General features: G+C 42.6%; 2 protein-coding genes across 2 annotated transcripts; both read right to left on the bottom strand.

Moving 5' to 3' along the window:
• Positions 1 to 24,949: 24,949 nt before the first annotated feature.
• On the bottom strand, positions 24,950 to 43,130 carry LOC142664254 (uncharacterized). The gene is made up of 12 exons (XM_075843276.1): positions 42,993 to 43,130; positions 35,673 to 35,875; positions 34,363 to 34,604; positions 32,307 to 34,152; positions 31,381 to 32,129; positions 30,916 to 31,239; positions 29,610 to 30,666; positions 28,959 to 29,396; positions 27,606 to 28,709; positions 26,870 to 27,503; positions 26,133 to 26,671; positions 24,950 to 25,976 (listed from the first exon to the last, which is right to left on the bottom strand). Exons 1-12 carry the CDS (start codon positions 43,128 to 43,130, stop codon positions 25,004 to 25,006), a joined length of 8,247 nt encoding a protein of 2,748 aa, XP_075699391.1. The 3' UTR covers positions 24,950 to 25,003.
• Positions 43,131 to 54,582: 11,452 nt separating this feature from the next.
• LOC142664331 (protein S100-A5-like) lies at positions 54,583 to 58,417 on the bottom strand. Its single transcript, XM_075843374.1, has 3 exons — positions 58,232 to 58,417; positions 55,474 to 55,611; positions 54,583 to 54,790 (listed from the first exon to the last, which is right to left on the bottom strand). Exons 1-3 carry the CDS (start codon positions 58,400 to 58,402, stop codon positions 54,650 to 54,652), a joined length of 450 nt encoding a protein of 149 aa, XP_075699489.1. The 5' UTR covers positions 58,403 to 58,417; the 3' UTR covers positions 54,583 to 54,649.
• Between the last annotated feature and the right edge of the window lie 13,672 nt (positions 58,418 to 72,089).

Genomic DNA, 72,089 nt, shown 5'->3' with positions numbered 1-72,089 from the left:
TATATTATATATGTATGACCCCTGCTGTATATTGTATATGTATGACCACTGCTATATATTGTATATGTATGACCCCTGCTGTATATTATATATGTATGACCACTGCTGTATATTGTATATGTATAACCACTGCTGTATATTGTATATGTATGACCACTGCTGTATATTGTATATGTATGACCTCTACTGTATATTGTATATGTCTGACCCCTGCTGTATATTGTATATGTATGACCACTGCTGTATATTGTATATGTAGTGGTACTGCTGTATATTGTATATGTATGACCACTGCTGTATATTGTATATGTATGACCCCTGCTGTATATTGTATATGTATGACCACTGCTGTATATTGTATATGTAGGGGTACTGCTGTATATTGTATATGTATGACCCCTGCTGTATATTGTATATGTATGACCACTGCTGTATATTGTATATGTATGACCACTGCTGTATATTGTATATGTATGACCACTGCTGTATATTATATATGTATGACCCCTGCTGTATATTGTATATGTATGACCTCTGCTGTATATTGTATATGTATGACCTCTGCTGTATATTGTATATGTATGACCACTGCTGTATATTGTATATGTATGACCCCTGCTGTATATTGTATATGTATGACCACTGCTGTATATTGTATATGTATGACCTCTCCTGTATATTGTATATGTATGACCCCTGCTGTATATTGTATATGTATGACCACCGCTGTATATTGTATATGTATGACCACTGCTGTATATTGTATATGTATGACCACTGCTGTATATTGTATATGTATGACCACTGCTGTATATTGTATATGTATGACCACTGCTGTATATTGTATATGTATGACCCCTGCTGTATATTGTATGTGTATGACCAGTGCTGTATATTGTATATGTATGACCTCTGCTGTATATTGTATATGTATGATCACTGCTGTATATTGTATATGTATGACCTCTGCTGTATATTGTATATGTATGACCACTGCTGTATATTATATATGTATGACCTCTGCTGTATATTATATATGTATGACCACCGCTGTATATTGTATATGTATGACCACTGCTGTATATTATATATGTATGACCTCTGCTGTATATTATATATGTATGACCACTGCTGTATAGTGTATATGTATGACCCCTGCTGTATATTGTATATGTAGGGGTACTGCTGTATATTGTATATGTATGACCTCTGCTGTATAGTGTATATGTATGACCACTGCTGTATATTGTATATGTATGACCACTGCTGTATATTGTATATGTATGACCACTGCTGTATATTGTATATGTATGACCACTGCTGTATATTGTATATGTAGGGGTACTGCTGTATATTGTATATGTATGACCCCTGCTGTATATTGTATATGTATGACCACTGCTGTATATTGTATATGTATGACCACTGATGTATATTGTATATGTATGACCCCTGCTGTATATTGTATATGTATGACCACTGCTGTATATTGTATATGTATGACCTCTGCTGTATATTGCATATGTATGACCACTGCTGTATATTGTATATGTATGACCACTGCTGTATATTGTATATGTATGACCTCTGCTGTATATTGTATATGTATGACCACTGCTGTATATTGTATATGTATGACCCCTGCTGTATATTGTATATGTATGGGCACTGCTGTATATTGTATATGTATGGGCACTGCTGTATATTGTATATGTATGACCCCTGCTGTATATTGTATATGTATGGGTACTGCTGTATATTGTTTATGTATGACCACTGATGTATATTGTATATGTATGACCCCTGCTGTATATTGTATATGTATGACCTCTGCTGTATATTGTATATGTATGACCACTGCTGTATATTGTATATGTATGACCTCTCCTGTATATTGTATATGTATGACCACTGCTGTATATTGTATATGTATGACCTCTCCTGTATATTGTATATGTATGACCACTGCTGTATATTGTATATGTATGACCACTGCTGTATATTGTATATGTATGACCCCTGCGGTATATTTTATATGTATGACCACTGCTGTATATTGTATATGTATGACCCCTGCGGTATATTTTATATGTATGACCACTGCTGTATATTGTATATGTATGACCACTGCTGTATGTGTATGACCCCTGCTGTATATTGTATATGTATGGGTACTGCTGTATATTGTATATGTATGACCCCTGCTGTATATTGTATATTTATGACCACTGCTGTATATTGTATATGTATGACCACTGCTGTATATTGTATATGTATGACCCCTGCTGTATATTGTATATGTAGGGGTACTGCTGTATATTGTATATGTATGACCTCTGCTGTATATTGTATATGTATGACCTCTGCTGTATATTGTATATGTATGACCCCTGCTGTATATTGTATATGTATGACCACTGCTGTATATTGTATATGTATGAGCACTGCTGTATATTATATATGTATGAACCCTGCTGTATATTGTATATGTATGACCACTGCTATATATTGTATATGTATGACCTCTCCTGTATATTGTATATGTATGACCCCTGCTGTATATTGTATATGTATGACCACTGCTGTATATTGTATATGTATGACCCCTGCTGTATATTGTATATGTAGGGGTACTGCTGTATATTGTATATGTATGACCACTGCTGTATATTGTATATGTATGACCACTGCTGTATATTGTATATGTATGACCTCTCCTGTATATTGTATATGTATGACCCCTGCTGTATATTGTATATGTATGACCTCTCCTGTATATTGTATATGTATGACCCCTGCTGTATATTGTATATGTATGACCACTGCTGTATATTGTATATGTATGACCCCTGCTGTATATTGTATATGTATGACCACTGCTGTATATTGTATATGTATGACCACTGCTGTATATTGTATATGTATGACCCCTGCTGTATATTGTATATGTAGGGGTACTGCTGTATATTGTATATGTATGACCACTGCTGTATATTGTATATGTATGACCACTGCTGTATATTGTATATGTATGACCCCTGCTGTATATTGTATATGTATGACCACTGCTGTATATTGTATATGTATGACCACTGCTGTATATTGTATATGTATGACCACTGCTGTATATTGTATATGTATGACCCCTGCTGTATATTGTATATGTATGACCACTGCTGTATATTGTATATGTATGACCACTGCTGTATATTATATATGTATGACCCCTGCTGTATATTGTATATGTATGACCACTGCTGTATATTGTATATGTATGACCTCTCCTGTATATTGTATATGTATGACCCCTGCTGTATATTGTATATGTATGACCACTGCTGTATATTGTATATGTATGACCACTGCTGTATATTGTATATGTAGGGGTACTGCTGTATATTGTATATGTATGACCACTGCTGTATATTGTATATGTATGACCCCTGCTGTATATTGTATATGTATGACCACTGCTGTATATTGTATATGTATGACCCCTGCTGTATATTGTATATGTATGACCACTGCTGTATATTGTATATGTATGACCCCTGCTGTATATTGTATATGTATGGGCACTGCTGTATATTGTATATGTATGGGCACTGCTGTATATTGTATATGTATGACCCCTGCTGTATATTGTATATGTATGGGTACTGCTGTATATTGTTTATGTATGACCACTGATGTATATTGTATATGTATGACCCCTGCTGTATATTGTATATGTATGACCTCTGCTGTATATTGTATATGTATGACCACTGCTGTATATTGTATATGTATGACCTCTCCTGTATATTGTATATGTATGACCACTGCTGTATATTGTATATGTATGACCTCTCCTGTATATTGTATATGTATGACCACTGCTGTATATTGTATATGTATGACCACTGCTGTATATTGTATATGTATGACCCCTGCGGTATATTTTATATGTATGACCACTGCTGTATATTGTATATGTATGACCCCTGCGGTATATTTTATATGTATGACCACTGCTGTATATTGTATATGTATGACCACTGCTGTATGTGTATGACCCCTGCTGTATATTGTATATGTATGACCACTGCTGTATATTGTATATGTATGACCCCTGCTGTATATTGTATATGTATGACCACTGCTGTATATTGTATATGTATGACCACTGCTGTATATTATATATGTATGACCCCTGCTGTATATTGTATATGTATGACCTCTGCTGTATATTGTATATGTATGACCCCTGCTGTATATTGTATATGTATGACCACTGCTGTATATTGTATATGTATGACCACTGCTGTATATTATATATGTATGACCCCTGCTGTATATTGTATATGTATGACCACTGCTATATATTGTATATGTATGACCTCTCCTGTATATTGTATATGTATGACCCCTGCTGTATATTGTATATGTATGACCACTGCTGTATATTGTATATGTATGACCCCTGCTGTATATTGTATATGTTGGGGTACTGCTGTTTATTGTATATGTATGACCACTGCTGTATATTGTATATGTATGACCACTGCTGTATATTGTATATGTATGACCTCTCCTGTATATTGTATATGTATGACCCCTGCTGTATATTGTATATGTATGACCACTGCTGTATATTGTATATGTATGACCCCTGCTGTATATTGTATATGTAGGGGTACTGCTGTATATTGTATATGTATGACCCCTGCTGTATATTGTATATGTATGACCACTGCTGTATATTGTATATGTATGACCACTGCTGTATATTGTATATGTATGACCCCTGCTCTATATTGTATATGTAGGGGTACTGCTGTATATTGTATATGTATGACCACTGCTGTATATTGTATATGTATGACCACTGCTGTATATTATATATGTATGACCCCTGCTGTATATTGTATATGTATGACCACTGCTATATATTGTATATGTATGACCTCTCCTGTATATTGTATATGTATGACCCCTGCTGTATATTGTATATGTATGACCACTGCTGTATATTGTATATGTATGACCCCTGCTGTATATTGTATATGTAGGGGTACTGCTGTATATTGTATATGTATGACCACTGCTGTATATTGTATATGTATGACCACTGCTGTATATTGTATATGTATGACCTCTCCTGTATATTGTATATGTATGACCCCTGCTGTATATTGTATATGTATGACCCCTGCTCTATATTGTATATGTAGGGGTACTGCTGTATATTGTATATGTATGACCACTGCTGTATATTGTATATGTATGACCCCTGCTGTATATTGTATATGTAGGGGTACTGCTGTATATTGTATATGTATGACCCCTGCTGTATATTGTATATGTATGACCACTGCTGTATATTGTATATGTATGACCACTGCTGTATATTGTATATGTATGACCCCTGCTCTATATTGTATATGTAGGGGTACTGCTGTATATTGTATATGTATGACCACTGCTGTATATTGTATATGTATGACCACTGCTGTATATTGTATATGTATGACCCCTGCTGTATATTGTATATGTATGACCACTGCTGTATATTGTATATGTATGACCCCTGCTGTATATTGTATATGTATGACCACTGCTGTATATTGTATATGTATGACCACTGCTGTATATTGTATATGTATGACCCCTGCTCTATATTGTATATGTAGGGGTACTGCTGTATATTGTATATGTATGACCACTGCTGTATATTGTATATGTATGACCACTGCTGTATATTGTATATGTATGACCCCTGCTGTATATTGTATATGTATGACCACTGCTGTATATTGTATATGTATGACCCCTGCTGTATATTGTATATGTATGACCACTGCTGTATATTGTATATGTATGACCACTGCTGTATATTGTATATGTATGACCCCTGCTCTATATTGTATATGTAGGGGTACTGCTGTATATTGTATATGTATGACCACTGCTGTATATTGTATATGTATGACCACTGCTGTATATTGTATATGTATGACCCCTGCTGTATATTGTATATGTATGACCACTGCTGTATATTGTATATGTATGACCCCTGCTGTATATTGTATATGTATGACCACTGCTGTATATTGTATATGTATGACCACTGCTGTATATTATATATGTATGACCCCTGCTGTATATTGTATATGTATGACCACTGCTATATATTGTATATGTATGACCTCTCCTGTATATTGTATATGTATGACCCCTGCTGTATATTGTATATGTATGACCACTGCTGTATATTGTATATGTATGACCCCTGCTGTATATTGTATATGTATGACCACTGCTGTATATTGTATATGTAGGGGTACTGCTGTATATTGTATATGTATGACCACTGCTGTATATTGTATATGTATGACCACTGCTGTATATTGTATATGTATGACCTCTCCTGTATATTGTATATGTATGACCCCTGCTGTATATTGTATATGTATGACCACTGCTGTATATTGTATATGTATGACCCCTGCTGTATATTGTATATGTAGGGGTACTGCTGTATATTGTATATGTATGACCCCTGCTGTATATTGTATATGTATGACCACTGCTGTATATTGTATATGTATGACCACTGCTGTATATTGTATATGTATGACCCCTGCTGTATATTGTATATGTAGGGGTACTGCTGTATATTGTATATGTATGACCACTGCTGTATATTGTATATGTATGACCACTGCTGTATATTGTATATGTATGACCCCTGCTGTATATTGTATATGTATGACCTCTACTGTATATTGTATATGTATGACCCCTGCTGTATATTGTATATGTATGACCCCTGCTGTATATTGTATATGTATGACCACTGCTGTATATTGTATATGTATGACCACTGCTGTATATTGTATATGTATGACCACTGCTGTATATTGTATATGTATGACCACTGCTGTATATTGTATATGTATGACCCCTGCTGTATATTGTATATGTATGACCACTGCTGTATATTGTATATGTATGACCTCTGCTGTATATTGTATATGTATGACCACTGCTGTATATTGTATATGTATGACCACTGCTGTATATTGTATATGTATGACCTCTCCTGTATATTGTATATGTATGACCCCTGCTGTATATTGTATATGTATGACCTCTCCTGTATATTGTATATGTATGACCCCTGCTGTATATTGTATATTTATGACCACTGCTGTATATTGTATATGTATGACCCCTGCTGTATATTGTATATGTAGGGGTACTGCTGTATATTGTATATGTATGACCCCTGCTGTATATTGTATATGTATGACCACTGCTGTATATTGTATATGTATGACCACTGCTGTATATTGTATATGTATGACCCCTGCTGTATATTGTATATGTAGGGGTACTGCTGTATATTGTATATGTATGACCACTGCTGTATATTGTATATGTATGACCACTGCTGTATATTGTATATGTATGACCCCTGCTGTATATTGTATATGTATGACCTCTACTGTATATTGTATATGTATGACCCCTGCTGTATATTGTATATGTATGACCACTGCTGTATATTGTATATGTATGACCACTGCTGTATATTGTATATGTATGACCTCTGCTGTATATTGTATATTTATGACCCCTGCTGTATATTGTATATGTATGACCACTGCTGTATATTGTATATGTATGACCACTGCTGTATATTGTATATGTATGACCACTGCTGTATATTGTATATGTATGACCACTGCTGTATATTGTATATGTATGACCACTGCTGTATATTGTATATGTATGACCACTGCTGTATATTGTATATGTATGACCCCTGCTGTATATTGTATATGTATGACCACTGCTGTATATTGTATATGTATGACCACTGCTGTATATTGTATATGTATGACCCCTGCTGTATATTGTATATGTATGACCCCTGCTGTATATTGTATATGTATGACCCCTGCTGTATATTGTATATGTATGACCTCTACTGTATATTGTATATGTATGACCCCTGCTGTATATTGTATATGTATGACCCCTGCTGTATATTGTATATGTATGACCACTGCTGTATATTGTATATGTATGACCCCTGCTGTATATTGTATATGTATGACCACTGCTGTATATTGTATATGTATGACCACTGCTGTATATTGTATATGTATGACCACTGCTGTATATTGTATATGTATGACCTCTGCTGTATATTGTATATGTATGACCTCTGCTGTATATTGTATATGTATGACCACTGCTGTATATTGTATATGTATGACCACTGCTGTATATTGTATATGTATGACCACTGCTGTATATTGTATATGTATGACCACTGCTGTATATTGTATATGTATGACCACTGCTGTATATTGTATATGTATGACCCCTGCTGTATATTGTATATGTATGACCACTGCTGTATATTGTATATGTATGACCCCTGATGTATATTGTATATGTATGACCTCTACTGTATATTGTATATGTATGACCCCTGCTGTATATTGTATATGTATGACCACTGCTGTATATTGTATATGTATGACCCCTGCTGTATATTGTATATGTAGGGGTACTGCTGTATATTGTATATGTATGACCCCTGCTGTATATTGTATATGTATGACCACTGCTGTATATTGTATATGTATGACCACTGCTGTATATTGTATATGTATGACCCCTGCTGTATATTGTATATGTAGGGGTACTGCTGTATATTGTATATGTATGACCACTGCTGTATATTGCATATGTATGACCCCTGCTGTATATTGTATATGTATGACCCCTGCTGTATATTGTATATGTATGACCCCTGCTGTATATTGTATATGTATGACCACTGCTGTATATTATATATGTATGACCTCTCCTGTATATTGTATATGTATGAGCACTGCTGTATATTGTATATGTATGACCTCTGCTGTATATTGTATATGTATGACCACTGCTGTATATTGTATATGTATGACCCCTGCTGTATAGTGTATATGTATGACCTCTGCTGTATATTGTATATGTATGACCCCTGCTGTATATTGTATATGTATGACCTCTACTGTATATTGTATATGTATGACCCCTGCTGTATATTGTATATGTATGACCACTGCTGTATATTGTATATGTATGACCACTGCTGTATATTGTATATGTATGACCTCGGCTGTATATTGTATATTTATGACCCCTGCTGTATATTGTATATGTATGACCACTGCTGTATATTGTATATGTATGACCACTGCTGTATATTGTATATGTATGACCACTGCTGTATATTGTATATGTATGACCACTGCTGTATATTGTATATGTATGACCACTGCTGTATATTGTATATGTATGACCTCTGCTGTATATTGTATATGTATGACCCCTGCTGTATATTGTATATGTATGACCACTGCTGTATATTGTATATGTATGACCTCTGCTGTATATTGTATATGTATGACCACTGCTGTATATTGTATATGTATGACCACTGCTGTATATTGTATATGTATGACCACTGCTGTATATTGTATATGTATGACCTCTGCTGTATATTGTATATGTATGACCTCTGCTGTATATTGTATATGTATGACCACTGCTGTATATTGTATATGTATGACCACTGCTGTATATTGTATATGTATGACCACTGCTGTATATTGTATATGTATGACCACTGCTGTATATTGTATATGTATGACCACTGCTGTATATTGTATATGTATGACCCCTGCTGTATATTGTATATGTATGACCACTGCTGTATATTGTATATGTATGACCACTGCTGTATATTGTATATGTATGACCACTGCTGTATATTATATATGTATGACCCCTGCTGTATATTGTATATGTATGACCACTGCTGTATATGTATGACCACTGCTGTATATTGTATATGTATGACCACTGCTGTATATTGTATATGTATGACCACTGCTGTATATTGTATATGTATGACCACTGCTGTATATTGTATATGTATGACCACTGCTGTATATTGTATATGTATGACCCCTGCTGTATATTGTATATGTATGACCACTGCTGTATATTGTATATGTATGACCCCTGCTGTATATTGTATATGTATGACCACTGCTGTATATTATATATGTATGACCCCTGCTGTATATTGTATATGTATGACCACTGCTGTATATTGTATATGTATGACCACTGCTGTATATTGTATATGTATGACCACTGCTGTATATTGTATATGTATGACCCCTGCTGTATATTGTATATGTATGACCACTGCTGTATATTGTATATGTATGACCTCTGCTGTATATTGTATATGTATGACCTCTGCTGTATATTGTATATGTATGACCACTGCTGTATATGTATGACCACTGCTGTATATTGTATATGTATGACCACTGCTGTATATTGTATATGTATGACCACTGCTGTATAGTGTATATGTATGACCACTGCTGTATATTGTATATGTATGGGCACTGCTGTATATTGTATATATATGGGTACTGCTGTATATTGTATATGTATGACCCCTGCTGTATATTGTATATGTATGACCCCTGCTGTATATTGTATATGTATGACCACTGCTATATATTGTATATGTATGACCTCTCCTGTATATTGTATATGTATGACCTCTACTGTATATTGTATATGTATGACCACTGATGTATATTGTATATGTATGACCCCTGCTGTATATTGTATATGTATGGGCACTGCTGTATATTGTATATATATGGGTACTGCTGTATATTGTATATGTATGACCCCTGCTGTATATTGTATATGTATGACCCCTGCTGTATATTGTATATGTATGACCACTGCTATATATTGTATATGTATGACCTCTCCTGTATATTGTATATGTATGACCTCTGCTGTATATTGTTTATGTATGACCACTGATGTATATTGTATATGTATGACCCCTGCTGTATATTGTATATGTATGACCTCTGCTGTATATTGTATATGTATGACCACTGCTATATATTGTATATGTATGACCACTGCTGTATATTGTATATGTATGACCACTGCTGTATATTGTATATGTATGACCCCTGCTGTATATTGTATATGTATGACCACTGCTGTATATTGTATATGTATGACCACTGCTGTATATTGTATATGTATGACCTCTGCTGTATATTGTATATGTATGACCACTGCTATATATTGTATATGTATGACCACTGCTGTATATTGTATATGTATGACCACTGCTGTATATTGTATATGTATGACCCCTGCTGTATATTGTATATGTATGACCACTGCTGTATATTGTATATGTATGACCCCTGCTGTATAGTGTATATGTATGACCACTGCTGTATATTGTATATGTATGACCACTGCTGTATATTGTATATGTATGACCACTGCTGTATATTGTATATGTATGACCTCTGCTGTATATTGTATATGTATGACCACTGCTGTATATTGTATATGTATGACCACTGCTGTATATTGTATATGTATGACCACTGCTGTATATTGTATATGTATGACCTCTGCTGTATATTGTATATGTATGACCACTGCTATATATTGTATATGTATGACCACTGCTGTATATTGTATATGTATGACCACTGCTGTATATTGTATATGTATGACCACTGCTGTATATTGTATATGTATGACCACTGCTATATATTGTATATGTATGACCTCTGCTGTATATTGTATATGTATGACCTCTGCTGTATATTGTATATGTATGACCCCTGCTGTATATTGTATATGTATGACCACTGCTGTACATTGTATATGTATGACCACTGCTGTATATTGTATATGTATGACCACTGCTGTATATTGTATATGTATGACCCCTGCTGTATATTGTATATGTATGACCTCTGCTGTATATTGTATATGTATGACCTCTGCTGTATATTGTATATGTATGACCACTGCTGTATATTGTATATGTATGACCCCTGCTGTATATTGTATATGTATGACCACTGCTGTATATTGTATATGTATGACCCCTGCTGTATATTGTATATGTATGACCACTGCTGTATATTGTATATGTATGACCCCTGCTGTATATTGTATATGTATGACCACTGCTGTACATTGTATATGTATGACCACTGCTGTATATTGTATATGTATGACCACTGCTGTATATTGTATATGTATGACCCCTGCTGTATATTGTATATGTATGACCTCTGCTGTATATTGTATATGTATGACCTCTGCTGTATATTGTATATGTATGACCACTGCTATATATTGTATATGTATGACCACTGCTGTATATTGTATATGTATGACCCCTGCTGTATATTGTATATGTATGACCCCTGCTGTATATTGTATATGTATGACCACTGCTGTATATTGTATATGTATGACCCCTGCTGTATATTGTATATGTATGACCCCTGCGGTATATTTTATATGTATGACCACTGCTGTATATTGTATATGTATGACCCCTGCGGTATATTTTATATGTATGACCACTGCTGTATATTGTATATGTATGACCACTGCTGTATGTGTATGACCCCTGCTGTATATTGTATATGTATGACCACTGCTGTATATTGTATATGTATGACCCCTGCTGTATATTGTATATGTATGACCACTGCTGTATATTGTATATGTATGACCACTGCTGTATATTATATATGTATGACCCCTGCTGTATATTGTATGTGTATGACCAGTGCTGTATATTGTATATGTATGACCTCTGCTGTATATTGTATATGTATGACCCCTGCTGTATATTGTATATGTATGACCACTGCTGTATATTGTATATGTATGACCACTGCTGTATATTATATATGTATGACCCCTGCTGTATATTGTATATGTATGACCACTGCTATATATTGTATATGTATGACCTCTCCTGTATATTGTATATGTATGACCCCTGCTGTATATTGTATATGTATGACCACTGCTGTATATTGTATATGTATGACCCCTGCTGTATATTGTATATGTTGGGGTACTGCTGTTTATTGTATATGTATGACCACTGCTGTATATTGTATATGTATGACCACTGCTGTATATTGTATATGTATGACCTCTCCTGTATATTGTATATGTATGACCCCTGCTGTATATTGTATATGTATGACCACTGCTGTATATTGTATATGTATGACCCCTGCTGTATATTGTATATGTAGGGGTACTGCTGTATATTGTATATGTATGACCCCTGCTGTATATTGTATATGTATGACCACTGCTGTATATTGTATATGTATGACCACTGCTGTATATTGTATATGTATGACCCCTGCTCTATATTGTATATGTAGGGGTACTGCTGTATATTGTATATGTATGACCACTGCTGTATATTGTATATGTATGACCACTGCTGTATATTATATATGTATGACCCCTGCTGTATATTGTATATGTATGACCACTGCTGTATATTGTATATATATGACCACTGCTATATATTGTATATGTATGACCTCTCCTGTATATTGTATATGTATGACCCCTGCTGTATATTGTATATGTATGACCACTGCTGTATATTGTATATGTATGACCCCTGCTGTATATTGTATATGTAGGGGTACTGCTGTATATTGTATATGTATGACCACTGCTGTATATTGTATATGTATGACCACTGCTGTATATTGTATATGTATGACCTCTGCTGTATATTGTATATGTATGACCCCTGCTGTATATTGTATATGTATGACCACTGCTGTATATTGTATATATATGACCACTGCTATATATTGTATATGTATGACCTCTCCTGTATATTGTATATGTATGACCCCTGCTGTATATTGTATATGTATGACCACTGCTGTATATTGTATATGTATGACCCCTGCTGTATATTGTATATGTAGGGGTACTGCTGTATATTGTATATGTATGACCACTGCTGTATATTGTATATGTATGACCACTGCTGTATATTGTATATGTATGACCTCTCCTGTATATTGTATATGTATGACCCCTGCTGTATATTGTATATGTATGACCTCTCCTGTATATTGTATATGTATGACCTCTGCTGTATATTGTATATGTATGACCCCTGCTCTATATTGTATATGTAGGGGTACTGCTGTATATTGTATATGTATGACCACTGCTGTATATTGTATATGTATGACCCCTGCTGTATATTGTATATGTAGGGGTACTGCTGTATATTGTATATGTATGACCCCTGCTGTATATTGTATATATATGACCACTGCTGTATATTGTATATGTATGACCACTGCTGTATATTGTATATGTATGACCCCTGCTCTATATTGTATATGTAGGGGTACTGCTGTATATTGTATATGTATGACCACTGCTGTATATTGTATATGTATGACCACTGCTGTATATTGTATATGTATGACCCCTGCTGTATATTGTATATGTATGACCACTGCTGTATATTGTATATGTATGACCCCTGCTGTATATTGTATATGTATGACCACTGCTGTATATTGTATATGTATGACCACTGCTGTATATTGTATATGTATGACCCCTGCTCTATATTGTATATGTAGGGGTACTGCTGTATATTGTATATGTATGACCACTGCTGTATATTGTATATGTATGACCACTGCTGTATATTGTATATGTATGACCCCTGCTGTATATTGTATATGTATGACCACTGCTGTATATTGTATATGTATGACCCCTGCTGTATATTGTATATGTATGACCACTGCTGTATATTGTATATGTATGACCACTGCTGTATATTGTATATGTATGACCCCTGCTCTATATTGTATATGTAGGGGTACTGCTGTATATTGTATATGTATGACCACTGCTGTATATTGTATATGTATGACCACTGCTGTATATTGTATATGTATGACCCCTGCTGTATATTGTATATGTATGACCACTGCTGTATATTGTATATGTATGACCCCTGCTGTATATTGTATATGTATGACCACTGCTGTATATTGTATATGTATGACCACTGCTGTATATTATATATGTATGACCCCTGCTGTATATTGTATATGTATGACCACTGCTATATATTGTATATGTATGACCTCTCCTGTATATTGTATATGTATGACCCCTGCTGTATATTGTATATGTATGACCACTGCTGTATATTGTATATGTATGACCCCTGCTGTATATTGTATATGTATGACCACTGCTGTATATTGTATATGTAGGGGTACTGCTGTATATTGTATATGTATGACCACTGCTGTATATTGTATATGTATGACCACTGCTGTATATTGTATATGTATGACCTCTCCTGTATATTGTATATGTATGACCCCTGCTGTATATTGTATATGTATGACCACTGCTGTATATTGTATATGTATGACCCCTGCTGTATATTGTATATGTAGGGGTACTGCTGTATATTGTATATGTATGACCCCTGCTGTATATTGTATATGTATGACCACTGCTGTATATTGTATATGTATGACCACTGCTGTATATTGTATATGTATGACCCCTGCTGTATATTGTATATGTAGGGGTACTGCTGTATATTGTATATGTATGACCACTGCTGTATATTGTATATGTATGACCACTGCTGTATATTGTATATGTATGACCCCTGCTGTATATTGTATATGTATGACCTCTACTGTATATTGTATATGTATGACCCCTGCTGTATATTGTATATGTATGACCCCTGCTGTATATTGTATATGTATGACCACTGCTGTATATTGTATATGTATGACCACTGCTGTATATTGTATATGTATGACCACTGCTGTATATTGTATATGTATGACCACTGCTGTATATTGTATATGTATGACCCCTGCTGTATATTGTATATGTATGACCACTGCTGTATATTGTATATGTATGACCTCTGCTGTATATTGTATATGTATGACCACTGCTGTATATTGTATATGTATGACCACTGCTGTATATTGTATATGTATGACCTCTCCTGTATATTGTATATGTATGACCCCTGCTGTATATTGTATATGTATGACCTCTCCTGTATATTGTATATGTATGACCCCTGCTGTATATTGTATATTTATGACCACTGCTGTATATTGTATATGTATGACCCCTGCTGTATATTGTATATGTAGGGGTACTGCTGTATATTGTATATGTATGACCCCTGCTGTATATTGTATATGTATGACCACTGCTGTATATTGTATATGTATGACCACTGCTGTATATTGTATATGTATGACCCCTGCTGTATATTGTATATGTAGGGGTACTGCTGTATATTGTATATGTATGACCACTGCTGTATATTGTATATGTATGACCACTGCTGTATATTGTATATGTATGACCCCTGCTGTATATTGTATATGTATGACCTCTACTGTATATTGTATATGTATGACCCCTGCTGTATATTGTATATGTATGACCACTGCTGTATATTGTATATGTATGACCACTGCTGTATATTGTATATGTATGACCTCTGCTGTATATTGTATATTTATGACCCCTGCTGTATATTGTATATGTATGACCACTGCTGTATATTGTATATGTATGACCACTGCTGTATATTGTATATGTATGACCACTGCTGTATATTGTATATGTATGACCACTGCTGTATATTGTATATGTATGACCACTGCTGTATATTGTATATGTATGACCACTGCTGTATATTGTATATGTATGACCCCTGCTGTATATTGTATATGTATGACCACTGCTGTATATTGTATATGTATGACCACTGCTGTATATTGTATATGTATGACCCCTGCTGTATATTGTATATGTATGACCCCTGCTGTATATTGTATATGTATGACCCCTGCTGTATATTGTATATGTATGACCTCTACTGTATATTGTATATGTATGACCCCTGCTGTATATTGTATATGTATGACCCCTGCTGTATATTGTATATGTATGACCACTGCTGTATATTGTATATGTATGACCCCTGCTGTATATTGTATATGTATGACCACTGCTGTATATTGTATATGTATGACCACTGCTGTATATTGTATATGTATGACCACTGCTGTATATTGTATATGTATGACCTCTGCTGTATATTGTATATGTATGACCTCTGCTGTATATTGTATATGTATGACCACTGCTGTATATTGTATATGTATGACCACTGCTGTATATTGTATATGTATGACCACTGCTGTATATTGTATATGTATGACCACTGCTGTATATTGTATATGTATGACCACTGCTGTATATTGTATATGTATGACCCCTGCTGTATATTGTATATGTATGACCACTGCTGTATATTGTATATGTATGACCCCTGATGTATATTGTATATGTATGACCTCTACTGTATATTGTATATGTATGACCCCTGCTGTATATTGTATATGTATGACCACTGCTGTATATTGTATATGTATGACCCCTGCTGTATATTGTATATGTAGGGGTACTGCTGTATATTGTATATGTATGACCCCTGCTGTATATTGTATATGTATGACCACTGCTGTATATTGTATATGTATGACCACTGCTGTATATTGTATATGTATGACCCCTGCTGTATATTGTATATGTAGGGGTACTGCTGTATATTGTATATGTATGACCACTGCTGTATATTGCATATGTATGACCCCTGCTGTATATTGTATATGTATGACCCCTGCTGTATATTGTATATGTATGACCCCTGCTGTATATTGTATATGTATGACCACTGCTGTATATTATATATGTATGACCTCTCCTGTATATTGTATATGTATGAGCACTGCTGTATATTGTATATGTATGACCTCTGCTGTATATTGTATATGTATGACCACTGCTGTATATTGTATATGTATGACCCCTGCTGTATAGTGTATATGTATGACCTCTGCTGTATATTGTATATGTATGACCCCTGCTGTATATTGTATATGTATGACCTCTACTGTATATTGTATATGTATGACCCCTGCTGTATATTGTATATGTATGACCACTGCTGTATATTGTATATGTATGACCACTGCTGTATATTGTATATGTATGACCTCGGCTGTATATTGTATATTTATGACCCCTGCTGTATATTGTATATGTATGACCACTGCTGTATATTGTATATGTATGACCACTGCTGTATATTGTATATGTATGACCACTGCTGTATATTGTATATGTATGACCACTGCTGTATATTGTATATGTATGACCTCTGCTGTATATTGTATATGTATGACCTCTGCTGTATATTGTATATGTATGACCACTGCTGTATATTGTATATGTATGACCACTGCTGTATATTGTATATGTATGACCACTGCTGTATATTGTATATGTATGACCACTGCTGTATATTGTATATGTATGACCCCTGCTGTATATTGTATATGTATGACCACTGCTGTATATTGTATATGTATGACCACTGCTGTATATTGTATATGTATGACCACTGCTGTATATTATATATGTATGACCCCTGCTGTATATTGTATATGTATGACCACTGCTGTATATGTATGACCACTGCTGTATATTGTATATGTATGACCACTGCTGTATATTGTATATGTATGACCACTGCTGTATATTGTATATGTATGACCACTGCTGTATATTGTATATGTATGACCACTGCTGTATATTGTATATGTATGACCCCTGCTGTATATTGTATATGTATGACCACTGCTGTATATTGTATATGTATGACCCCTGCTGTATATTGTATATGTATGACCACTGCTGTATATTATATATGTATGACCCCTGCTGTATATTGTATATGTATGACCACTGCTGTATATTGTATATGTATGACCACTGCTGTATATTGTATATGTATGACCACTGCTGTATATTGTATATGTATGACCCCTGCTGTATATTGTATATGTATGACCACTGCTGTATATTGTATATGTATGACCCCTGCTGTATATTGTATATGTATGACCCCTGCTGTATATTGTATATGTAGGGGTACTGCTGTATATTGTATATGTATGACCACTGCTGTATATTGTATATGTATAACCACTGCTATATATTGTATATGTATGACCTCTGCTGTATATTGTATATGTATGACCTCTGCTGTATATTGTATATGTATGACCACTGCTGTATATGTATGACCACTGCTGTATATTGTATATGTATGACCACTGCTGTATATTGTATATGTATGACCACTGCTGTATAGTGTATATGTATGACCACTGCTGTATATTGTATATGTATGGGCACTGCTGTATATTGTATATATATGGGTACTGCTGTATATTGTATATGTATGACCCCTGCTGTATATTGTATATGTATGACCCCTGCTGTATATTGTATATGTATGACCACTGCTATATATTGTATATGTATGACCTCTCCTGTATATTGTATATGTATGACCTCTACTGTATATTGTATATGTATGACCACTGATGTATATTGTATATGTATGACCCCTGCTGTATATTGTATATGTATGGGCACTGCTGTATATTGTATATATATGGGTACTGCTGTATATTGTATATGTATGACCCCTGCTGTATATTGTATATGTATGACCCCTGCTGTATATTGTATATGTATGACCACTGCTATATATTGTATATGTATGACCTCTCCTGTATATTGTATATGTATGACCTCTGCTGTATATTGTTTATGTATGACCACTGATGTATATTGTATATGTATGACCCCTGCTGTATATTGTATATGTATGACCTCTGCTGTATATTGTATATGTATGACCACTGCTATATATTGTATATGTATGACCACTGCTGTATATTGTATATGTATGACCACTGCTGTATATTGTATATGTATGACCCCTGCTGTATATTGTATATGTATGACCACTGCTGTATATTGTATATGTATGACCACTGCTGTATATTGTATATGTATGACCTCTGCTGTATATTGTATATGTATGACCACTGCTATATATTGTATATGTATGACCACTGCTGTATATTGTATATGTATGACCACTGCTGTATATTGTATATGTATGACCCCTGCTGTATATTGTATATGTATGACCACTGCTGTATATTGTATATGTATGACCCCTGCTGTATAGTGTATATGTATGACCACTGCTGTATATTGTATATGTATGACCACTGCTGTATATTGTATATGTATGACCACTGCTGTATATTGTATATGTATGACCTCTGCTGTATATTGTATATGTATGACCACTGCTGTATATTGTATATGTATGACCACTGCTGTATATTGTATATGTATGACCACTGCTGTATATTGTATATGTATGACCTCTGCTGTATATTGTATATGTATGACCACTGCTATATATTGTATATGTATGACCACTGCTGTATATTGTATATGTATGACCACTGCTGTATATTGTATATGTATGACCACTGCTGTATATTGTATATGTATGACCACTGCTATATATTGTATATGTATGACCTCTGCTGTATATTGTATATGTATGACCTCTGCTGTATATTGTATATGTATGACCCCTGCTGTATATTGTATATGTATGACCACTGCTGTACATTGTATATGTATGACCACTGCTGTATATTGTATATGTATGACCACTGCTGTATATTGTATATGTATGACCCCTGCTGTATATTGTATATGTATGACCTCTGCTGTATATTGTATATGTATGACCTCTGCTGTATATTGTATATGTATGACCACTGCTGTATATTGTATATGTATGACCACTGCTGTATATTGTATATGTATGACCCCTGCTGTATATTGTATATGTATGACCCCTGCTGTATATTGTATATGTATGACCACTGCTGTATATTGTATATGTATGACCCCTGCTGTATATTGTATATGTATGACCACTGCTGTATATTGTATATGTATGACCCCTGCTGTATATTGTATATGTATGACCACTGCTGTACATTGTATATGTATGACCACTGCTGTATATTGTATATGTATGACCACTGCTGTATATTGTATATGTATGACCCCTGCTGTATATTGTATATGTATGACCTCTGCTGTATATTGTATATGTATGACCTCTGCTGTATATTGTATATGTATGACCACTGCTATATATTGTATATGTATGACCCCTGCTGTATATTGTATATGTATGACCCCTGCTGTATATTGTATATGTATGACCACTGCTGTATATTGTATATGTATGACCCCTGCTGTATATTGTATATGTATGACCACTGCTGTATATTGTATATGTATGACCACTGCTGTATATTGTATATGTATGACCACTGCTGTATATTGTATATGTATGACCACTGCTGTATATTGTATATGTATGACCCCTGCTGTATATTGTATATGTATGACCCCTGCTGTATATTGTATATGTATGACCACTGCTGTATATTGTATATGTATGACCCCTGCTGTATATTGTATATGTATGACCCCTGCTGTATATTGTATATGTATGACCACTGCTGTATATTGTATATGTATGACCCCTGCTGTATATTGTATATGTATGACCACTGCTGTATATTGTATATGTATGACCTCTGCTGTATATTGTATATGTATGACCCCTGCTGTATATTGTATATGTATGACCCCTGCTGTATATTGTATATGTATGACCACTGCTGTATATTGTATATGTATGACCACTGCTGTATATTGTATATGTATGACCACTGCTATATATTGTATATGTATGACCACTGCTGTATATTGTATATGTATGACCCCTGCTGTATATTGTATATGTATGACCTCTGCTGTATATTGTATATGTATGACCACTGCTATATATTGTATATGTATGACCACTGCTGTATAGTGTATATGTATGACCCCTGCTGTATATTGTATATGTATGACCACTGCTGTATATTGTATATGTATGACCACTGCTGTATATTGTATATGTATGACCACTGCTGTATATTGTATATGTATGACCTCTGCTGTATATTGTATATGTATGACCCCTGCTGTATATTGTATATGTATGACCACTGCTGTATATTGTATATGTATGACCACTGCTGTATAGTGTATATGTATGACCCCTGCTGTATATTGTATATGTATGACCCCTGCTGTATATTGTATATGTATGGGTACTGCTGTATATTGTATATGTATGACCCCTGCTGTATATTGTATATGTATGACCCCTGCTGTATATTGTATATGTATGACCTCTGCTGTATATTGTATATGTATGACCACTGCTGTATATTGTATATGTATGACCCCTGCTGTATATTGTATATGTATGACCGCTGCTGTATATTGTATATGTATGACCCCTGCTGTATATTGTATATGTATGACCCCTGCTGTATATTGTATATGTATGACCACTGCTGTATATTGTATATGTATGACCCCTGCTGTATATTGTATATGTATGACCACTGCTGTATATTGTATATGTATGACCCCTGCTGTATATTGTATATGTATGACCACTGCTGTATATTGTATATGTATGACCACTGCTGTATAGTGTATATGTATGACCACTGCTGTATATTGTATATGTATGACCACTGCTGTATATTGTATATGTATGACCCCTGCTGTATATTGTATATGTATGACCACTGCTGTATATTGTATATGTATGACCACTGCTGTATATTGTATATGTATGACCACTGCTGTATATTGTATATGTATGACCCCTGCTGTATATTGTATATGTATGACCCCTGCTGTATATTGTATATGTATGGGCCCAGCTGTATATTGTGTATATATATGGGTACCGCTGTGTTATGTATGTGCTCCACTCCCTGTTATGGGATCAGTAATATCCGTCTTGCATGTTGTATGGGCAGAAGTACATGTGACCTTTATATTTCTGCCTGGTGGGTGGTAAATTCTGGCTGCACGTCTTATTTATAATGTATAGATCACCATGCTGGCAGCTGACAATCTATAGGGATCATTCAGTCAGACTCAGCCTGGATGTTATGTGCAGCTCCTATGACGCTGCTCCTGATTTTTGCTCATTGATGTTTTATTCTCTGATTTAACAATTTGCTTATTATTCTTCTTAATCTAAATATGTTATAATAATTCATGCTTGTACAAGATGATCCTAAAAACATATGTGGCGCAGTACCCCATCTCGGCCTGCAGGTAGCGCCTGATGACCATGTACCTGTACCTCCTCATCCTTATCCTTGACAAGCAGCACTATAGGAGGGTTCAGTAGACACTGAGAGGATGATTACATTGCTTATTGCAAGTCACATCGCCGAATGGAGCTGCTAACGTAAAAATAAAGTGAGCGAAAAGATCTTAGAGGTCGCTACCTTTTACCTAATCAAGTATACGAACGGGGGGGGGGGGGGGATTCACCGGAGTGCTCCTTTAAGGGCGAGACAATTTCAGTCTTCTCAACCAAGGAGACGTTATCGTTTTTGCTTTCTCACATCCGTCCGCTATCACTTTTTTATTTTTAAGGCTACGTAACCATTAGGCGTTGTTTCCATGTACATATATACTCATGATTCTGTATCCCAGAGAAGTGCTGCTGGGTGACCCCGGGTCGTGTGTATAGCAGCTTTTATATCTATACATTGTGGTGACAGGGACACAGTAACAGTCAGAGTGCAGGAAAGGGTTAATTCATCTTTATTGGACAAGTATTCCGACCCCATCACACATGACATCATTATAACATTGCACTATTCTTATAATTATTGGATCATCAAGGCTATTATAGGGTTAAACATTAGCAGTAATTAGTCCCATCATAGTATTACAGGTAATAGTCACATGTCAGAGCTCGGATAATGACTCATAGAGAAAGCCTGTGAGTCCTGCTGAGCCTGTCCAGTGATTGACAGCTCTATATGTATGCACACTGGTACAGGAAAGGCTGTCAATCAGCGGTGTGTGAATGGGGTCAGCAGGACTCACAGGCTTTCTCTATGAGTGGGAAGGGGAAGCAGGACTCACAGGTTTTCTCTATGAGTGGGCAGGGGAAGCAGGACTCACAGGCTTTCTATATGAGTGGGCAGGGGAAGCAGGACTCACAGGCTTTCTCTATCAGTGGGCCAGGGAAGCAGGACTCACAGGCTTTCTCTATGAGTGGGCAGGGGAAGCTGGACTCACAGGCTTTCTCTATGAGTGGGCAGGGGAAGCAGGACTCACAGGCTTTCTCTATGAGTGGACAAGGGAGGCAGGACTCACAGGCTTTGTCTCCTGGCACCAGTAAAATAGCTTTTCACATGAAAGCACAAAATCAAATTCTAGAAACAATATGTCCCCGTTCTCCCACCCTCCCCCTACATCCTATGATGCCCTCAGAGACCTGACAGATCACTTGATATGAAATTAGGGGTAATAGATAAGAAAATGAATTGCTAAAAGGAATACAATGGGCCCAGGTCATATATACCATAGAGGAAGCCCATGCGGCTACTGTAGGGCCCATGAGATAAGGGGCCCAGGTCAGGCTTACACTATCCCCTTATTTTATGGGCTGAATCAGCTCAAACAGGGTTTCCCCTCAACAATCTTACCAAACAAGTGTAGGGGCGATGACCACAGCCTAATACCAACCTTCACTACTTCAAAGAATAGAAAGGGGGCAAACAGCAGGGTCCTCCTTTCCCAGGGCGGCATAAATCATAAACACTCGGGGTCTTTATTTTCACCACTGGGGAAATTGTAGAGGAGAGTTTGTGATAAGAATACGCTTAGGACTATTTAGCTGGGGCACTGCAGTGCTTGTCTTCTCTATGGCTGGTAAGGGTTCATGACACCCCACTGGCTGTACTGCATAGTGTGAGATGTGGCCACTAACCTATAGATGCCCCCTGGGCTTGGTGTTGTCACAAGGTATTTTTGTTACTTTGGTTGCTGTTCCTCAGTCATGAACAGTCTTACATTTTCTTAAAGAGAAGAAGCAAGATCTTCACCTACTGGGGCCCCGGTAAAGAATGTGATATTGGGGGGTGGGGGGTTAATTAATCTCCGGACAGGAGCATCATGTTTAGTTTTGCCATGGCCACTTGAAGCCTTTCTGGGAAGATTTCTGCGTTTCTTTCTTCTGTGTGGAACTCATTTGTTCTGAAAAGCTCATTCCAGAAGATGACGATTGCTGGTGGACATCTTCTGGTTTCGATGGAGGTTCTTGAGGAAGGTTTGGCTGCTTTGCCTCTGTTGCGGTACTTTGGCCAATGCTGCGATTCCTGATTAGTTCTGGGGACTGCTGAGAAAGGGCGTACAGGGGACTCTGTGGTGAGGCTGCATCTTTGTTTTGTTTTGCCGCTTTGTGAAGCCCAACAGTGGCTGCAGAACCTTGTGGTGCTGTAGGCCACGATGAGGTTATTTGCTGCGTTGCGTGTTGTGTATCTAGAGGAGTTTGGTAAGAGCTGGAGGACGAAGCCTTGTCATGCCATTGCCAGTGATCTGTGGGTTTCTCTGCCCTTTGATACATTTGATTGTATAAGTCATCCCGTTCTCCTTGGAAAAGAGTGGAACCCCAGACATGTTGAGATGGCCGATCACCTTGTGTGTGGTAAGAATAACGTATCTCGGTTTGTGTAACCTGACTTTGGGGCACATCATGGGTTAGCCCAAGCCCTTGGCTTGACGTTTGTTCAAAGTATGAATAGTATTTCTGAGGGTCCTGGTGGTCTGGACTTGGAAAGACCTTGTGAACAGTCTCTTGGGTATCCAGTTTCTCTGTTGGGTGCTGCATCTTGTGAGGAGTCTCTTTGTGTTTCTGGGTTGGGTCTTGTTTCTGGGTCGGGTCTTGTTTCTGGATTTGGTCTTGTTTCTGGGTTAAGTCTTGTTTCTGGCTTGGGTCTTGTTTATGGCTTGGGTCTTGTTTCCGGGTCGGGTCTTGTTTCTGGGTTGGGTCTTGTTTCTGTATTGGGTCTTGTTTTTGGGTTGATTCCTTTTTCCGTGTTGGGTCTTGTTTCTGTGTTGGGTCTTGTTTCTGTGTTGGGTCTTGTTTCTGGCTTGAGTATTGTTTTGGAGTTGGGTCAGGTGTTTGTATTTTGTCTTGTTTCTGGCTTGAGTCATGTTTTAGTATAGGACATTGTTTTTGGGTAGGGTCTTGTTTTTCGGTTAGGTGTTGCTTAGTTTGCTCTTGTTTCTGGATTGTGTCTGGTGACTTTGTTTTATCTTGTTTTTGGGATTGGTCTTGTTTCTGGTTTGGGTCTTGTTTCTGGAGTGAGTCTTGTTTTTGGGTTGGATCTTGTTTATGGGTTGGGTCTTGTGTCTCGGTTGGATCTTGTTTCTTAGTTGAGTCTGGTATCTGTGTCTGATCTTGTTTATGTATTGGATCTTGTTTCTGGATTTGGTCTTGTTTATGTATTAAGTCTTGTTTCTGGAAAGGGTCTTGTTTCTGGGTTGGTTCTTGTTTCTGGGTTGGGTCTTGTTTCTGGATTTGGTCTTGTTTCTGAGTTAAGTCTTGTTTCTGGGTCGGGTCTTGTTTCCGACTTGGGTCTTGTTTCTGGGTTGGGTCTTGTTTCTGGATTTGGTCTAGTTTCTGGGTTAAGTCTTGTTTCTGGGTTGGGTCTTGTTTCTGGGTAGGTTCTAGTTTCTGTATTGGGTCTTGTTTTGGGGTTGATTCCTTTTTCTGTGTTGGGTCTTGTTTCTGTGTTGGATCTTGTTTCTGTGTTGGGTCTTGTTTCTGTGTTGGATCTTGTTTATGTGTTGGGTCTAGTTTCTGTGTTGGGTCTTGTTTCTGGCCTGAGTATTGTTTTGGGGTTGGGTCAGGTGTTTGTATTTTGTCTTGTTTCTGGCTTGAGTCATGTTTCAGTATAGGACATTGTTTTTGGGTAGGGTCTTGTGTCTTGGTTGGATCTTGTTTCTTAGTTGAGTCTGGTATCTGTGTTTGATCTTGTTTCTGTGTTGGATCTTGTTTCTGGCTTTGGTCTTGTTTCTGTATTAAGTCTTGTTTCTGGGTCGGGTCTTGTTTCTGGGTCGGGTCTTGTTTCTGGGTTGGGTCTTGTTTCTGGGTTAGGTCTTGTTTCTGGGTTTGGTCTTGTTTCTGGATTTGGTCTTGTTTCTGAGTTAAGTCTTGTTTCTGGGTCAGGTCTTGTTTCTGTGTCGGATCTTGTTTCTGGGTTGGGTCTTGTTTCTGGGTCGGGTCTTGTTTCTGGGTTGGTTCTTGTTTCTGTATTGGGTCTTGTTTTTGGGTTGATTCCTTTTTCTGTGTTGGGTCTTGTTTCTGTGTTGGATCTTGTTTCTGTGTTGGATCTTGTTTCTGTGTTGGATCTTGTTTCTGTGTTGGATCTTGTTTCTGTGTTGGATCTTTTTTCTGTGTTGGGTCTTGTTTCTGTGTTGGGTCTTGTTTCTTTGTTGGGTCTTGTTTCTGTGTTGGGTCTTGTTTCTGTGTTGGGTCTTGTTTCTGTGTTGGATCTTGTTTCTGTGTTAGGTCTAGTTTCTGTGTTGGGTCTAGTTTCTGTGTTGGGTCTAGTTTCTGTGTTGGGTCTTGTTTTGGGGTTAGGTCAGGTGTTTGTATTTTGTCTTGTTTCTGGCTTGAGTCATGTTTTAGTATAGGACATTGTTTTTGGGTAGGGTCTTGTTTTTCGGTTAGGTGTTGCTTAGTTTGCTCTTGTTTCTGGATTGTGTCTGGTGACTTTGTTTTATCTTGTTTTTGGGATTGGTCTTGTTTCTGGTTTGGGTCTTGTTTCTGGAGTGAGTCTTGTTTTTGGGTTGGATCTTGTTTATGGGTTGGGTCTTGTTTTGGGGTTGGGTCTTGTGGTTTTGTTTGATCTTGTTTTTGGGATGGGTCCTGTTTCTGAGTTGGGTCTCGTTTCTGTGTTGGGTCTTGTTTCTGTGTTGGATCTTGTTTCTGTGTTGGATCTTGTTTCTGTTTTGGATCTTGTTTCTGTGTTGGATCTTGTTTCTGTGTTGGGTCTGGTTTCTGTGTTGGGTCTGGTTTCTGTGTTGGGTCTTGTTTCTGTGTTGGGTCTTGTTTCTGTGTTGGGTCTTGTTTCTGTGTTGGGTCTTGTTTCTGTGTTGGGTCTTGTTTCTGTGTTAGGTCTAGTTTCTGTGTTGGGTCTAGTTTCTCTGTTGGGTCTAGTTTCTGTGTTGGGTCTTGTTTTGGGGTTAGGTCAGGTGTTTGTATTTTGTCTTGTTTCTGGCTTGAGTCATGTTTTAGTATAGGACATTGTTTTTGGGTTGGGTCTTGTTTCTGGGTTGGGTCTTGTTTCTGGGTTGGGTCTTGTTTCTGGGTTGGGTCTTGTTTCTGGATTTGGTCTTGTTTCTGAGTTAAGTCTTGTTTCTGGGTCAGGTCTTGTTTCTGTGTCGGATCTTGTTTCTGGGTTAGTTCTTGTTTCTGGGTCGGGTCTTGTTTCTGGGTTGGTTCTTGTTTCTGTATTGGGTCTTGTTTTTGGGTTGATTCCTTTTTCTGTGTTGAGACTTGTATCTGTGTTGAGTCTTGTTTCTGTGTTGGACCTTGTTTCTGTGTTGAGTCTTGTTTCCGACTTGGGTCTTGTTTCTGGGTTGGGTCTTGTTTCTGGGTTGATTCCTTTTTATGTGTTGGGTCTTGTTTCTGTGTTGGATCTTGTTTCTGTGTTGGATCTTGTTTCTGTGTTGGATCTTGTTTCTGTGTTGGATCTTGTTTCTGTGTTGGATCTTGTTTCTGTGTTGGGTCTGGTTTCTGTGTTGGGTCTGGTTTCTGTGTTGGGTCTTGTTTCTGTGTTGGGTCTTGTTTCTGTGTTGGGTCTTGTTTCTGTGTTAGGTCTAGTTTCTGTGTTGGGTCTAGTTTCTGTGTTGGGTCTAGTTTCTGTGTTGGGTCTTGTTTTGGGGTTAGGTCAGGTGTTTGTATTTTGTCTTGTTTCTGGCTTGAGTCATGTTTTAGTATAGGACATTGTTTTTGGGTAGGGTCTTGTTTTTCGGTTAGGTGTTGCTTAGTTTGCTCTTGTTTCTGGATTGTGTCTGGTGACTTTGTTTTATCTTGTTTTTGGGATTGGTCTTGTCTCTGGTTTGGGTCTTGTTTCTGGAATGAGTCTTGTTTTTGGGTTGGATCTTGTTTATGGGTTGGGTCTTGTTTTGGGGTTGGGTCTTGTGGTTTTGTTTGATCTTGTTTTTGGGATGGGTCCTGTTTCTGAGTTGGGTCTTGTTTCTGTGTTGGGTCTTGTTTCTGTGTTGGATCTTGTTTCTGTGTTGGATCTTGTTTCTGTGTTGGATCTTGTTTCTGTGTTGGATCTTGTTTCTGTGTTGGGTCTGGTTTCTGTGTTGGGTCTGGTTTCTGTGTTGGGTCTTGTTTCTGTGTTGGGTCTTGTTTCTGTGTTGGGTCTTGTTTCTGTGTTGGGTCTTGTTTCTGTGTTGGGTCTTGTTTCTGTGTTAGGTCTAGTTTCTGTGTTGGGTCTAGTTTCTCTGTTGGGTCTAGTTTCTGTGTTGGGTCTTGTTTTGGGGTTAGGTCAGGTGTTTGTATTTTGTCTTGTTTCTGGCTTGAGTCATGTTTTAGTATAGGACATTGTTTTTGGGTAGGGTCTTGTTTTTCGGTTAGGTGTTGCTTAGTTTGCTCTTGTTTCTGGATTGTGTCTGGTGACTTTGTTTTATCTTGTTTTTGGGATTGGTCTTGTCTCTGGTTTGGGTCTTGTTTCTGGAATGAGTCTTGTTTTTGGGTTGGATCTTGTTTATGGGTTGGGTCTTGTTTTGGGGTTGGGTCTTGTGGTTTTGTTTGATCTTGTTTTTGGGATGGGTCCTGTTTCTGAGTTGGGTCTTGTTTCTGTGTTGGGTCTTGTTTCTGTGTTGGATCTTGTTTCTGTGTTGGATCTTGTTTCTGTGTTGGATCTTGTTTCTGTGTTGGATCTTGTTTCTGTGTTGGGTCTGGTTTCTGTGTTGGGTCTGGTTTCTGTGTTGGGTCTTGTTTCTGTGTTGGGTCTTGTTTCTGTGTTGGGTCTTGTTTCTGTGTTGGGTCTTGTTTCTGTGTTGGGTCTTGTTTCTGTGTTAGGTCTAGTTTCTGTGTTGGGTCTAGTTTCTCTGTTGGGTCTAGTTTCTGTGTTGGGTCTTGTTTTGGGGTTAGGTCAGGTGTTTGTATTTTGTCTTGTTTCTGGCTTGAGTCATGTTTTAGTATAGGACATTGTTTTTGGGTTGGGTCTTGTTTCTGGGTTTTGTCTTGTTTCTGGGTTGGGTCTTGTTTCTGGGTTGGGTCTTGTTTCTGGATTTGGTCTTGTTTCTGAGTTAAGTCTTGTTTCTGGGTCAGGTCTTGTTTCTGTGTCGGATCTTGTTTCTGGGTTGGGTCTTGTTTCTGGGTCGGGTCTTGTTTCTGGGTTGGTTCTTGTTTCTGTATTGGGTCTTGTTTTTGGGTTGATTCCTTTTTCTGTGTTGAGACTTGTATCTGTGTTGAGTCTTGTTTCTGTGTTGGACCTTGTTTCTGTGTTGAGTCTTGTTTCCGACTTGGGTCTTGTTTCTGGGTTGGGTCTTGTTTCTGAGTTGGGTCTTGTTTCTGGGTAGGTTCTAGTTTCTGTATTGGGTCTTGTTTTTGGGTTGATTCCTTTTTCTGTGTTGGGTCTTGTTTCTGTGTTGGATCTTGTTTCTGTGTTGGATCTTGTTTCTGTGTTGGATCTTGTTTCTGTGTTGGATCTTGTTTCTGTGTTGGGTCTGGTTTCTGTGTTGGGTCTGGTTTCTGTGTTGGGTCTTGTTTCTGTGTTGGGTCTTGTTTCTGTGTTAGGTCTAGTTTCTGTGTTGGGTCTAGTTTCTGTGTTGGGTCTAGTTTCTGTGTTGGGTCTTGTTTTGGGGTTAGGTCAGGTGTTTGTATTTTGTCTTGTTTCTGGCTTGAGTCATGTTTTAGTATAGGACATTGTTTTTGGGTAGGGTCTTGTTTTTCGGTTAGGTGTTGCTTAGTTTGCTCTTGTTTCTGGATTGTGCCTGGTGACTTTGTTTTATCTTGTTTTTGGGATTGGTCTTGTTTCTGGTTTGGGTCTAGTTTCTGGAGTGAGTCTTGTTTTTGGGTTGGATCTTGTTTATGGGTTGGGTCTTGTTTTGGGGTTGGGTCTTGTGGTTTTGTTTGATCTTGTTTTTGGGATGGGTCCTGTTTCTGAGTTGGGTCTTGTTTCTGTGTTGGGTCTTGTTTCTGTGTTGGATCTTGTTTCTGTGTTGGATCTTGTTTCTGTGTTGGATCTTGTTTCTGTGTTGGGTCTTGTTTCTGTGTTGGGTCTTGTTTCTGTGTTGGGTCTTGTTTCTGTGTTAGGTCTTGTTTCTGTGTTGGGTCTTGTTTCTCTGTTGGGTCTTGTTTCTGTGTTGGATCTTGTTTATGTGTTGGGTCTAGTTTCTGTGTTGGGTCTTGTTTCTGGCTTGAGTATTGTTTTAGTATAGGACATTGTTTTTGGGTAGGGTCTTGTTTTTCGGTTAGGTGTTGCTTAGTTTGCTCTTGTTTCTGGATTGTGTCTGGTGACTTTGTTTTATCTTGTTTTTGGGATTGGTCTTGTTTCTGGAGTGAGTCTTGTTTTTGGGTTGGATCTTGTTTATGGGTTGGGTCTTGTGTCTCGGTTGGATCTTGTTTCTTAGTTGAGTCTGGTATCTGTGTTTGATCTTGTTTATGTATTGGATCTTGTTTCTGGATTTGGTCTTGTTTCTGGGTCGGGTCTTGTTTCTGGGTTGGGTCTTGTTTCTGGGTTGGGTCTTGTTTCTGGGTTGGGTCTTGTTTCTGGATTTGGTCTTTTTTCTGAGTTAAGTCTTGTTTCTGGGTCAGGTCTTGTTTCTGTGTCGGATCTTGTTTCTGGGTTGGGTCTTGTTTCTGGGTTGGTTCTTGTTTCTGTATTGGGTCTTGTTTTTGGGTTGATTCCTTTTTCTGTGTTGAGACTTGTATCTGTGTTGAGTCTTGTTTCTGTGTTGGACCTTGTTTCTGTGTTGAGTCTTGTTTCCGACTTGGGTCTTGTTTCTGGGTTGGGTCTTGTTTCTGGGTAGGTTCTAGTTTCTGTATTGGGTCTTGTTTTTGGGTTGATTCCTTTTTCTGTGTTGGGTCTTGTTTCTGTGTTGGATCTTGTTTCTGTGTTGGGTCTGGTTTCTGTGTTGGGTCTGGTTTATGTGTTGGGTCTTGTTTCTGTGTTGGGTCTTGTTTCTGTGTTGGGTCTTGTTTCTGTGTTAGGTCTAGTTTCTGTGTTGGGTCTAGTTTCTGTGTTGGGTCTAGTTTCTGTGTTGGGTCTTGTTTTGGGGTTAGTTCAGGTGTTTGTATTTTGTCTTGTTTCTGGCTTGAGTCATGTTTTAGTATAGGACATTGTTTTTGGGTAGGGTCTTGTTTTTCGGTTAGGTGTTGCTTAGTTTGCTCTTGTTTCTGGATTGTGTCTGGTGACTTTGTTTTATCTTGTTTTTGGGATTGGTCTTGTTTCTGGTTTGGGTCTTGTTTCTGGAGTGAGTCTTGTTTTTGGGTTGGATCTTGTTTATCGGTTGGGTCTTGTTTTGGGGTTGGGTCTTGTGGTTTTGTTTGATCTTGTTTTTGGGATGGGTCCTGTTTCTGAGTTGGGTCTTGTTTCTGTGTTGGATCTTGTTTCTGTGTTGGATCTTGTTTCTGTGTTGGATCTTGTTTCTGTGTTGGGCCTTGTTTCTGTGTTGGGTCTTGTTTCTGTGTTGGGTCTTGTTTCTGTGTTGGGTCTTGTTTCTGTGTTGGGTCTTGTTTCTGTGTTGGATCTTGTTTATGTGTTGGGTCTAGTTTCTGTGTTGAGTCTTGTTTCTGGCTTGAGTATTGTTTTGGGGTTAGGTCAGGTGTTTGTATTTTGTCTTGTTTCTGGCTTGAGTCATGTTTTAGTATAGGACATTGTTTTTGGGTAGGGTCTTGTTTTTCGGTTAGGTGTTGCTTAGTTTGCTCTTGTTTCTGGATTGTGTTTGGTGACTTTGTTTTATCTTGTTTTTGGGATTGGTCTTGTTTCTGGTTTGGGTCTTGTTTCTGGAGTGAGTCTTGTTTTTGGGTTGGATCTTGTTTATCGGTTGGGTCTTGTTTTGGGGTTGGGTCTTGTGGTTTTGTTTGATCTTGTTTTTGGGATGGGTCCTGTTTCTGAGTTGGGTCTTGTTTCTGTGTTGAGTCTTGTTTTGGGGTTGGATCTGGTTTATGGGTTGGGTCTTGTTTTGGGGTTGGGTCTTGTTTTGGGGTTGGGTCTTGTTTCTGAGTTGGGTCTGGTGGCTTTGTTTGATCTTGTTTTTGGGATGGGTCCTGTTTCTGTGTTGGGTCTTGTTTCTGTGTTGGGTCTTGTTTTGGAGAAGGATCTTGTTTCTTGTTTGGGTCTTGGTTTTGTTTCTGAGTTAGCTCTTGTTTCTGAATTGAGTCTAGTGGCTTTGTTTGATCTTGTTTTTGGGATTGGTCTTGTTTATGTGTTGGGTCTTGTTTATGTGTTGGGTTTTGTTTCTGGGTTGTGTCTTGTTTTTTGGTTGACTCTGGGGGCTTTGTTTGATCCTGTTTTTGGGTTGGGTCTTGTTTCTGGGTTGCGTCTTGGTTTTGGCTTGGGTTTTGTTTCTGAGTTAGCTCTTGTTTCTTGGCTGAGTCTGGTGGCTTTGCTTGATCTTGTTTTTGGGTTGTGTCTTGTTTTTGGGTTGAGTCTGGTGACTTTGTTTGATCTTGTTTTTGGGATGGGTCTTGTTTCTGGGTTGGCTCCTGTTTCTGGCTTGGGTCTTGTTTTGGGGTTGGATCTTGTTTCTGGGTTGGGTCTTGGTATTGGGTTCGGTTTTCTTTTTGAGTTAGCTCTTGTTTCTGGGTCAAGTCTGTTGTCTTTGTTTGATCTTGTTTTTGGGATGGGTCTTGTTTCTGATTTGGGTCTTGTTTCTGGGTTGACTCTTGTTTTGGGGTTGGATCTTGTTTCTTGGTTGGTTCTTGTTTTTGGGTTGGGGTTTGTTTCTGGGTTGGGTCTTGTTTTGGGGTTGGATCTTGTTTATGGGTTGGGTCTTGTTTTGGGGTTGAATCTTGTTTTTTGGTGAGGTCTTGTTTGTGGGTTGAGTCTTGTTTCTGGGTTGAGTCTTGTTTTTGGGCTGAGTCTGGTTTCTGGGTCAGGTCTTGTTTCTGGCATAGGTCTTGTTTCTGGCATAGGTCTTGTTTCTGGCATAGGTCTTGTTTCTTAGTTTTCTCTTGTTTTTGGGTTGACTCTGGGGGCTTTGTTTGATCCTGTTGTTGGGTTAGGTCTTGTTTCTGTGTTGGGTCTTGTTTTTGGGTTGAGTCTTGTTTTGGGGTTGGATCTTGTTTTTTAGTTGTGTCTGGTGACTTTGTTTTATCTTGTTTTTGGGATGGGTCTTGTGTTTGAGTTGGCTCTTGCTTTTGGGTTAGCTCTGGAGTTAAATCTTGTGGTTTTGGTTGATCTTGTTTTCGGGTTGGATCTTGTTTCTGGGTTGGGTCTTGGTATTGGGTTGGGTTTTGTTTTTGAGTTATCGCTTGTTTCTGGGTTGAGTCCGATGTCTTTGTTTGATCTTGTTTTTGGGATGGGTCTTGTTTCTGCTTTGAGTCTTGTTTCTGGGCTAAGTCTTGTTTTGAGGTTGGATCTTGTTTTTGGCTTGGGTTTTGTTTCTGGGTTGGATCTTGTTTTTGGGTTGTGTATTGTTTCTGGGTTGAGTCTGGTGATTTTGATTGATCTTCTTTTTGGGATGGGTCTTGTTTTCCAGTTGGGTCTTGCTTTTGGGTTAGCTCTTGTTTCTGAGTTGAATCTTGTGTTCTTGGTTGATCTTGCTTTAGGGTCAGGTCTTGTTTCTGCATTGAGTCTGGTGGCTTTGTTTGATCCTGTGCTTTGGATGGGTCTTGTTTCTGGATTGAGTCTTTGTTTTGGGTTGGATCTTGTTTCTGAGCTGGGTCTTTCTTTAATGTAGGATCTTGTTTCTGGATTGTGCCTGGTACATAGGTTGATTCAAATTTCAGGTTAAGGTCTTGTTCCTGGGTTTGATCTTGCTTTTGAGATAGACTTTGCTTCAGGACAGGGTCCTGTTTCTGCGATGAGTCTCCCTTTAAGATTGGGTCCTGCTTGAGTGCAGAGCATTGATTCTTAAGTGGTTCTTGTTTCCCATCTTGTTTTTGTTTCTGGGTTGGATTTTGCATTAGTGCAGGGCATTGAGCCTGATCCTCTTTTTTTATGTGAGGTTCTTGTTTTAGGATTGAACCTTGTGTAAGGTTTTGTTTTTGAGCCTGCTCATGTCTCTTTCCGATGACATCTTTCTGGGAGTCATCTTCACTTTTTGTAGGCTCTTGCTTCTGTGTTGGTGACTGTTCACTTGTCTTTGTTAAATCCTGTGTAGTGCTCACATCTTTCATTTTAGAATTTTGTTTAGAAATGAGGTCTTCGTTCTGAGTTTGATCTTGTTTTTTGGACGGATCTTGTTTTTGAGCTTGATCTTGTTTTTTGGACGGATCTTGTTTTTGAGCTTGATCTTGTTTTTTGGACGGATCTTGTTTTTGAGCTTGATCTTGTTTTTTGGACGGATCTTGTTTTTGAGCTTGATCTTGTTTTTTGGACGGATCTTGTTTTTGAGCTTGATCTTGTTTTTTGGACGGATCTTGTTTTTGAGCTTGATCTTGTTTTGCTGATTCCTCTACTTTTGAACTGGCATCTTTGTTCTCAGATTTGTCTTGTGTCTGAGTAGAATCATATTTAGCAGTGAGCGCTCCTTTCTGAGGTTGATCTTGTTTAGGGTTAGAACGTTGTTTTTCGGATAGAGCTGATTTTGTACTGGGATCTTGTTTTGGAGCTTGATATTGGGAAGAATCATCTTGAGCCTGTGATTCAGATGTTTTTGAGGATGTCGAGGTTTGCAGCATTGAACCTTTTTGGGATGTGCATAACCGACAACCTTTCTCTGATCTCAGAGCTTCAAAATAAGCAATAGCGACTTTTGCTACGAGTTCTAGAAATTCTTTAAAGTCCACCTCACCATCATTGTCTTCATCAAGAGCATGCAGAATTGCTTCAATCGTGTGTGGATCTCCAGAATCCTAAAGGGACACAAATAATAACCAAATTATGAAAGTAAATGTTCATGTTTAGATGTTATTAAACTAGTAAATATCTGCAGCAAACCACTTATTTCTGGATTGTTATGTCATACGTGGCCTTTGTCTTTGGAAATATGTAATACATTCTTTACATGTGTATTACGGGGAGTGGTACCTCTAGATACACTATATGGACAAAAGTATTGGGACAACTACACGTTGCACCTACAAGAGCTTTCATGACGTCTCATTCTAAATCCATAGATATTCATATGGGGTTGTTCCGCCCTTTGTAGTAAAACATCTTCCCCTTTTCTGGGGGTTTTCTACAAGATTTTGGGGTCTGTGGGAATTTTTGCCCATTCCTCCAGAAGATCATTTGTGAGGTCAGACAATGATGTTGGGGGAGGGGGCCGGGCTCATAATCTCTGTTCTAGTTCATTATAAATCTGTTGGATGGGGTTGAGATTAGGGCTCTGTGCGGCTGATCAAGTTCTTCCAAACCAAACTCACCCAACCAACCACCCAACCAATCAACAAACAAACCAACCAACAAACCATGTCTTTATGGACCTTGTGCAAAAATGGGCGAACCTCAAACTGTTCCCATGAAGTTGGAAGCTACAATTGTCCAAAATGTATTGGAAAGTTGAAGCATTAAGAATTCCCTTTAGTAGAATTAGGGAACCAACCGCTGAAAAACACCTCCATAGCATTAGCCCTCCTCCACCAAACTTTACAGCTGGCACAATGCAGTCAGGCGGGTAACGTTCTCCTGGCATTCACCAAACCCAGACTCATCATCAGACCCCCAGATAGAGAAGCGTCACTCCACAGAACACGTCATATAGAGAAGCGTCACTCCACAGAACACGTCATATAGAGAAGCGTCACTCCACAGAACACGTCACATAGAGAAGCGTCACTCCACAGAACACGTCATATAGAGAAGCGTCACTCCACAGAACACGTCACATAGAGAAGCGTCACTCCACAGAACACGTCACATAGAGAAGCGTCACTCCACAGAACACGTCATATAGAGAAGCGTCACTCCACAGAACACGTCACATAGAGACGCGTCACTCCACAGAACACGTCATATAGAGAAGCGTCACTCCACAGAACACGTCACAAAGAGAAGCGTCACTCCACAGAACACGTCATATAGAGAAGCGTCACTCCACAGAACACGTCACATAGAGAAGCGTCACTCCACAGAACACGTCACATAGAGAAGCGTCACTCCACAGAGCACGTCATATAGAGAAGCGTCACTCCACAGAACACGTCATATAGAGAAGCGTCACTCCACAGAACACGTCACATAGAGAAGCGTCACTCCACAGAACACGTCACATAGAGAAGCGTCACTCCACAGAACATGTCATATAGAGAAGCGTCACTCCACAGAACACGTCACATAGAGAAGCGTCACTCCACAGAACACGTCACATAGAGAAGCGTCACTCCACAGAACACGTCATATAGAGAAGCATCACTCCACAGAACACATCACATAGAGAAGCGTCACTCCACAGAACACGTCACATAGAGAAGCGTCACTCCACAGGACACGTCACATAGAGAAGCGTCACTCCACAGAACACGTCACATAGAGAAGCGTCACTCCACAGAACACGCCATATAGAGAAGCGTCACTCCACAGAACACGTCATATAGAGAAGCGTCACTCCACAGAACACGTCACATAGAGAAGTGTCACTCCACAGAACACGTCATATAGAGAAGCGTCACTCCACAGAACACGTCACATAGAGAAGCGTCACTCCACAGAACACGTCATATAGAGAAGCGTCACTCCACAGAACACGTCACATAGAGAAGCGTCACTCCACAGAACACGTCATAGAGAAGCGTCACTCCACAGAACACGTCACATAGAGAAGCGTCACTCCACAGAACACGTCACATAGAGAAGCGTCACTCCACAGAACACGTCACATAGAGAAGCGTCACTCCACAGAACACGTCATATAGAGAAGCGTCACTCCACAGAACACGCCATATAGAGAAGCGTCACTCCACAGAACACGTCATATAGAGAAGCGTCACTCCACAGAACACGCCATATAGAGAAGCGTCACTCCACAGAACACGTCACATAGAGAAGCGTCACTCCACAGAACACGTCACATAGAGAAGCGTCACCCCACAGAACACGTCACATAGAGAAGCGTCACTCCACAGAACACGTCATATAGAGAAGCGTCACTCTACAGAACACGTCACATAGAGAAGCGTCACTCCACAGAACACGTCATATAGAGAAGCGTCACTCCACAGAACACGTCACATAGAGAAGCGTCACTCCACAGAACACGTCATATAGAGAAGCGTCACTCCACAGAACACGTCACATAGAGAAGCGTCACTCCACAGAACACGCCACATAGAGAAGCGTCACTCCACAGAACACGTCACATAGAGAAGCGTCACTCCACAGAACACGTCATATAGAGAAGCGTCACTCCGCAGAACACGACACATAGAGAAGCGTCACTCCACAGAACACGTCACATAGAGAAGCGTCACTCGACAGAACACGTCATATAGAGAAGCGTCACTCCACAGAACACGTCACATAGAGAAGCGTCAACCCACAGAATACGTCACATAGAGAAGCGTCACTCCACAGAACACGTCACATAGAGAAGCGTCACTCCACAGAACACGTCACATAGAGAAGCGTCACTCCACAGAACACGTCACATAGAGAAGCGTCACTCCACAGAACACGTCATATAGAGAAGCGTCACTCCACAGAACACGTCACATAGAGAAGCGTCACTCCACAGAACACGTCACATAGAGAAGCGTCACTCCACAGAACACGTCATATAGAGAAGCGTCACTCCACAGAACACGTCATATAGAGAAGCGTCACTCCACAGAACACGTCACATAGAGAAGCGTCACTCCACAGAACACGTCATATAGAGAAGCGTCACTCCACAGAACACGTCATATAGAGAAGCGTCACTCCACAGAACACGTCACATAGAGAAGCGTCACTCCACAGAACACGTCACATAGAGAAGCGTCACTCCACAGAACACGTCACATAGAGAAGCGTCACTCCACAGAACACGTCACATAGAGAAGCGTCACTCCACAGAACACGTCACATAGAGAAGCGTCACTCCACAGAACACGTCACATAGAGAAGCGTCACTCCACAGAACACGTCACATAGAGAAGCGTCACTCCACAGAACACGTCACATAGAGAAGCGTCACTCCACAGAACACGTCATATAGAGAAGCGTCACTGCACAGAACACGTCACATAGAGAAGCGTCACTCCACAGAACACGTCACATAGAGAAGCGTCACTCCACAGAACACGTCACATAGAGAAGCGTCACTCCACAGAACACGTCACATAGAGAAGCGTCACTCCACAGAACACGTCACATAGAGAAGCGTCACTCCACAGAACACATCACATAGAGAAGCGTCACTCCACAGAACACGTCACATAGAGAAGCGTCACTACACAGAACACGTCACATAGAGAAGCGTCACTCCACAGAACACGTCACATAGAGAAGCGTCACTCCACAGAACACGTCACATAGAGAAGCGTCACTCCACAGAACATGTCACATAGAGAAGCGTCACTCCACAGAACACATCACATAGAGAAGCGCCACTCCACAGAACACGTCATATAGAGAAGCGTCACTCCACAGAACACGTCACATAGAGAAGCGTCACTCCACAGTACACATCACATAGAGAAGCGTCACTCCACAGAACACGTCACATAGAGAAGCGTCACTCCACAGAACACGTCACATAGAGAAGCGTCACTCCACAGAACACGTCATATAGAGAAGCGTCACTCCACAGAACACGTCACATAGAGAAGCGTCACTCCACAGAACACGTCACATAGAGAAGCGCCACTCCACAGAACACGTCACATAGAGAAGCGTCACTCCACAGAACACGTCACATAGAGAAGCGTCACTCCACAGAACACGTCACATAGAGAAGCGTCACTCCACAGAACACGTCACATAGAGAAGCGTCACTCCACAGAACACGCTGCTCCAGAGTCCAGTGACTTCGTGCTCTACCCCCCTCCATCTGACACTTGGCATTGTGCTGGGTGATGCTCGGCTGGCATGCAGCTGCTCGGCCCCCATGCTATGAAGCTCCCGGGCACGGTGCGGATGATAATACCAGGGGAGGCCTGTATTCTGCAGTTATGGAGTCAGCAGAGTGTTGGTGACTTTTTTGCGCTTGCTCCTCACCCCTCGGCCCCCGCTCTGTCACTTTACGTGGTCTGCACTTCGTGGCTGAGTTGCGTCGGTTCCTTCCACTTTATAATAATATCAGTCACAGGTTATGGGGGGGGGGGGGGATATCCAGGAGGGGAGACATTTCCAGGACTGACATGTTACACCGGTGACGTTCTATTACAGGACCGCGCTGGAGGTCACTGATCTCTTTACCACGACCCGTTCTATCACCAATGTCTGTAAAGTGACTGCAGGGCGAGTGCCGGATGTTATACACCGGGGGGATGGCGGAAACACCGGAATACAATGATGAAGAGCTGTGTCCTGATACCTTTCTCTATATAGTGGATTTTGCCGACTCTGGCTGGGGATTCCGCTCCAAGACTAGCCACTGACGTCACTGTCCACATATGGACAGTAACATCAAGGGCTTCCCCGAGCACAGCGCTTACAGTAGTGCTGTTCCCGGGGAGCCCTCGGCGGGCGGAGGAGCTCCCTCTGCCCCTCCGCTCTGAACTAATTCTGAAGCAGGGAGCTGATGGTTCCCTACTTCAGAATTAGTTTGACAGCGGGATATACCCCCGGCCGCCTGGGACAGTTGGACACCGGCCGGAATCCGGGACTGTCCCGCTGAATCTGGGACGGTTGGGAGGTACGTCTGAGCTGATCATGAATTCCACCGCCGATGATGCGCTATATATGTATACATACTAAGGCCTCATTTACACGAGCGTATTATACGCGCGTGCGACGCGCGTGCTTTTCACGCGTGTCGTACGCACCTATAATAGTCTATGGGGCTGTTTAGACGATGCGTGAATTTTGCGCTGCGTGAGTGCGTTGCGTAAAACTCACGACATGTTCTATATTCTTGCGTTTTTCACGCAACACGCACCCATTGACTTCAATGGGTGCGTGAAAACAACGCATGCCACACGGACGGTCCTGCGTTGCATGCGCGAAAATCACGCAAGAGCTGTCAAACTCCTGAATGTAAACAGAAAAGCACCACGTGCTTTTCTGGTTACAAACATCCAAACGGAGTGTCAAATTAGAGATGAGCGCACCGAACTTCACCGGGTTCGGCCGAACTCGTTTTGACCGAACCCGGCAAAAAATGTTCGGGTACGCGACGTCAGGAGACAGTCACTGCCCACGGTGCTCAAAGACTTAAACTGTTTCAGCACCATGGACAGTGACTTTCGATCACAATATACATATACGTGTAAAAAAAAACAGAAGTTCGGACTTACCGATAAGTCCCGGCTCCTTCCTCCAGTCCGACCTCCCGGGATGACAATTCAGGCCAAGTGACAGCTGCAGCCAATCACAGGCCAAGCACAGGCTGCAGCCAATCACAGGCTGCAGCGGTCTCATGGCCTGCGGCGTCATCCTGGGAGGTGGGGCCGGATGACAAGAGAGGGACGCGTCACCAAGGCAACGGCCGGGAGACCGGACTGGAGGAAGCAGGAAGTTCATGGTAAGTTTGAACGTCTTTTTTTATTCACAGGTTGGTGTATATTGTGATCGGAACTCACTGTCGAGGGTGCTGAAAGAGTTACTGCCGATCAGTTAGCTCTTTCAGCACCTTGGACAGTGACGGGCGTCGACTACCTCATCTCTATGATGGCGGCTGCGTGAAAATCACGCAGCCGCGCATCATACACGGATGACACACGCAGCTGTCAAATGCCTTTTGCGCGCGCAAAACGCAGCGTTTTTTGCGCGCGCAAAACGCACACGCTCGTGTAAATCAGGCCTAATGGACATGGGATCAATATGAAGTTCACCAATAGTTTAGAGCAAATTACTAAGATCATTCATGGACTAAAAATAGAGAACGTTTCGTGTGACTGCCACGGTGATCCACGTTTTGGTCGTCTTGAGGAGTAATAGATATGTATGAAAGGTTGAACAGTTACACCCAATCAGAGCTACACCCAACACAACCTGGAGACACCCAACCATTTTTAGAAACGACAAATATTTCTCACCCGAGGAAGAAGATCACAAGAATAGTTAACCGTTCAGGTGCCTTCTGCTTCCTTCAGATTTATTTTCTACTTTGTACTTGGAAATATTTGCAGACCTCTGAGAAGATCGCACCCAGCGCTGTGACTGAGCAATGATGAGGTGATGGGAGACGCCGGCGGCCAGCCATGTAAACAATATCAATTCTACGCAGACAGATCAGAAAAGTTATAGTGGAGGAATTGGGCTCTGCTGAGGTCCTGCAGGATGATCCGAAGCTTTAGCCTCCATTCAGACGAGCGTTTGCAACCTCGGACGTGAAAAACCGACGTTCGAGGAGCACCCGTGCGGGGCGCGTTATCACAGATCACCCATAGAGAAAATAGGACATGTCTTATTCTTCCACGGACCCTTCACACGTGTGAACGGCCCCATTGAAATTCATGAGTCCGTGTGAAGGCCGTTGTTTTAACGGACGAGTTAGACGCTTGTCTGAATGAGCCCTTACAAGACTGAAGGAGAAGACGAGAGAGAAGCAAGAAGAAGACTCCTGGTGAATACGCAGTGACAGCAATGACTATAGCAGCAACGTATGCAATATTGACAGAAATGTGGGGGTGAAAGAAGAGTGAAGAGTCTGTGCATACTTCTATACAGGTGGGTGACCGGGTGACCAAATAACTCATCTCCAAATATGCAAAATGGCTGACTATGGTTGTGACTTCCTTGTCTTCAGTTATAGTCAGAATAGCTCCTCTGAAGCAACTACTGGGAATAAGGGACGAGGAGCGTTCATCGGCACATGGACATTATGTTATTTGGAGATGTTCCTTAAGAATTGAACAGGTAAGTGAAGTATAAAATGTAAGATCTTACCTCAATCACATCTGCGAACTGAGTCTGGATGAGACTTTGAAATTCTCCTATGTCCAGTTTATCACAGGGGAAGCTGTGTCTGCTGTAGTTGTGGAAGGTGTCTATGATCCTGCGGATGGCGCTCAGGAGATTGGCCATGGCTGGACGTGCACTGAAAGACAAAAGTAAGAGCAATATAAATAACCCCCATCACGTGACATTGCAGCCAGGACGTGGCTCCACCACCTGGGACCGGGGAACGTGGTGCTTGTATTCACCCAGCTCCCTTCCCATGGTGCTTGGACGTCCCCTGCCGTGAGCCGGGGTGACAATATCTTGGGGCAAACAACAGGGTTGAAACCCAACTGTTCCTTCTCCCCGTCCCCCGATGGCAGATGTTGGGGGACAGTCTACTGGACACTATGGACAGGAGATATCAGTTGTGGTGGTAACATATATCATGTAGGAGGTCTAAATGCTAAATCACATTACTATTTAGTGATGCCAGTAACAAGGGGCAGGGCTGTGACAACCTCCAATCCATCTTCATGTTAGAGAGTGGTTGTCACCATTTATAGGTGGAACATCGATGTCCAGTATTAGGCTGGGGTGACACCTAGGCTTTTTTTGGCTCAGTAGTAGCCGCTACCTCCTCCATGGACTAATATGAAAATCTCTTGGAAATTACAAAGTCTGTATGTCGCCCTCGCTGGGTGAGGAAGTTAATGTTCCTGAGCTGCCATGAATGATGGAACAACGTGAGGCCGAAGACTTTTTCATATGAAACGTGTAACATAAAAACAATGGTTAAAAAACAAGCGCAACAACTACAAAGTTCAGCACCAGAGACAGGTTGGTTCTGGCAGCACATGGGTTAATGTAACTCTGCTCGAGCTCAGCATGGAAGGAAGGGTTAATGCTAGCATGGGTTAAGGGTCGGTCTGAGCAGATGTCAACTGGACGCGGAGTTGTTATTAGTGACACAAAGTGTGATAGATTGTTAGCTCTTCAGGACAGAGCACTCTGTTCCTGTGTCACCTACCTCCTGGGGTGTAACGCACCATACACCTATTCATGAAGGGTGTAACAGGCCTCCGCCACTTATTGTCACAGTGCGGCCTCTTTTCTAGCTATAGGGGCCACTTATGTAATAATGATGTAACTATAAAAATAGAAGAGAGAGACTGACTACTCCCATCTGCACGTTACATACACTGTATCTGAGCTACACCACACATGCTTGGATACATGGGGTAATATGTGCCCTATATACAGTGCCCCACAACATGGCGGCTGTAGGGTCTGTTACTTCTTTCCCTACATAGAAGTGGAGCTCCTGGCCATGTGCAAGCCCAGGACCTGTGCCGAATGGCGGAATTAAAACACAAGCGCGGTGAGGGGCACGATGACGTCATAGAATTACACAATGATGTCATCACATTATTATTATCATATTATTTCTATTAGACATTTTTATCATTATCATCATTGTTATTATTATATTGTTATTTCTGTAGTTATATTATTATTATTATTAGCATCATCATCATCATTGTTATTATTTCTATTATTATTATACATATTATTGTTATTATTATTTATATTGTTATTATTATTTATATTATTATTATTATTTATATTGTTATTATTATTTATATTATTATTATTTATATTGTTATTATTATTATATTTATATTATTATGATTTATATTATTATTATTGATATTATTATTATTATTTATACTATTATTTATATTATTATTATTTATATTATTATTTATATTATTATTTATATTATTATCATCATCATCAATCTCGGCAGCGCTGTTCCTCTCACTATAATTCCCATGTAATACTAGAGACCCCCATGACCCCATCATCAGGTGAGTTACCTGTTCAGGTGCGCTGCAGATCTCTGGAGCCGGGATAGAAGGAGCTGGGAGCAGCAGAGAGGAGTGAGTGCTGAGCCGGCAGGGTGTCTTTATATTATAACATTTCAGGATACAGGTGACACCCTTTACCTCCACACCCAGCACGGACCCAGCTACAAGCCAAGGCTCCATCCAGTCCTCCGTGACAGTGTGCTGGTCACACCCTCCCCAAATAATTCTGTATGAGAACCTCCATGACCTCCCGCACCCTAATCCCCCCTCCCCCGTACACTAAATCATACCGTCAATCATGTGTCATAAACCTCTACTTGGTATCAGAAGAATAAAAACTCTGCCCCCCCTCCAACCCGGGGGCACAACTGGGACAGCCGGGGGCAAGTGCTCAAAACCATAAGCCCGACCATAAAATATAACCATAAAGTAACAAGTACCCCCACAATAACACACACCCCCCCATAACACAACCCCCCATAACACACATCCCCACATAACACACAACCCCCCATAACACACATCCCCACAATAACACACAACCCCCCATAACACACAACCCTACAATAACACACAACCCCACAATAACACACAACCCCACATAACACACAACCCCCATAACACACAACCCTACAATAACACACAACCCCACAATAACACACAACCCCACATAACACACATCCCCACAATAACACAACCCCACAATTACACACAACCCCACCATAACACACAACCCCACCATAACACACAACCCCCCCATGACACACAACCCTACCATAACACACAACCTCACCATAACACACCACTCCACAATGACACCTAACCCCACAATGACACACAACCCCACATACCACACAACCCCCCAAAACACACAACCCCACAATAACACACAACCCCCCATACCACACAACCCCACAATAACACACAACCCCACAATAACATACAACCCTACCATAACACACAACCCCACAATAACACACAACCCCACATACCACACAACCCCCCATAACACACAACCCCACAATAGCACACAACCCCACATAACACACAACCCCCCATAATACACAACCCCACTATATCACATAACCCTACTATAACACACAACTCCACCATAACACATACCCCCATAACACACAACCCCCCCAAAACACATACCCCCATAACACACAACCCCACAATAGCACACAACCCCACATAACACACAACCCCCCATAATACACAACCCCACTATATCACATAACCCTACTATAACACACAACTCCACCATAATACACAACCCCCATGACAAACAACCCCCCATAACACACAAGCCTACCATAACACACAACCATACCATAACACTCATAGTAAACATGCTTCCCCACAGTAACAACTCTGCCCCACAGTAACCATGTTGCTCCAAAGTAATCACGCTGCCCCACAGTAACCACATTGCACCACAGCATATACACTGCACTACAGTTTCCACGCTGCCCCACAGTAACCTTGCTGCCCCACAGTAACCACACTGCCCCACAGTAACCATGCTGCCCCACAGTAACTACGCTGTCCCACAGTAACCACGACGCCCCACAGTATCCACGCTACTTACACAGTAACCACACTGCCCCACAGTAACACCATTACCCCACAGTAACCACGCTACCCCACAGTAACCACGCTACCCCACAGTAACCACATTGCCCCACAGTAACCACGCTGCTTCACAGTAGCCACGCTGTCCCACAGTAATCACGCTGTCCCACAGTAAGCACGCTGCCCCACAGTAACCACGCTGTCCCACAGTAACCACACTGACCCACAGTAACCACGCTGCCCCGCAGTAACCACACTACCCTACAGTAACCACGCTGTCCCACAGTAACCACGCTGTCCCACAGTAGCCATGCTGTCCCACAGTAACCACGCTGCCCCACAGTAACCACACTGCCCCATGGTAACCACATTGCACCACAACATCAACACTGCACTACAGTTGCCACGCTGTCCCACAGTAACCACGCTGCTCCACAGTAACCACGCTGCCCCACAGTAACCACACTGTCCCACAGTAACCACGCTGTCCCACAGTAACCACACTTCCCCACAGTAACCACGCTGCCCCACAATAACCACACTGTCCCACAGTAACCACGCTGTCCCACAGTAACCACGCCGCCCCACAGTAACCACGCCGCCCCACAGTAACCACGCTGTCCCACAGTAACCACGCCGCCCCACAGTATCCACGCTACTTACACAGTAACCACACTGCCCCACAGTAACACCGCTGCCCCACAGTAACCACGCTACTTCACAGTAACCATAGTGTCCCACAGTAATCACCCTGCCTCACAGTAACCACGCTTTCCCACAGTAACCACACTTCCCCACAATAACCACGCTGCCCTACAGTAACTATGCTATTTCACAGTAATCTCACTTCCCTACAGTTACCACACTGCCCCACAGTTACCACGCTGTCCCACAGCAACCAGGCTGCCCCACAGTAACCACGCTGCTACACAGTAGCCACGCTGCCCCACAGTAACCACACTGTCCCACAGTAACCACGCTGCCCTACAGTAACCACGCTGCCCCACAGTAACCATGCTGCCCCACAATAACCACGCTGCCCCACAGTAACCACACTGTCCCATAGTAACCATGTTGCCCCGCAGTAACCACCCTTCCCCACAGTAACCACGCTGCCCCACAGTAACCACTTTGTTTCACAGTAACCACGCTGCTCCACAGTAACCACACTGTCCCATAGAAACCACGCTGCCCCACAGTAACACCGCTGCCACACAGTAACCACGCTGCCCTACAGTAACCATGCTGCCCCACAGTAACCACGCTGTCCCACAGTAACCACGCCACCCCACAGTATCCACGCTACTTACACAGTAACCACACTGCCCCACAGTAACACCGTTACCCCACAGTAACCACGCTACCCCACAGTAACCACGCTACCCCACAGTAACCACTCTGTGCCACAGTAATCACCCTTCCCCACAGTAACCACACTGTCACACAGTAACCATGCTGTCCCACAGTAACCAGTCTGCCCCACAGTAACCACATTGCTTCACAGTAACCACTCTGTCCCCACAGTAACCACGCTTTCCCACAGTAACCACGCTGTCCCACAGTAACCACGCCGCCCCACAGTATCCATGCTACTCAAACAGTAACCACACTGCCCCACAGTAACACCGCTGCCCCACAGTAACCACGCTCACAGTAACCATGGTGTCCCACAGTAATCACTCTGCCTCACAGTAACCACGCTTTCCCACAGTAACCACACTTCCCCACAATAACCACACTGCCCCACAGTAACCACGCTGTCCCACAGCAACCAGGCTGCCCCACAGTAACCACGCTGCTACACAGTAGCCACGCTGCCCCACAGTAACCACACTGTCCCACAGTAACCACGCTGCCCTACAGTAACCATGCTGCCCCACAGTAACCACACTGTCCCATAGTAACCATGCTGCCCCGCAGTAACTACCCTTCCCCACAGTAACCACGCTGTCCCACAGTAACCAGGCTGCCCCACAGTAACCACGCTGCCCCACAGTAACCACACTGTCCCATAGTAACCATGCTGCCCCGCAGTAACTACCCTTCCCCACAGTAACCACGCTGTCCCACAGTAACCAGGCTGCCCCACAGTAACCACGCTGCCCCACAGTAACACCGCTGCCACACAGTAACCATGCTGCCCTACAGTAACCACGCTGCCCCACAGTAACCACGCTGTCCCACAGTAACCACGCCACCCCACAGTATCCACGCTACTTACACAGTAACCACACTGCCCCACAGTAACACCGTTACCCCACAGTAACCACGCTACCCCACAGTAACCACGCTACCCCACAGTAACCACTCTGTGCCACAGTAATCACCCTTCCCCACAGTAACCACACTGTCACACAGTAACCATGCTGTCCCACAGTAACCAGTCTGCCCTACAGTAACCACATTGCTTCACAGTAACCACTCTGTCCCAACAGTAACCACGCTTTCCCACAGTAACCACGCTGCCCCACAGTAACCATGCTGCCCCACAGTAACCACGCTGCCCCACAGTAACCACACTGCCCCACAGTAACCATGCCGCCCCACAGTAACCACACCGCCCCACAGTAACCACGCCGCCCCACAGTAACCACACTGCCCAACTGTTACCACGCTGTTCCACAGTAATCACCCTGCCTCACAGTAACCACACTTTCCCACAGTAACCACACTTCCCCACAATAACCACACTGCCCTACAGTAACCATGCTGCTTCACAGTAATCACACATCCCCACAGTAACCACACTGCCCCACAGTAATCACGCTGCCCCACAGTAATCACGCTGCCCCACAGTAACCAGGCTGCCCCACAGTAGCAACGCTGCTTCACAGTAACCATGCTGCCCAACAGTAACCACGCTGACCCACAGCAACCAGGCTGCCCCACAGTAACCACGCTGCTACACAGTAACCACGCTGCCCCACAGTAACCACGCTATTTCACAGTAACCATGCTTCCCTACAGTAACCACGCTGCCCCACAGTAACCACGCTGCCCCACTCTAACCACGCTGCCCCACACTAACCATGTTGCCCCACAGTAATCACGTTGCTTCATAGTAACCACACTTCCCCACAGTAACCACTCTGTGCCACAGTAATCACCCTGCCCCACAGTAACCACACTGTCACACAGTAACCACGCTGTCCCACAGTAACCAGTCTGCCCCACAGTAACCACGTTGCTTCACAGTTTCCACTCTGTCCCCACAGTAATCACCCTGCCTCACAGTAACCACACTTTCCCACAGTAACCACACTGCCCCACAATAGCCACGCTACCCTACAGTAACCACGCTGCCCCACAATAACCACGCTACCCTACAGTAACCACGCTGCCCCACAGTAACCACGCTGCCCCACAGTAACCACACTACCCCACAGTAACTACACTTTCACACAGTAACCACACTGCCCCACAATAACCACTCTGCCCCACAATAACCACGCTGCCCTACAGTAACCATGCTGCTTCACAATAATCACACCTCCCCACAGTAACCAGTCTGCCCCACAGTAACCACGTTGCTTCACAGTAACCACTCTGTCCATACAGTAACCACGCTGCCCCACAGTAACCACGCTGCCCCACAGTAACCACGCTGCCCCACAGTAACCACTCTGCCCCACAGTAACCACGCTGCCCCACAGTAACCACGCTGCCCCACAGTAACCACGCTGCCCCACAGTAATCACACCGCCCCACAGTAACCACACTGCCCAACAGTAACCACGCTGTTCCACAGTAACCACGCTGCCCCACAGTAACCATGCTGCCCTACAGTAATCACGCTGTTCCACAGGAACCACACTGCCCCACAGTAACCACGCTGCCCCACAGTAACCACGCTGCCCCACAGTAACCACGCTGCCCCACAGTAACCGCTCTGCCCCACAGTAACCACACTGTCCCACAGTAACCACGCTGCTACACAGTAACCACACTGTCCCATAGTAACCACGCTGCCCCACAGTAACCATGCTGCCCCAAAGTAACCACGCTGTCTCACAGCAACCAGGCTACCCCACAGTAACCACTCTGCCCCACAGTAACCACGCTGCCCCACAGTAACCAGAGCTGCCCCACAGTAACCACACTGCCCCACAGTAACCATGCTGCCCTACAGTAACCACGCTTTTCCACAGTAACCACACTGCCCCACAGTAACCACGCTGCCCCACAGTAACCATGTTGCCCCACAGTAATCACGTTGCTTCACAGTAACCACACTTCCCCACAGTAACCACTCTGTGCCACAGTAACCAGTCTGCCCCACAGTAACCACGTTGCTTCACAGTAACCACTCTCCATACAGTAACCACGCTGTCCCACAGTAACCACGCTGCCCCACAGTAACCACTCTGCCCCACAGTAACCACGCTGCCCCACAGTAACCACGCTGCCCCACAGTAGCCACGCTGCCCCACAGTAACCACACTGCCACACAGTAACCACGCTGTTCCACAGTAACCGCGCTGTCCCACAGTAACCACGCTGTCCCACAGTAACCACGCTGATTCACATTAACCATGCTGTCCCACAGTAACCACACTGTTTCACAGTAACCACGCCGCCCCACAGTAAACCCACTGCCCCACAGTAATCACGCTGCCCCACAGTAACCACGCTGTCCCACAGTAACCACGCTAACCTACAGTAACCCCACTACCCCACAGTAACCACGCTGCCCCACAGTAACCACACTACCCCACAGTAACCACGCTGTCCCACAGTAACCACGCTGCCCTACAGTAACCACACTGCCCCACAATAACCACGCTGTCCCACAGTAACCACACTGCCCCACAGTAACCACGCTGCCCCACAGTAACCACACTACCCCGCAGTAACCACGCTGCCCCACAGTAACCATGCTGCCCCACAGTAACCACGCTGCCCCACAGTAACCATGCTGCCTCACAGTAACCACGCTGCATCACAGTAACCACGCTGCCCCACAGTAAGCACACTGCCCCACAGTAACCATGTTCCCCTACAGTAACCACGCTGCCCCACAGTAACCACGCTGTCCCACAGTAACTACGCTGCCCCACAGTAACCACGCTGTCCCACAGTAACCACGCTGTCCCACAGTAACTACGCTGTCCCACAGTAACCATATTCCCCCACAGTAACCACGCTGTCCCACAGTAACCACGCTGTCCCACAGTAACCACGCTGTCCCACAGTAACCACGCTGTCCCACAGTAACTACGCTGTCCCACAGTAACCATATTCCCCTACAGTAACCAGGCTGCAGACAGTATCACACATGATGGACTTGGATACATATTATTATCATCTCGTTCCCAGTGTCTCTGGTGTATACTTGTCATGTGAGAACAATGGTGTGTTTGGTGTTATTGTCTCGATGGTCGGGATCAGATGAGCTCATGTTCTCATTACTCAGTATTATTATATTATCTGTCATTATCTGGTTGTATTCACACATCACACCTCAGTATCAGAACTTTCTCACAGGTGTGATCATGGGTCAGTACACGGAGGACAGAGTCCACAGAAGAAGGAACAGTCCTGTATGTACTGACCAGAGATCAGTGATCGTCCACCAGTTATTTCTAATCTAAATCGTTCCCCAATCCTGCGCTGATTCACCCCAAAATAAATCTTTATAATCGTCCGAGGTCAATATTTCTGCTACAGAGCACCAAACCCACTCCACAGACATAGGGGGAACTTTTGATCAGCTTTACGCCTGTATTATGGCGTTAAAAAGGTCACAAATTATGGTGCACGTCATATTTGCGCAATAATGTCCAATGTCGGGCTATTTTGCGTTGACTCTATATGCCGGAAATTGGTGTAAATTAAAGCGCAGATCATTGCCGGTTCATAGCTGAGGCAGATTAGACTGTCAGGCGCACAGACGGCCAGAGATGTGCCTAATTTATTAAACCGCTTGCACCTTACTCCAGTGCTGGTGTATGAAGTGATGGTCTCAATACATTCCCCACCCCCATGTCTATGGCAGGGCTTAGGAGCTCTGAAGCCCAAATATTGACCTCTGACCACTATAAAGATATATTATGAGATTAATCAGCACAGAATTTTAAAACTATAAATTATATTTAGATTTACTTAATTATTACTCAGTGATGTCAGTAACAGGGGGTGGGGCTGTGACAACTTCTCAGTAACAGGGGGTGGGGCTGTGACAACCTCTCACACATGATATACAGGCTGGTTGTCAGTGGTAATAGATGAATAGCTGTTACTGTATATAAGATGTGTGGATCTCATGTCTGATCACAGTGTCATTATATTATATAAAAGTGATGTCAGTAACAGGGGGCGGGGCTGTGACAACCTCTCACACATGATATACAGGCAGGTTGTCAGTAGTAATAGATGAATAGCTGTCACTGTATATAAGATGTGTGGATCTCATGTCTGATCACAGTGTAATTATATTATATATCAGTGATGTCAGTAACAGGGGGCGGGGCTGTGACAACCTCTCACACATGATATACAGGCTGGTTGTCAGTAGTAATAGATGAATAGCTGTGACTGTATATAAGATGTGTGGATCTCATGTCTGATCACAATGTAATTATATTATATATCAGTGATGTCAGTAACAGGGGGCGGGGCTGTGACAACCTCTCACACATGATATACAGGCCGGTTGTCAGTAGTAATAGATGAATAGCTGTTACTGTATATAAGATGTGTGGATCTCATGTCTGATCACAATGTAATTATATTATATATCAGTGATGTCAGTAACAGGGGCGGAGCTGTGACAACCTCACACATGATATACGGGCTGGTTGTCAGTAGTAATAGATGAATAGCTGTCACTGTATATAAGATGTGTGGATCTCATGTCTGATCACAGTGTAATTATATTATATATCAGTGATGTCAGTAACAGGGGGCGGGGCTGTGACAACCTCTCACACATGATATACAGGCTGGTTGTCAGTAGTAATAGATGAATAGCTGTGACTGTATATAAGATGTGTGGCTCTCATGTCTGATCACAGTGTAATTATATTATATATCAGTGATGTCAGTAACAGGGGGCGGGGCTGTGACAACCTCTGTATTGTAGTGGGGACACATGAGTTTATATTCTGCTCTGTTATCATGTATCTCCTTGAGCAGCGCTGTGGAATATGTTAATGAATATAAATAATACATGAAATATTAGGGATGGGGGGCAGGTTATTGTATAATTGCTGTGATTTCTGGTGTGTATCATGTACTTGCTGATCTATTCCAGTCTATGTACCGTCCACAATGGAGCATTTGCTGCCCCCTAGTGGCTGTGACAAGAAGTGACCAGTAGGTGTGCCTGTACCCTGGCGCCAGTCGGTCAGTCTTTTTATTCTGTAGTCAGGGTCAGTGTAAGTTATTATTATGGGGGCTCATGTATTGCACATAGTCTGTAACCTCCATAAACGGCACAGGGTGGGGGGTCCAGTTACAGATTCTGCATTAGGGACCAGGATATTACACCTCTGGTGTTTTTTTACTTAAAGCTTCATCCCGTCTTTCATCCTCGCTCCAGCACGTATCCTTTATGTGTCCATAGGGGGCACTCACTGAGTTGCACTAGTTTGGATTCTCCTATATTAGTTATATAGTTTTCGTTTTTGTTTTTTTTTGTCATTTCCTCTGTAGACCAGCAGGTGGCAGCAATCAGTCTCCTGTTGGGCTGTAATTCTGAGTTTCCTCCAGCAGAGGGCGCTGTAATACTGATTACCTGTTCCCTTGCATTGAGGTGGTTGTAGAGTGTAAACACATGAAAGCGATTGACTACACGCCACTCCCTGCAGCCAGGGGCAGCAGATTACAAGGAGTGGAGCATACAGAGGGGCTGTCCTAGACCCAGCACCCCTGATCGACCCAGCACCCTGATATCTGACCTGTGGAGGACTTGGAATCGCTCAGTCCAGGTCCTCAGGAGGCCTCCAGTCTGGCGGCGGCGCAGCACGAGGATACAGCCGCCTGGTGGTGACTGCGGATTGGTGGAGTAGTTGTTGCAGTGGTAAGAAGACTCCACTATGGAACGGTCCCTGTGTTGTATTGTGACTGTGTGCCCTGTGTTACTTTGCGTCAGTATTTTTACTTGTCTCAATTGGGGGGCGGTGACCCCCCCATAATAATGAATTAGCCGCATGACAAGTCCAAACATTTTATTGACAGATTATAAGGATATAAAACGTCTCCCCCCCTCCGCTGTGTTCTTTACATTTTGATGTTTTCCTTCAAGGCGATGGTCAGGCAGCTAATGAAGATGACAAACTCCTTGAAGTTGACCTTGTTGTCTCCGTCCATGTCCATCTGTCCGATAACTCCCTTGAGAATCTCGTCCTTTTTCTCACTTTGCTGTGATTAGGCAGGTAGAGTGTTACTCAGTGTCACGACAGTCACTATATACAATGTTATACATATTCAAAGATGCTAATGCTGGGGGCGGAGCTGTGACAACCTCTAATTGGTGTCCATATCACCATAAATGATGGGGCGGAGCTGTGACAACCTCATTGGTGTCCCTATCACCATAAATGATGGGGCGGGACTGTGACAACCTCTAATTGGTGTCCATATCACCATAGATTGGGGAGGGGCTTTGACAACTTCATTGGTGTTCCTATCACCATAAATAGGGCGGGGCTGTGACAACCTCCCATAGGTGTCCCTTTCACCACAAATGATGGGGGGGGATGCTGTGACAACCTCATTGGTGTCCCGATCACCATAAATTATGAGGACGGGGCCGTCACATCCTCTCATTGGTGTCCCGATCACCATAAATAGGGCGGGGCTGTGACAACCTCCCATTGGTGTCCCTTTCACCATAAATGATGGGGCGGGGCTGTGACAACCTCCCATTGGTGTCCCTTTCACCATAAACAACGAGAGAATGGACTAGGATTGAGGGGTGGTTCACTATCATTAGTTATGGGGCACCTCATTAATGTCACTATAGACACCCAGATATTCAGCATTAACCCCTGCATCATCTGGTAGTGGGGGATGATTAGAAATGATGGGGGAGGGGCACTTACACACAATGCTGGAAACTCTTTCTTGGCTAATTCGAAGAGCTCGTTCTGGCTGAGCGTGCTGCTGTCTCCATCGCCTTTTGCGTACTTATCGAAGGTGCTGATCAGGGTGATCATCAGGTCTTGCAGAGGCATCGTGATCTGAGGAAAGAGCGGAGACGTTCGGTCAATGACTCCCAGCGTTTCCTATAGTGCGACTATAATCTCTGAATATTCCCATCACCGCACACTGGAGACTCCCGGCCCGCTGTGTCCAACGCAGAAGTAAAAAACAATGACCACAACGCGACCGAGCCGCAACCTGTAGTCCGCTGCGATGCCTTGTCCGGCTTTACGTACTTTGTCAATACAGATTCTAATACAATGTATCAATGTGGCAGAAAAATTGAGCACAGATTTTAGTTACTCCCATTTTATGCACCATTTCTGCTGTGGCCATTTGTTACGCACGTTCCTTGCGCCCCCCCCTCCCCATTTGCTTTAATGGCATCATGTAACTGTCCGTATGATGTATGCAGGGCTGATGTCTGCATTGGGGGGTAGCTTGGGTGGGGCTGGCAGGTCATGTGCCTTGCCTGCTGGGTGCCAGGGCACTTAGATACACGGCTAGGGCAGTAAATTAAATCTTTGCCCTGGGTGAAGGATGGCCGAGCGGCGGTGATCTATGGAGACGTTGCGTCTTATATGACGATATACTTACAAGCTGCGTTCTAGACGCTCGACATGAAAGAGCGCAGCTTCAAAGAGGATAATAACGCAGCTGCCGTTTACTGCCCCCCCCTAGACAAATCATAATATGCAAAGCAGCCTCCGGACATCAGAGGATATAGGCAAATCATATAGGGGACATTCTCTTATAAGTATCTATAATAGGTAAATGTATGCAAATGCAGAGAACACAATGTCCTGTGATCCGCCAGGTCCGGCCTGTTACACCCCACGTCACGTGCCCCCCGTTACACCCCACGTCACGTGCCCCCTCCTGTTACACCCTTACTGAACTAATTTCACACAAAGCTTCATCTACAGAAATCACTTCTGCTACCCTGAGAGAAAAGACACACCTCAAGAGAAGAGTGCCATACTATTCACATGACCTATCCATGAGGGAGGAAAGAATAGACAGTATACAAGGCTGGAAGAGAGGGAGAGCATAGACGGTAGGCAAGAGGGAGAGCATAGACGGTATGCAAGAGGGAGAGCATAGACGGTATGCAAGAGGGAGAGCATAGACGGTATGCAAGAGGGAGAGCATAGACGGTATGCAAGAGGGAGAGCATAGACGGTATGCAAGAGGGAGAGCATAGACGGTATGCAAGAGGGAGAGCATAGACGGTATGCAAGGCTGGAGGAGAGGGAGAGCATAGACGGTATGCAGGGCTGGAGGAGAGGGAGAGCATAGACTGTATACAAGGCTGGTGGAGCGGGAGAGCATAGACGGTATGCAAGAGGGAGAGCATAGACGGTGTGCAAGAGGGAGAGCATAGACGGTATGCAAGGCTGGAGGAGAGGGAGAGCATAGACGGTATACAAGGCTGGAGGAGAGGGAGAGCATAGACGGTATACAAGGCTGGAGGAGAGGGAGAGCATAGACGGTATACAAGGCTGGAGGAGAGGGAGAGCATAGACGGTATACAAGGCTGGAGGAGAGGGAGAGCATAGACGGTATACAAGGCTGGAGGAGAGGGAGAGCATAGACGGTATACAAGGCTGGAGGAGAGGGAGAGCATAGACGGTATACAAGGCTGGTGGAGTGGGAGAGCATAGACGGTATACAAGGCTGGAGGAGAGGGAGAGCATAGACGGTATACGAGGCAGGAGGAGAGGGAGAGCATAGACGGTATACAAGGCAGGAGGAGAGGGAGAGCATAGACGGTATACAAGGCAGGAGGAGAGGGAGAGCATAGACGGTATACAAGGCTGGAGGAGAGGGAGAGCATAGACGGTATACAAGGCTGGAGGAGAGGGAGAGCATAGACGGTATACAAGGCTGGAGGAGAGGGAGCGCATAGACGGTATACAAGGCTGGAGGAGAGGGAGCGCATAGACGGTATACAAGGCTGGAGGAGAGGGAGAGCATAGACGGTATACAAGGCTGGAGGAGAGGGAGAGCATAGACGGTATACAAGGCTGGAGGAGAGGGAGAGCATAGACGGTATACAAGGCTGGAGGAGAGGGAGAGCATAGACGGTATACAAGGCTGGAGGAGAGGGAGAGCATAGACGGTATACAAGGCTGGAGGAGAGGGAGAGCATAGACGGTATACAAGGCTGGAGGAGAGGGAGAGCATAGACGGTATACAAGGCAGGAGGAGAGGGAGAGCCTAGAGGGTATACAAGGCTGGAGGAGAGGGAGAGCCTAGACGGTATACAAGGCAGGAGGAGAGGGAGAGCCTAGAGGGTATACAAGGCTGGAGGAGAGGGAGAGCATAGAGGGTATACAAGGCAGGAGGAGAGGGAGAGCATAGACGGTATACAAGGCAGGAGGAGAGGGAGAGCCTAGAGGGTATACAAGGCTGGAGGAGAGGGAGAGCCTAGACGGTATACAAGGCAGGAGGAGAGGGAGAGCCTAGAGGGTATACAAGGCTGGAGGAGAGGGAGAGCATAGAGGGTATACAAGGCAGGAGGAGAGGGAGAGCATAGAGGGTATACAAGGCTGGAGGAGAGGGAGAGCCTAGAAGGTATACAAGGCTGGAGGAGAGAATAGATGTGATAGACTGGAGGGTCTTTGCACAGGATCCTGTAGATTTGGTGGCACTTACCAGGTGATGAGGTGGCGTAGTATTAGAGGGATATGTGGACTGTGTGGCAGGGAGCACTTCTTGCCCAATATATAGACAGGCGGGGCTGTGCTCCTCCCTGGGCATCTCCCAGATTAGAGGGGGTGTCCTGTCAACAAGTGGGGGCTTCCCTCCTGCCTCCTTATTGGTCATGGCTGTTCTCCTTTGTCAGCAGATGTCCTATCACAGACTGCCCAAATCTACCTGTTTAACCCCTTGCTGCCAGGAGACGTGTGGTAGAGATGACACACCCTGTACATGCTGAATGGGAGATCATATGATACAAAGTGACGAGAAACAAATCGAGAGTTCTGCAACTTCCTCATGGGCTTTGTGTTTGAAGTCCTCACCATTCAGCCTGCTTGATGTCAGTGAATAATACTACTCACAGCTGAGGGTTTGTTATAACTGTATCCAGTTCATATTTATAGCTCTTACCTACATTAATTATATCAGGACATGCTTTCATTCTCTGAATGGAATCAAGAATGTTCCCATTCATTTGCAGCAATCAGAGACTTTTAGAATGTGACTAATTAAAACACAAATAGTATTTTTTCTCCAGGAGACCTCCAATCCCCCCCTTGTTGTGTGGACATTACCGGGGGCTATAGGGTGCGGGACTGTTAACTTTAACCAGGTGCAGGCAAGAGGTCAGAGGCTCGTTTTCTCCTGGGGCTGTGCAGTCACCTGCTGGTCGGCCCTGCCCTGTTCACACTACTCCTGCTGCAAGGTGTGTCTGCAGCCTCAGGTAACGTATGCGGGAGACTCCTGAAATGATGTCTGGGTGGGTGGAGGTGTCTTACAATCAGCAGAAAATCCTCTTCCCCAGGCAAATTCTCATCTCTACACAATGTCAAAAGTATAAGAGCCTGAAATACCTCCTAGTAATCGTAACAGTAATATACATCATGCGTCCAAGAGGAGTCCCTGCTATGTAATATTCTATAATAGTCCCTGTACTACTAGTAATAGTCTGCATCATGCGTCCAAGAGGAGCCCCTGCTATCTAATATTCTATAATAGTCCCCGTACTACTAGTAATAGTCTACATCATGCGTCCAAGAGGAGTCCCTGCTATCTAATATTCTATAATAGTCCCCGTACTACTAGTAATAGTCTACATCATGCGTCCAAGAGGAGTCCCTGCTATGTAATATTCTATAATAGTCCCTGTACTACTAGTAATAGTCTGCATCATGCGTCCAAGAGGAGTCCCTGCTATCTAATATTCTATAATAGTCCCCGTACTACTAGTAATAGTCTACATCATGCGTCCAAGAGGAGTCCCTGCTATCTAATTCTATAATAGTCCCTGTACTACTAGTAATAGTCTATATTATCTGCACTGTACTACTAGTAATAGTCTGTATTTTCTGCTCGGTACTAGTAATAGTCTCTATTATCTGCTCTGTACTACTAGTAATAGTCTACATAATCCATCCAAGAGGAGTCCCTGCTATCTAATTCTATAATAGTCCCTGTACTACTAGTAATAGTCTATATTATCTGCACTGTACTACTAGTAATAGTCTGTATTTTCTGCTCGGTACTAGTAATAGTTTCTATTATCTGCTCGGTACTAGTAATAGTCTCTATTATCTGCTCTGTACTACTAGTAATAGTCTATATTATCTGCTCGGTACTAGTAATAGTCTATATTATCTGCTCGGTACTAGTAATAGTCTATATTATCTGCTCGGTACTAGTAATAGTCTCTATTATCTGCTCGGTACTAGTAATAGTCTATATTATCTGCTCGGTACTAGTAATAGTCTCTATTATCTCCTCAGTACTAGTAATAGTCTCTATTATCTGCTCTACTATTAGTAATAGTCTATATTATCTGCTCTGTACTACTAGTAATAGTCTATATTATCTGCTCGGTACTAGTAATGGTCTCTATTATCTGCTCGGTACTAGTAATAGTCTCTATTATCTGCTCGGTACTAGTAATAGTCTCTATTATCTGCTCGGTACTAGTAATAGTCTCTATTATCTGCTCGGTACTAGTAATAGTCTCTGTTATCTGCTCGGTACTAGTAATAGTCTCTATTATCTGCTCGGTACTAGTAATAGTCTCTATTATCTGCTCGGTACTAGTAATAGTCTATATTGTCTTCTCGGTACTAGTAATAGTCTATATTATCTGCTCGGTACTAGTAATAGTCTCTATTATCTCCTCGGTACTAGTAATAGTCTATATTATCTGTTCGGTACTAGTAATAGTCTATATTATCTGCTCGGTACTAGTAATAGTCTATATTATCTGCTCGGTACTAGTAAAAGTCTATATTATCTGCTCGGTAATAGTCTCTATTATCTGCTCGGTACTAGTAATAGTCTATATTATCTGCTCGGTACTAGTAATAGTCTCTATTATCTCCTCGGTACTAGTAATAGTCTCTATTATCTGCTCGGTACTAGTAATAGTCTCTATTATCTGCTCGGTACTAGTAATAGTCTATATTATCTGCTCGGTACAAGTAATGGTCTCTTTTATCTGCTCGGTACTAGTAATGGTCTCTATTATCTGCTCGTTACTAGTAATGGTCTCTATTATCTGCTCGGTACTAGTAATAGTCTATATTATCTGCTGGGTACTAGTAATAGTCTATATTATCTGCACTGTACTACTAGTAATAGTCTGTATTTTCTGCTCGGTACTAGTAATAGTCTATATTATCTGCTCGGTACTAGTAATGGTCTCTTTTATCTGCTCGGTACTAGTAATGGTCTCTATTATCTGCTCGGTACTAGTAATGGTCTCTATTATCTGCTCGGTACTAGTAATAGTCTATATTATCTGCTCGGTACTAGTAATAGTCTATATTATCTGCTCGGTACTAGTAATAGTCTCTATTACCTGCTCGGTACTAGTAATAGTCTCTATTATCTGCTCGGTACTAGTAATAGTCTCTATTATCTGCTCAGTACTAGTAATAGTCTCTATTATCTGTTCGGTACTAGTAATAGTCTATATTATCTGCTCGGTACTAGTAATAGTCTCTATTACCTGCTCGGTACTAGTAATAGTCTCTATTATCTGCTCGGTACTAGTAATAGTCTATATTATCTGGTCAGTACTAGTAATAGTCTCTATTATCTCCTCGGTACTAGTAATAGTCTCTATTATCTGCTCGGGGTACTAGTAATAGTCTATATTATCTGCTCGGTACTAGTAATAGTCTCTATTATCTGCTCGGTACTAGTAATAGTCTCTATTATCTGCTCGGTACTAGTAATGGTCTTTATTATCTGCTCGGTACTAGTAATAGTCTCTATTATCTGCTCGGTACTAGTAATAGTCTCTATTATCTGCTCGGTACTAGTAATAGTCTCTATTATCTGCTCGGTACTAGTAATAGTCTATATTATCTGCTCGGTACTAGTAATAGTCTCTATTATCTGCTCGGTACTAGTAATAGTCTATATTATCTGCTTGGTACTAGTAATAGTCTATATTATCTGCACTGTACTACTAGTAATAGTCTGTATTTTCTGCTCGGTACTAGTAATAGTCTATATTATCTGCTCGGTACTAGTAATAGTCTATATTATCTGCTCGGTACTAGTAATAGTCTATATTATCTGCTCTGTACTACTAGTAATAGTCTATATTATCTGCTCGGTACTAGTAATAGTCTATATTATCTGCTCGGTACTAGTAATAGTCTATATTATCTGCTCGGTACTAGTAATAGTCTCTATTATCTGCTCGGTACTAGTAATAATCTATATTATCTGCTCGGTACTAGTAATAATCTATATTATCTGCTCGGTACTAGTAATAGTCTCTGTTATCTGCTCGGTACTAGTAATAGTCTCTATTATCTGCTCGGTACTAGTAATAGTCTCTATTATCTGCTCGGTACTAGTAATAGTCTATATTGTCTTCTCGGTACAAGTAATAGTCTATATTATCTGCTCGGTACTAGTAATAGTCTATATTATCTGCTCGGTACTAGTAATAGTCTATATTGTCTTCTCGGTACAAGTAATAGTCTCTATTATCTGTTCGGTACTAGTAATAGTCTATATTATCTGCTCGGTACTAGTAATAGTCTCTATTATCTGCTCGGTACTAGTAATAGTCCATATTATCTGCTCGGTACTAGTAATAGTCTATATTATCTGTTCGGTACTAGTAATAGTCTATATTATCTGTTCGGTACTAGTAATAGTCTATATTATCTGCTCGGTACTAGTAATAGTCTATATTATCTGTTCGGTACTAGTAATAGTCTCTATTATCTGCTCGGTACTAGTAATAGTCTATATTATCTGCTCGGTACTAGTAATAGTCTCTATTATCTGCTCGGTACTAGTAATAGTCTCTATTATCTGCTCGGTACTAGTAATAGTCTATATTATCTGTTCGGTACTAGTAATAGTCTCTATTATCTGCTCGGTACTAGTAATAGTCTCTATTATCTGCTCGGTACTAGTAATAGTCTATATTATCTGCTCGGTACTAGTAATAGTCTCTATTATCTGCTCGGTACTAGTAATAGTCTCTATTATCTGCTCGGTACTAGTAATAGTCTATATTATCTGCTCGGTACTAGTAATAGTCTCTATTATCTGCTCGGTACTAGTAATAGTCTCTATTATCTGCTCGGTACTAGTAATAGTCCATATTATCTGCTCGGTACTAGTAATAGTCTATATTATCTGTTCGGTACTAGTAATAGTCTATATTATCTGTTCGGTACTAGTAATAGTCTATATTATCTGCTCGGTACTAGTAATAGTCTATATTATCTGTTCGGTACTAGTAATAGTCTCTATTATCTGCTCGGTACTAGTAATAGTCTATATTATCTGCTCGGTACTAGTAATAGTCTATATTATCTGCTCGGTACTAGTAATAGTCTCTATTATCTGCTCGGTACTAGTAATAGTCTCTATTATCTGCTCGGTACTAGTAATAGTCTCTATTATCTGCTCGGTACTATTAATAGTCTCTATTATCTGCTCGGTACTAGTAATAGTCTATATTATCTGCTCGGTACTAGTAATAGTCTGTATTATCTGCTCGGTACTAGTAATAGTCTATATTATCTGTTCGGTACTAGTAATAGTCTATATTATCTGTTCGGTACTAGTAATAGTTTATATTATCTGCTCGGTACTAGTAATAGTCTGTATTATCTGCTCGGTACTAGTAATAGTCTATATTATCTGCTCGGTACTAGTAATAGTCTGTATTATCTGCTCGGTACTAGTAATAGTCTATATTATCTGTTCGGTACTAGTAATAGTCTATATTATCTGCTCGGTACTAGTAATAGTCTGTATTATCTGCTTGGTACTAGTAATAGTCTATATTATCTGTTCGGTACTAGTAATAGTCTATATTATCTGTTCGGTACTAGTAATAGTCTATATTATCTGCTCGGTACTAGTAATAGTCTGTATTATCTGCTCGGTACTAGTAATAGTCTATATTATCTGCTCGGTACTAGTAATAGTCTGTATTATCTGCTCGGTACTAGTAATAGTCTATATTATCTGTTCGGTACTAGTAATAGTCTATATTATCTGCTCGGTACTAGTAATAGTCTGTATTATCTGCTCGGTACTAGTAATAGTCTATATTATCTGTTCGGTACTAGTAATAGTATATATTATCTGTTCGGTACTAGTAATAGTCCATATTATCTGCTCGGTACTAGTAATAGTCTATATTATCTGTTCGGTACTAGTAATAGTCTCTATTATCTGCTCGGTACTAGTAATAGTCCATATTATCTGCTCGGTACTAGTAATAGTCTATATTATCTGTTCGGTACTAGTAATAGTCTATATTATCTGCTCGGTACTAGTAATAGTCTGTATTATCTGCTCGGTACTAGTAATAGTCTATATTATCTGCTCGGTACTAGTAATAGTCTGTATTATCTGCTCGGTACTAGTAATAGTCTATATTATCTGTTCGGTACTAGTAATAGTCTATATTATCTGTTCGGTACTAGTAATAGTCTGTATTATCTGCTCGGTACTAGTAATAGTCTGTATTATCTGCTCGGTACTAGTAATAGTCTGTATTATCTGCTCGGTACTAGTAATAGTCTATATTATCTGTTCGGTACTAGTAATAGTCTATATTATCTGCTCGGTACTAGTAATAGTCTGTATTATCTGCTCGGTACTAGTAATAGTCTATATTATCTGCTCGGTACTAGTAATAGTCTATATTATCTGTTCGGTACTAGTAATAGTCCATATTATCTGCTCGGTACTAGTAATGGTCTGTATATTACATGCGGGTGCAGCAGTGACACATGGAGGGCTCTGTGATGGCCGTTTGCTCATATAATGTGTTGTTTTCAGCTCCGATTTGCGGCCTGTGACTTGGTTGTGCAGGATTTGGGTTATTACAGTTTGCAGATGGAGCCAACGCCCTGTGAGTGAGTCACTCCCCAGCAATGCTCCCGCAGCCACAAACACGTCCCGGACTCTCCACTCCTCGCCCTGCGGCTCCGGCTTCTGCCTCTTTATCCTCCGTCACACATTGCAGATTTGGTCAGTATTTCAATGTCGAAACCAAGACTAGATCCTAAACACGGGGGAAATATCATGGAAAGATGGTAAGAAAGAATCACAACTGATTTTGCCTTCAAATCACTTATGCAAAATACTGACCAAATCTGCAATGTGTGAATGAGGCCTTAATAAAACAATCAGTTGGGGGTCCAGTTACTATTGGGGAAACAGAGAAGAGGGACAGCAATGTGATTATGGGGCCCAACCGATGGATAATGTGGGGAAAACGTCATTCACTAAGTGGCCCCCTGAAGAAGTGAGCTCCACCCCCCTGACACCTTACATGCAGGACTCCTCTTCCTGCAGTTATCATGTGACCTCTCTCGGCTTCACTGAGTGGCTCACGGAGAGGAGGGGCTTATGTGAAGCTATTTTCTATTGTCTCGATGGTCACTTTGGGAGGACATTCGGTGGCGCAGTTACGGCCATTAGTTCAGTGTCGTTAGAAGACGTCTTATAGTAAAGGCGCCGGTCTTGGTGACAAGTTCACTTTAAGAGGTGACCTCACAAGTAACATTCAGACCGCAGTTCATTGTGACGCTTTTATTATGTTATATGTGACGCCAGTTCTTTCATCTTCTCCTGAGATCCTGGAGACGCCTGTATCATCCTCATTGTACCCGCTGCACCCTCCATTTATCGGGCACCGGGAGGAGCCAGGTCATTCCTCCGGATAGCGGAGAAAGAGAATCATCTGGTTAACAAAGCCGGGATTAATTGTGCCAGGGAGGGCTCGTCCGCATTGTATTCACTATTTGCTTTGTATTCTGCAAATATATGAAATAATCCGAAACAAGTTTATCCTGAAATCTGAGCAGATCAGGACGGCCACGTAGGGAGGACGTCTCGGCCAAACAGGTCACATGGCGGCACCAACATCATCTCTGGAGACTGAGCAATCAATGATCGAAGACCTAAGGAAAGAATGAAAGATTATTCAGGGGCGTAAACTAAGGAGGGCGGGTCCATAACATAGCCACGCCTCCAAGTGTTCAGGGTTAATACAGGACGGATCCTGGTCTCCTCTCACAGCAGACATTGCCGGACATTATACAATTTGTGTAGTCATCTGCTCCTGGCCCTTGTGTGACAACGCTGTATGGGCCCTTTGCTCTGCATCACTGACAGGCTTCTTCCAGAGGGCACATCCCTACCCCAGTGCCCCAGTCATTGTGTGCCATATATACAATTCGGTAGACCATACAAGACTGCTGGTTGTGGTTGGCCCTTGGGTTTTATGCATTTCTCATACTTGGACTCCATGTATACGAAACATTAGTCGTGACCCCGGGACACAGAATTCTTTATTAATATGGAATTCATTGGACCTGACAGATTCTAAAACATTCTGTATAATCCGACATCATAGAAAGTATATCATATCAGAGAGAAGATACTCAGACCTCAGAGTATAAAACACGGCTGCTTTCTCCCATAAACAGCGCCAAACTTGTCCATGGGTTGTGTCTGGTATTGCAGCTCAGTCTTATTGAAGCGAATTGGCTGAGCTGCAATTCCACACACATCCTGTGGACAGGTGTGGTGCTGTTTCTGAAAGAAAGCAGCCATGTTTTTCTACTCTCATATAACTCATTTAATGTAATGTCCCTGGGGACCGCCTCAACCGAATGGTTTGCTGTCTCCTTGGTGCCAGGGTTCGGCATGTGGTGGAATTGGGGGATAAATTACTGTGAGGGGCTGATGATCCAGCTGTCGTGGTTTATGTGGGTACCAACGATAGAATACATGGTAGTAATAATTTTAAAGAACTAGGCTACAAGCTGAAGGGATGGACCCCCAAGGTTGTATTCTCAGGAATACTGCCTGTGCCATGCGCATCACAGGAAAGACAGCGGGAGCTCAGGGAGTAAAATGCATGGCTGACGTCTGGGTGTAGGGGAGAAGGCTGAAGTCTGGGTGTAGGGGAGAAGGCTGACGTCTGGGTGTAGGGGAGAAGGCTGACGTCTGGGTGTAGGGGAGAAGGCTGACGTCTGGGTGTAGGGGAGAAGGCTGACGTCTGGGTGTAGGGGAGGAGGTTGACGCCTGGGTGTAGAGGAGAATGCTGACGCCTGGGTGTAGAGGAGAAGGCTGACGGCCGGGTGTAGAGGAGAAGGCTGACGGCCGGGTGTAGAGGAGAAGGCTGACGGCCGTGTGTAGAGGAGAAGGCTGACGGCCGGGTGTAGAGGAGGAGGCTGACGGCCGGGTGTAGAGGAGGAGGCTGACGGCCGGGTTTAGAGGAGAAGGCTGACGGCCGGGTGTAGAGGAGAAGGCTGACGGCCGGGTGTAGAGGAGAAGGCTGACGGCCGGGTGTAGAGGAGAAGGCTGACGGCCGGGTGTAGAGGAGAAGGCTGACGGCCGGGTGTAGAGGAGAAGGCTGACGGCCGGGTGTAGAGGAGAAGGCTGACGGCCGGGTGTAGGGGAGAAGGCTGACGGCCGGGTGTAGGGGAGAAGGCTGACGGCCGGGTGCAGGGGAGAAGGCTTTGGGTTCCTAGAGCACTGGGCTGACTTTTCATTGGGGTACAAACTGTATTCTGCAGATGATTTGCACCTAAATGGAAGGGGGTCCGCTGTGCTGGGGGAGAGAATTCTAGCTGGGGTGGCGGGGTATTTAAACTACGGCTGTAGAGGAGGAGGCTGACGGCCGGGTGTAGAGGAGGAGGCTGACGGCCGGGTGTAGAGGAGGAGGCTGACGGCCGGGTGTAGAGGAGAAGGCTGGCGGCCGGGTGTAGAGGAAGAGGCTGACGGCCGGGTGTAGAGGAGGAGGCTGACGGCCGGGTGTAGAGGAGAAGGCTGACGGCCGGGTGTAGAGGAGGAGGCTGACGGCCGGGTTTAGAGGAGAAGGCTGACGGCCGGGTGTAGAGGAGAAGGCTGACGGCCGGGTGTAGAGGAGAAGGCTGATGGCCGGGTGTAGAGGAGAAGGCTGACGGCCGGGTGTAGAGGAGAAGGCTGACGGCCGGGTGTAGAGGAGAAGGCTGGCGGCCGGGTGTAGAGGAGGAGGCTGACGGCCGGGTGTAGAGGAGAAGGCTGACGGCCGGGTGTAGAGGAGGAGGCTGACGGCCGGGTTTAGAGGAGAAGGCTGACGGCCGGGTGTAGAGGAGAAGGCTGACGGCCGGGTGTAGAGGAGAAGGCTGACGGCCGGGTGTAGAGGAGAAGGCTGACGGCCGGGTGTAGAGGAGAAGGCTGACGGCCGGGTGTAGAGGAGAAGGCTGACGGCCGGGTGTAGAGGAGAAGGCTGACGGCCGGGTGTAGAGGAGAAGGCTGACGGCCGGGTGTAGGGGAGAAGGCTGACGGCCGGGTGTAGGGGAGAAGGCTGACGGCCGGGTGTAGGGGAGAAGGCTGACGGCCGGGTGCAGGGGAGAAGGCTTTGGGTTCCTAGAGCACTGGGCTGACTTTTCATTGGGGTACAAACTGTATTCTGCAGATGATTTGCACCTAAATGGAAGGGGGTCCGCTGTGCTGGGGGAGAGAATTCTAGCTGGGGTGGCGGGGTATTTAAACTACGGCTGTAGAGGAGGAGGCTGACGGCCGGGTGTAGAGGAGGAGTCTGACGGCCGGGTGTAGAGGAGGAGGCTGACGGCCGGGTGTAGAGGAGAAGGCTGGCGGCCGGGTGTAGAGGAAGAGGCTGACGGCCGGGTGTAGAGGAGGAGGCTGACGGCCGGGTGTAGAGGAGAAGGCTGACGGCCGGGTGTAGAGGAGGAGGCTGACGGCCGGGTTTAGAGGAGAAGGCTGACGGCCGGGTGTAGAGGAGAAGGCTGACGGCCGGGTGTAGAGGAGAAGGCTGACGGCCGGGTGTAGAGGAGAAGGCTGACGGCCGGGTGTAGAGGAGAAGGCTGACGGCCGGGTGTAGAGGAGAAGGCTGACGGCCGGGTGTAGGGGAGAAGGCTGACGGCCGGGTGTAGGGGAGAAGGCTGACGGCCGGGTGTAGGGGAGAAGGCTGACGGCCGGGTGTAGGGGAGAAGGCTGACGGCCGGGTGCAGGGGAGAAGGCTTTGGGTTCCTAGAGCACTGGGCTGACTTTTCATTGGGGTACAAACTGTATTCTGCAGATGATTTGCACCTAAATGGAAGGGGGTCCGCTGTGCTGGGGGAGAGAATTCTAGCTGGGGTGGCGGGGTATTTAAACTATGGCTGAGGAGGGAGGTCAATGTAGAAAATAAAGGGGTCAGAGACGGGTCAGACTAAATTGGTCGGGGAAGAAATAGACAACATGATAAGGAGATCCATGTGTTACAAAACAACCATTATTATTCAACTTATTTATTAATGATATAGAGGATGGGAGTAGTAGTGCTGGTTCTGTACAGATGACACCAAGCTATGTAGTATTGTTCAGTCTATGGAAGATGTTCATAAATTACAAGCTGATTTGGACGCTGAGTGTTTGGGCCTCCACCTGGCAAATGAGGTTGGATCATATGTCCTAGGGGGCGCTATACTGGAGAGGGACTTGTGGAGAAGGATCTGGTTGTACTTGTAGATCATAGACTACAGCACAACGTCAGTCAGCTGCTTGTAAGGCCAGCAGGATATTGTGGTGTATTATAAGAGGCCTGGACTCGCGGGACAGGGATGTAATATTAACTCTTTATAAAGCATTAGTGAGGCCTCATCTAGAATATGCAGTTCAGTTCTGAGCTCCAGTTCATAGAAAGGAGGAAAAATATAAGGAAGAGAAACTAATAAGAGACGTGGAGAATCTCAGTGATGAGGAAAGATAAAAAGAATGAAACGGATTTATCCATATATGAGGGGCCCATACAGGAAATATAGTGACGATCTGCTCCATGTAAAACCCGCTCAAGAGACAAGGGAGCACTCCCTCATTCTGGAGAAAAAAAGGTTCAATCTCCATAGGTGACAAGTCTTCTTTACTGTAAGAGCGGTGAATCTGTGGAATGGCCGACCTCAGGAGCTGGTTCTTTACTGTAAGAGCGGTAACTCTGTGGAATAGCCGATCTCAGGAGCTGGTTCTTTACTGTAAGAGCAGTGAATCTGTGGAATAGCCACCCTGAGGAGCTGGTTCTCTACTGTAAGAGCGGTAACTCTGTGGAATAGCCGATCTCAGGAGCTGGTTCTTTACTGTAAGAGCAGTGAATCTGTGGAATGGCCGACCTCAGGAGCTGGTTCTTTACTGTAAGAGCGGTAAATTTGTGGACTGGCCGACCTCAGGAGCTGGTTCTTTACTGTAAGCGCGGTAAATCTGTGTTCCCCACCAAATGTGCGCCATCGGGTACAAGATGGAGGCCGATGGACAAAATAGGGGTTCAGGGGCCCTGATCATTTGTCGGTATGGAGCTCCGATATTTCTGATGGTGCGACCACCGTCACGTTGCCACGGATACATCTCGGTGCTGATAAGGATTTCATGTAACGAGCTGACGATAATGGACGAGCAGCAGCTTCTCACAAGCTGTCACACGCTTGGTGCCACTTATAACGTACCTGTATAATCTGCCCGTGAATGTCAAATTACAGGTTCTGCAGCTTCCAGTGTTATTAGGTCACTGAGAAAACAGAAGGCCCCCGCCCTGGAGACCAAAGCCATGGGCAGAATCCCTTACACTAATCCCTATAGAAGAGATCCACACCGACTCACGGGTGACCCACCCCCACTGTGAATGTCTATAAATATTACATGTCACACCCTGAGAAGTGCGCAGCGTTTATAACCCCAGGGCTCCGATACAGAACAGGCGATGCCACGGAAATCACCAGCTCTTGCTGCGGCTTCAGTCGGTTCCGTGGCTCATTGGGGTGACAATGTCGCTTTGTATAGACCCGGCCTCAAGTGTCTCCGTGATTAAGTACGAAGATGATACGCTGCCTCTGAAGTGGCTGAGCCGCCCATTTATATCAATAGTAAAGCCAACGTGACCTCAAAAATATCAGAACCATAAACACCTCACAGACTAATTATATCATAACCATTCTGTACTGGAGTGATGTGACTATATATATACATACACTACCGTTCAAAAGTTTAGGGTCACTTAGAAATTTCCTTATTTTTGAAAGAAAAGCCCAGTTTTTTTCAATGAAGAGAACCTGAAATGAATCAGAAATCCACTCTATACATTGTTAATGTGGTAAATGACTATTCTAGCTGCAAACGTCTGGTGTTTAATGCAATATCTACATAGGTGTATAGAGGCCCATTTCCAGCAACCATCACTCCAGTGTTCTAATGGTACATTGTGTTTTCTAACTGTGTTAGAAGGCTAATGGATGATTAGAAAACACTTGAAAACCCTTGTGCAATTATGTTAGCACCGCTGTAAACAGTTTTGCTGTTTAGAGGAGCTATAAAACTGACCTTCCTTTGAGCTAGTTGAGAATCTGTAGCAATATATTTGTGGGTTCGATTAAACTCTCCAAATGGCTAGAAAAAGAGAGCTTTCATGTGAAACTCGACAGTCTATTCTTGTTCTTAGAAATGAAGTCTATTCCATGCGAGAAATTGCCAAGAAACTGCAGATTTCCTACAACGGTGTGTACTACTCCCTTCAGAGGACAGCACAAACAGGCTCTAACCAGAGTAGAAAGAGAAGTGGGAGGCCCCGCGGCACAACTGAGCAACAAGACAAGTACATTAGAGTCTCTAGTTTGAGAAATAGACGCCTCACAGGTCCTCAACTGGCAGCTTCATTAAATAGTAGCCGCAAAACGCCAGTGTCAACGTCTACAGTGAAGAGGCGACTCCGGGATGCTGGCCTTCAGGGCAGAGTGGCAAAGAAAAAGCCATATCTGAGACTGGCTAATAAAAGGAAAAGATTAATATGGGCAAAAGCTCAGACATTGGACAGAGGAAGATTGGAAAAAAGTGTTATGGACAGACGAATGGAAGTTTGAGGTGTTTGGATCACACAGAAGAACATTTGTGAGACGCAGAACAACTGAAAAGATGCTGGAAGAGCGCCGGACGCCATCTGTCAAGCATGGTGGAGGTCATGTGATGGTCTGGGGTAAAGTGGGAGATTTGTACAAGGTAAAAGGGGATTGTGAATAAGGAAGGCGATCACTCCGCAACGCCATGCCATACCCTGTGGACAGCGCTTGATTGGAGCCAATTTCATCCTACAACAGGACAATGACCCAAAGCACCTCCAAATGATGCAAGAACTATTTAGGGAAGAAGCCGGCAGCTGGTATTCTATCTGTAATGGAGTGGCCAGCGCAGTCACCAGATCTCAACCCCATAGAGCTGTTGTGGGAGGAGCTTGACCGTATGGTACGCAAGAAGTGCCCATCAAGCCAATCCAACTTGTGGGAGGGGCTTCTGGAAGCATGGGGGG

The sequence above is a fragment of the Rhinoderma darwinii genome, chromosome 12 (genome assembly GCF_050947455.1).
Source record: "Rhinoderma darwinii isolate aRhiDar2 chromosome 12, aRhiDar2.hap1, whole genome shotgun sequence".
Classification (NCBI taxonomy): Eukaryota; Metazoa; Chordata; class Amphibia; order Anura; family Rhinodermatidae; genus Rhinoderma; species Rhinoderma darwinii.
Note: the sequence above shows the minus strand (reverse complement) of the source record. Positions and strands in the feature narration are given on the sequence as shown.

Bases quoted from the DNA above. Each gene is read 5' to 3' on its own strand.
- LOC142664254 (XM_075843276.1), bottom strand. From the start codon at position 43,130: ATGGCCAATCTCCTGAGCGCCATCCGCAGGATCATAGACACCTTCCAC. The intron at 34,153-34,362 runs AAACAAAGACAT...AGTCACCAGACA, and splicing joins CCCATCCCAAAAACAAGATC to CAACTAAAAAACAAGATCCA. The intron at 29,397-29,609 runs AGATCCAACCCA...AATACAAACACC, and splicing joins CAAGACCCAACCCATAAACA to TGACCTAACCCCAAAACAAG.
- LOC142664331 (XM_075843374.1), bottom strand. From the start codon at position 58,402: ATGACCAATAAGGAGGCAGGAGGGAAGCCCCCACTTGTTGACAGGACA. The intron at 55,612-58,231 runs GTAAGTGCCACC...CTCTTTCCTCAG, and splicing joins CTACGCCACCTCATCACCTG to ATCACGATGCCTCTGCAAGA. The intron at 54,791-55,473 runs GTAAGTGCCCCT...GCCTAATCACAG, and splicing joins AAGAGTTTCCAGCATTGTGT to CAAAGTGAGAAAAAGGACGA.